The sequence below is a fragment of the Oncorhynchus gorbuscha genome, linkage group LG18, assembly GCF_021184085.1.
Source record: "Oncorhynchus gorbuscha isolate QuinsamMale2020 ecotype Even-year linkage group LG18, OgorEven_v1.0, whole genome shotgun sequence".
Classification (NCBI taxonomy): Eukaryota; Metazoa; Chordata; class Actinopteri; order Salmoniformes; family Salmonidae; genus Oncorhynchus; species Oncorhynchus gorbuscha.
In genome coordinates this window covers 33045671-33106618 of record NC_060190.1, presented here as the reverse complement: position 1 = coordinate 33106618, position 60948 = coordinate 33045671, and the positions used below count along the sequence as shown (strand labels likewise).

The following is a 60948-nucleotide window of genomic DNA, read 5'->3' as shown; positions in this document are numbered from 1 at the left end:
GGTGTCTTTATCTGTGGTTAATTTAAAATAGTCCTCTTGGCTCATGGAGATGAGACATTCCTATATATTCATTTGATGTTGTCTTGATGATGACAGATTCAGAATGTTCTGGAATAAACACTGAGGGTGTGAGGGAGCTGTGTAAATGTGTATTTTTGACATCACTAGCACATTATGGTAAAGCAAGACATCAGAGGACTGAGAATCTGGCACCTTATAGTATATATTAAAAAGAGCTGAGGCCAGATCTACACTGCATAAAGGTGCCAAGTGACGAAGACTATCAGTCTGGTCTCTTCTGCTGACTCCCAACGATTTCGCTTGTACTATATGACACCCAGTCATCCAGTGACTGATTGATTGTTTGCTATTAAAAACATAAATTTACACCTGCCTTTGTCCTGGAGACAATGAGGCAAAGAAATGTATGTCCCTTTCCCATTCAAAGCCCTTCCCCTCTCCAAATGACTGTCCCTTTCCCATTCACAGCCCTTCACTTCTCCAAATGACTGTCCCGTTCCCATTCACAGCCCTTCCCCTCTCCAAATGACTGTCCCTTTCCCATTCACAGCCCTTCCCCTCTCTAAATGACTGTCCCTTTCCCATTCACAGCCCTTCCCCTCTCCAAATGACTGTCCCTTTCTCATTCACAGCCCTTCCCCTCTCCGAATGACTGTCCCTTTCCCATTCACAGCCCTTCCCCTCTCCAAATGACTGTCCCTTTCCCATTCACAGCCCTTCCCCTCTCCAAATGACTGTCCGGTCTTAGAAGTCGGATGGTCGGATCATCATGGCTGTTGAACTAAGTGAATAACTCGGTCCCCGAAAGTGATGCCACTTTATCCCGTTCAGCTTGCGGATGTTGTGGCCCACGGTGTAGTAAATGCCGTTGAGGTTGGACAAGCCACAAGCGTCAAACCACCAACCTAAAAAACAGAAAGAGTGGTTGGGGTATAGCAGGATGGACTCCAGGAGATATGTCTTTGTGTTAGCAAAATGGTTACAGCAATTAAAGTGGAACCAACACTTGTGAACAGCTTGCCACACAGTCCTTAAGCCTCAATGAATCACCCCCCTTTTACAACCAAGTTCTTTCTCTCTCACCAAATGTGGTGTTTTGGCTCATGGTAGTGGTGTGCTAACCTGCTGTGCATAAGGTTCTTATTCCATTTCAAAGCAAACATGGATCCTGCTATGAGAACCACACTCGTGCCTCAGAGAGATACTGCAAATTCATCTCTGATTAATCTAATATCACCTCACTGCTGTTTGCTTTGGATGGCATGTGTCAAGAGGTTGTACCCATAAGTGGTTTGATTACGGATGACATAGTTTCAAACATTTTGAAAGGGGTTCCAGCTGTGCTGGAGCAATTAACTTAAACAACTTTCAGAATCAATCAAAGTTTTAGTATTAAAAAGCTATTTATCTTGGAGTTTGTGTGACTGAGGGAATGGTTTGAGGCGGGATGTGTTTTACACAGCACTTAGGAGATAGGAGCTGGAATGCTTGTATCTGGTGAAGCCAGAAATTGCGTTTATGCCTTGTCTTGTTGTCTTTAGCTCTGGGCCTAGAGTCAAGACCCACTGGGCAAAAACTGATTTAATTAACGTTGTTTCCATGTCATTTAAACCAAAAAATATATATGGGATGATGTTGAATCAACATGGAAAACTGATTGGATTTGCAATAATTCATCAATGTAAGAGAAATTCTGATTTTTTTCACCCAACTTTTATTAACCTAAATCCAATGACAGGGTGATTTCACATTGAATTGAAATTAGTTGACAACTCAACCCAAAGTAAATTAAAACTAGAAGTTGAAATGACGTCTGTGCCCAGTGAGGAGTCAAGAAGAGAGTAAGCCATTCAGATTGAAACTGCTGTATGGAGTACAATGAGTTTATCAGGTTGTTACACAAAAAGCACAGGAATCTCAGACTAAAATAAAATGATCGAGAGTACTATAGTACCACAAACAAACTAATAATTATATACAAACATGTAGACCTGAAAAACATATATATTTTTAGTATGTAGGTATTTCCAGTGGGTCCGAAATCATTGACAGCCTTGATAAAGATGAGCAAGAATTACTGTATAAAATAAATCATTCAAATACGGAGCTACAGTATATTGTACGCTCAATAAAATTGGGAAATATATTATTTTGTACTAACTAATACAATTGCTCAGAAAAATAGATTTTGTTTAAGTAAAAAAAATATATATACAAAAAAATGTAGGGGTTAAAACAAACATTCCAGTTTTCTATAATAACTTTCAATAACTAACCTGGCGAGGATAACGGCACTTTTTCGAAAATGTTTTATGAGATTGGAGGACATATTGGGCCAAAAGAGCTCGGTTTTCATGCCATCTTACAGTAGCACCGGTTCCAATCCAAGTGCCAGTGCCATTTAGCAAACTCCAGCCATTTACATTTGTTGAATCACATGAAAATAAAGCTCTTTGGCCATGCACACAAGTGGTCGGTTTAGACTTCGAAAAGAGGAATTATATGCAGAAAAGAACCACATACCTACTGTAAAATATGGTGGTTGATTTGTGATGTTATGGGGCTATTTTGCTTCCATTGATCCTCGGGCCCTTGTTAAGGTCAACAGCATCATGAATTTTAAAAAACCTGGTTGTCTCGGCCAGGAGGCTGAAACTTTGCCGCAAGTGGATCTATCAGCAAGACAATAACCCCAAGCACATATCAAAATCCAACAAAGAAATGGTTAATTGACCAAAAAAAATCTACATTTTGCAATGACCATCTATGTCTCTGGACTTGAAAGCCATTGAAAACATGTGGTTTGAATTGAAGAGGGCCGTCCATTAGTACAGACAAAGAAATATCAAGGTTCTGGAATGATTCTGTCTGGAGGCATAGTCTAATTGTCACATTCTGACCTTTATTTCCTTTGTTTTTGTATTTATTTAGTATGGTCAGGGCGTGAGTTGGGGTGGGCAGTCTATGTTTGTTTTTCTATGATTTGGGGATTTGTATGTTTCGGCCTACTATGGTTCTCAATCAGAGGCAGGTGTCATTAGTTGTCTCTGATTGAGAATCATACTTAGGTAGCCTGGGTTTCACTGTATGTTTGTGGGTGATTGTCTATGTTAGTTGCTTGTGTCAGCACAGGTCTCATTTATAGCTTCATGGTCGTTTATTGTTTTTGTATAGTTTGTATTCAGTGTTCAGTGCTTTCTTTTATTAAATATTCATCATGAACACATACCACGCCGCATTTTGGTCCTCCGATCCTTCTCGCCTCTCCTCTTCAGATGAAGAGGAGGACGTCCGTGACACTAATATCACTCCAAACGTGTTCTCCAATATCATAAAACATTTTAGAAAAAGGCTCACTGCCATTAGCTGGTGAGGTATTGAAAATAGGTGTGTTGATCATTTTGCCCCCTACCCTTCTGAGAAAAATAAATATTCCTTGGTAAACATAATCTATTTTTATGAGCAATTGGATTAGTATAAAATAATATAATTTTAATGTTTTGGAAATACAATATAGCTCAGTATTTGAATGATTTATTATACACTGTCATTTTTGCTAATCTTTATGAAGGGTGTCAAAAATGTCAGAGCCCACTGTATATGTCACACCAAGTACTTGACAATTAAAACAACTGATTCACTTTACTTGAGCTTAAACTGTGTTTTTCTTGTCATAGCAAGGTCAACAGAATACATGTCACAACACGTCATAAAAAACTGCTGGCATGTTATGACATGTTGACACCCACGTAATTTGATGAAAACAAAAACATTATATATTTATGTCACGACATGAAAGGCATTAGCTATGTTATTCATTTACCAGAGTGAGAAGCCATATTGGCAGCATGCCTCAAGTCAGCTAGCTGTAAGAAAGGGGTTACTGCTTGTATGTCACTTTCACATAACATAATGCCCTAAATTCCCTCGTGGAGGACAAGTTTTAACCCTTACCCCCAGTCAGCATGAGGGCACACTTGCACAGGCAGTTGTCGTTGTCGGCGTCGCGGGTGCTGAAGCTGGTGCCATGCGATACCAGGCTGCTCTGCTCTCCCGCTGTTCCACTGTAGCCCCACAGGAACAGCCTGCAGATGGGAAAGTGAGCTTGACTGGGACTGATGGATTTCTGATGCCAAAATCACATTTTGAATTCATTCCATACAAAAAAATAGCTATGAGATAATACTGTGAGGAAAGTTGAAGCAGAAAGTGAACGCTGTAGACTTTTTTTCAAAGTAATTTTACATGGCTTTCAGATATACAATAAGAACTGTATTATTTTACTTGTAATGGAAAGGCGATATGTGATTAATAACAACATTGATATTTATTCCTATATCATTGGATCCAGGATTATTCATGTGCAATGAGTTTTGTTGTGGTGACAAAGACATAGTAAACTTGAACTGTGTACATATTTGCATAGTTCTTTGCCAGAAATACTGTTACCATTCCCCATTTATATACTGGCAGCCTAGCTCTGGCTTATATGCTTTATTTGTTGTGGTCCTTTGAGTCAGATAAAGAAATGACCACATCGACATTGTGACTCAGTGTTACTCGTGGTGCAGGCATTTGTCACCACACACCTCATCACAAACTCCTGACCTTGAACAAAGTGAAGCAGACAAACTTCAAGGCCTTTGCTTGCCACTTCCCACCCACTTCGCCTGTCAGCCAGCCAGATCAAGTCCCTACGATCCGTCTCGTACGACCATAGCCTTAGGAAGTCATTTGGGAGTGGGAGGTCATGCCATTTTTTCCCGGGGATGCAAGAAAAAAGAATGACTGCACTGAAGAAGTCTAAAGAAGAAGTCTATATTGGTCCGCTAAAATACAGGACTACTAAAGGCATAGTGCACTACTTTTGTATAAACATTTCAACCAAATGTATTTGAGTGTTTACTTGCGGAATATAAAACCAGAGCATTGCAAGCCCCACGTTGGGCACTACCATTGGGGCTCCTGAGTGGCGCAGCAGTCTAAGGCACTGCATCTCAGTGCTTGAGGCATCACTACAGACACCCTGGTTCAATTCCAGGCCGTATCACAACCGGCCATGATTGGGAGTCCCATAGGGCGGCGCACAATTGGCCCAGTGTCGTCCGCGTTTGGCCAGTGTAGGCTGTCATTGTAAATAAGAATTTGTCCTTAACTGACTTGCCTAGTTAACTAAAAAAGCAACATGCTCTACCAACTGAGCCACATCATCAAAAACCACTTGATGTCTCAATATACTCAATTACTGTAGTGTGCATAGTTTTTTTTCATGGTGATGGAAAGTCTGCAGGTACAAACCTAGATGACCAGCCTATGTACAACACAGCCTGTGTACATTTACATGATGTCGTTTGTAAGGATTGTAAATTAATACTGCACAAAACTGGTTGTTTTCCATTTTATTTGATCAAGAAAAATATTTAATTTGATGTGGATGTTTTGTGTCTATGCCCATAACTTTTCACCTTTTGATGTGTTTGAGGACAGGGTGCTGTTATTTCTGTATCCCAATAGAATTACAATCGCAGAGAAAGGGGCAGGGCAACAACTTTTACATTTCCAACTATTGAATCCTTCAAGATACTGTTCTATCGGTCTGCTAATACTAGTAAAGGCCAAGTGCACTACTTATGGGAAAAATTATATTATCTTTAATTGTTATGTATTTTTGGATTAATTGTCACGATTGTTATAATGATTGGAACAAGGCAAGTGCGTAGAGCTCCACATATTTTAATGAACCAAAACTCACCAAACAATACAAACAAGTACAACCGAAACGTGAAGCTACTGGTGTGCACACAGGAAACTAATTGTAGACAAGATCCCACAAACACAATGGGGAAAATGGCTATCTAAATATGATCCCCAATCAGAGACAACAATAAACAGCTGCCATATCAGGGAACCATATCAGGCCACCATAGAAATACAATTAACCTAAATGACCCACCCTGGTCACTATCACGCCCCAACCAACATAAATCAAATCAAATCAAATTTTATTTGTCACATACACATGGTTAGCAGATGTTAATGCGAGTGTAGCGAAATGCTTGTGCTTCTAGTTCCGACAATGCAGTGATAACCAACAAGTAATCTAACTAACAATTCCAAAACTACTGTCTTATACACAGTGTAAGGGGATAAGGAACATGTACATAAGGATATATGAATGAGTGATGGTACAGAGCAGCATACAGTAGATGGTATCGAGTACAGTATATACATATGAGATGAGTGTGTAGACAAAGTAAACAAAGTGGCATAGTTAAAGTGGCTAGTGATACATGTGTTACATAAGGATGCAGTCGATGATGTAGAGTACAGTATATACATATGCATATGAGATGAATAATGTAGGGTAAGTAACATTATATAAGGTAGCATTGTTTAAAGTGGCTAGTGATATATTTACATCATTTCCCATCAATTCCCATTATTAAAATGGCTGGAGTTGGGTCAGTGTCAATGACAGTGTGTTGGCAGCAGCCACTCAGTGTTAGTGGTGGCTGTTTAACAGTCTGATGGCCTTGAGATAGAAGCTGTTTTTCAGTCTCTCGGTCCCAGCTTTGATGCACCTGTACTGACCTCGCCTTCTGGATGATAGCGGGGTGAACAGGCAGTGGTTCGGGTGGTTGATGTCCTTGATGATCTTTATGGCCTTCCTGTAACAACGGGTGGTGTAGGTGTCCTGGAGGGCAGGTAGTTTGCCCCCGGTGATGCGTTGTGCAGTCCTCATTACCCTCTGGAGAGCCTTACGGTTGAGGGCGGAGCAGTTGCCGTACCAGGCGGTGATACAGCCCGCCAGGATGCTCTCGATTGTGCATCTGTAGAAGTTTGTGAGTGCTTTTGGTGACAAGCCGAATTTCTTCAGCCTCCTGAGGTTGAATAGGCGCTGCTGCGCCTTCTTCACGACGCTGTCAGTGTGAGTGGACCAATTCAGTTTGTCTGTGATGTGTATGCCGAGGAACTTAAAACTAGCTACCCTCTCCACTACTGTTCCATCGATGTGGATAGGGGGTGTTCCCTCTGCTGTTTCCTGAAGTCCACAATCATCTCCTTAGTTTTGTTGACGTTGAGTGTGAGGTTATTTTCCTGACACCACACTCCGAGGGCCCTCACCTCCTCCCTGTAGGCCATCTCGTCGTTGTTGGTAATCAAGCCTACCACTGTTGTGTCGTCCGCAAACTTGATGATTGAGTTGGAGGCGTGCGTGGCCACGCAGTCGTGGGTGAACAGGGAGTACAGGAGAGGGCTCAGAACGCACCCTTGTGGGGCCCCCGTGTTGAGGATCAGCGGGGAGGAGATGTTGTTGCCTACCCTCACCACCTGGGGGCGGCCCGTCAGGAAGTCCAGTACCCAGTTGCACAGGGCGGGGTCGAGACCCAGAGTCTCGAGCTTGATGACGAGCTTGGAGGGTACTATGGTGTTGAATGCCGAGCTGTAGTCGATGAACAGCATTCTCACATAGGTATTCCTCTTGTCCAGGTGGGTTAGGGCAGTGTGCAGTGTGGTTGAGATTGCATCGTCTGTGGACCTATTTGGGCGGTAAGCAAATTGGAGTGGGTCTAGGGTGTCAGGTAGGGTGGAGGTGATATGGTCCTTGACTAGTCTCTCAAAGCACTTCATGATGACGGAAGTGAGTGCTACGGGGCGGTAGTCGTTTAGCTCAGTTACCTTAGCTTTCTTGGGAACAGGAACAATGGTGGCCCTCTTGAAGCATGTGGGAACAGCAGACTGGTATAGGGATTGATTGAATATGTCCGTAAACACACCGGCCAGCTGGTCTGCGCATGCTCTGAGGGCGCGGCTGGGGATGCCGTCAACATAGAGAATAAACAGCTTTCCATGGTTAGGGCGTGACATAAATATTGTTTTTAATTCCGATTTTTCAGCGGGTGCTGTAGCACCCTTACTTCCCAAGGCTATGTGGGAAGTAGAAAATTGTGTTCAGCCTTGAAAAATCTGTTTCGAAAGAGCTACGTTTTCCATATGGACATGGTGAAGTCACGAGGTCGAGTACTGTACCTGTATTGTTGTTTCTCACTGGCCAGTTGGAACTTGTCGTAGTGAGAGTAGGGTGTGTTCCCCTCCCAGTCTCTCAGCTCCACTCTCAGGGCATACTGGGTCTGACTGGTCATCTGAAACGCCAGCTCATTCCCAAGCCAGTGCTCTCCCGCAGGGTCCCCAAAACCCTACAGACAAACATCGGATGATCACACCGTTACACAAGGGCAACTTACATCTATATTTTAAGTTCAAGTAGTCCATGTTTGATGCTTTGTCAGCTCTTGGCATCTGAACTGGTCTGCCAATGGATGAATAGGTGTCCAAGCGGCCCAATGGATGAATGGGAAAACATTTTACACAGGTCTTTATTGGGACAAGAACATTATTCTCAGCACCCGCACAACAAATCCTAACACAGGTGGGTACAGTACAGTAACATCCCTAACGTCAGCTGTGAATTCCAAAGTTGGAGGTTGTCAGGAGTACCCACCATTTTGTATTCCTTCCATGTTCTCTGGAAGTCCACACTGCCGTTGACCCTGCGCTGGAACAAAGTCCAGCCTCCACCACTAGTCTCCATGTCACAAAACACCTGGTGAAACAATAACTCAAATCTAGTCATTTCACTCATCAAAGACAGAGGCACCACTCAACAAAACTTTGATCTATCAGCCGCACTTGGAGAAAGTTGACAACGTAAGAGTTGGATTGAAACATGCAGTGTACTCAGGATGGTGAGGATGATGACAGTGTTATTTATTCACCTGGGTGGGTTCTGTCATGTTACTGATGTATATGTAGTAGACTCCACTGATGTTGTGTCCTGCTTTATAGGCTTCTGCACAATCACAAAACCTCTGGTCTCTCAGCAATATCCCTGCACACACACACACGCACGCACGCACGCACGCACGCACACACGCACGCGCACACACACACACACACACACACACACACACACACACACACACACACACACACACACACACACACACACACACACACACACACACACACACACACACACACACACACACACACACACACACACACACACACACACACATTTTGAAACAAAGCCAAAAATAAGTGTTTTGTTTAAAATCTACAAGGGGTAGACAACCATCTGATGACGATAATTGAAAGCAGTCTCATTTGAGTTGGGAACGTCTCCGGAAACAGATGCTGACATGTCCTACTCAGGCAAGATGTTGATTGGGAAGTTCAAATGAGAGTTATCAAAGTGAATCCAAGACTTGACGGCCAAAAACATCATGAAGTCAGCTCCCAACAATTTCTCTCTCTCCTTCTCTCGCTCTCTGTGTCATTAACGACTGGATGTCATTAAGACCGCACAACACATATGATATCCGCACCCATTTTCCAGAATGTTAGTTTTATCTGAATTTAGGAATGTGCAATGGTCCCCAAACGTGTACACATTGTGGCCCACCCAAAGTCTTTACATTTTCATGTTGACCCATCAAACAAACAAGCCACGTCTTTTGCTCCAACCCAGCCTTAAGCTGTGACCCTAGAGAGGAACTGGCTCGGATCCATCAGTGAATTCTATTTCCCCAGAAGGGACCTAGGTGTTGATGTCTGATAACGTTTGATATTTTCATTGCCGTGAAAGTGTGCACTCATGGTGGTTTACAGCATGTCTATCGACTGTCTGTCACAATGACATTATGAACATTCTATCTATCTGGAGTTAGACACTGGAGTGTACTGGATTTTGATTTGACACTTCAACAGAGCGCCGGAGTCTGGTTGAGTTATGACACTCGACTCCCGGACCACCTCTGCAATGTGGTTTGAGCCTTGGTTCGGTCGCTGTCTGTGGCCTTCCTTCCCGTCATTCCTGCTTTATTGTCTGTCTATCTCTAACTTCATTCTGTCCTGTTGAAAAACCAATCAAAACAACAAAAGGTTGTTCGACTCTGATCTCTTCAGCCGAGTGTGGACTTATCAGAAAGCAAACTGCATTTGACAAAACCTGAGCTTCTGAAGGTGTTCCTACCTGTACCGGTAGACACCATGTTGATGAGCGTGTGGACCGACTCCATGAGCTGCTGATGCTGCCTTTGCAGGGCTGAGTTGTTGGTGCTGGCCACCCTCAGCTGCCTCTCTAGAGCCTCGATGGCTGTCGTCTGGGTCCTCACCAGTCCTTGTAGCCTATTCTTCTCCTCCCTCATGTCCTCCAGCTCGTCCCGCTGCTGTGACTCCAACACCTGCACCTTGTTCTCCAAATGACTGAGAAGATAGGTGACAAGTATATTTCGTAGTATTTTGATTACCAAGCCTTCTTTTGTCGCTTGTTCTCTAAATTACTCAGCAAAAGGGGCCGGGTGTTAATTTGGATAGTCCATCTGTAGATGCTCTACAAACTATCAGCAACATGTCAACCGCATGTCTGTTGACTTTCAATGAGAAACTATGTGCTTTGATAAAGCATTCTACCTCCCTACTGTACCTGCCCTACGTCGATTGATCATTAATCTATAGTTTTGGTGTAAACTTGAACCCTTGCTTTACCAGAATAACCATAATGATAGAAGGACAAATAAGTATTTGAACAGGCCCTGTTGTCTCTTGACAACCAAGCTAACTAATTCACTTTCACTGCTTCCATGTGTAAGTAAATCCCAAAAAACACTAACCGTCGAGTAGATAAACCCATGCTCTAGGGTCGTAGCTGAAAATAGATGTGGACTCTGGTTGACTAAACACTGAAACAAGCCAAATGTATGTAACTTGATGAGAGGATAGCAAAGTGAACATAGCACTAGATGAACAACACTGCAACTGTATGTTTGGCCAAAGCACACATCTGGTGATTCTAAATGTGGCTCAAAGAGTGGATGAAACAGGTAGGTAAGTGTATGTCAGTGGTTTTGTAAAGAAGTAACCTGCTTCAATTACATCTTTCACAACTGCTGTTGGAGTGAAACAAGGCTGACCTTGAATTGTGCTTCTAAAACAATGTATTTACATGGGCAGGTTGTTACGCCCTGAGCTGTTTCACCTGTCTTTGTGCTTGTTTCCACCCCCCTCCAGGTGTTGCCCATCTTCCCCATAATTCCCTGTGTATTTATACCTGTGTTCTCTGTTTGTCTGTTGCCAGTTTGTTTTGTTCGTAGAACCTATCAGCGTTTTGTTCCCCTGTTCCTTGCTCCTGTTTTCTAGTTTCCCGTTTCTGACCATTCTGCCTGCCCTGACCCTGAGCCTGCCTGTCGTCCTGTGCCACACTACTCTGGATTACTGACCTCTGCCTGACCTGACCTGACTTGTCGTTTGCCTGCCCCTGTTTAAAGAACCAACTTTTGTTTCTTCAGCACTGTCTGCACCTGGGTCATACCTTAAAACATGATACAGGCATAATGTAACTAACTATCTGCATAGCTCAGTAAACCTGTTGACATTCACACATAGATATCACATTGACATTACTGTCACGCCTTGGTCATTGTATCTTGTGTTTTTGTTATATGTTTGGGTAGGCCAGGGTGTGACATGGGTTTATATGTTGTATTTCGTATTAGGGTTTGTTTAATTGGGAGTGTGTATTATTAGGGGTGTGTCTAGTTAGGCTTGGCTGCCTGAGGCGATTCCTAATTGGAGTCAGCTGATTCTAGTTGTCTCGGATTGGGAACCGTATTTAGGTAGCCTGAGTGCGCGTTGTATTTCGTGGGTGATTGTACCTGTCTTAGTGTTAGTCACCAGATAGGCTGTATTAGTTTCATTCGTTTGTTGTTTTCTTCTTCGTTATTTTCATGTACCGTATTAGCTTTATTAAAAGTCATGAGTAACCTACACGCTGCATTTCGGTCTGCCTCTCTTCAAACAACAGAGGAAGATCATTACAGAATCACCCACCACGATTCACAGACCGAGCAGCGTGTGAACTGGCAGGATCTGAAGGAGGACGATATGGATTATACTACGTGGGAAGAAATCGACAGGTGGGCAGCAGACCCAGGGCGTGTGCAGGAGCCCGCCTGGGATTCCCTACAGCAATGCGAAGAGGGCTACAGGCGAATCGAATCAACGAAAAAGACACGCCGGAAAAACGGAGAGGCGCTGGTTTAAACAGGCAGCGACAGCTGGAGCAGCAAAGGGTGGATGAATTATTTGGAGAATGGACATGGGAAGACGTATTGGATGGTAAAGGTTGTTACACTTGGGAGGAGATATTGGCCGGAAGAGATCGCCTCCCATGGGAACAGGTGGAGGCACTAAGGAGAGCAGAGGCAGCGGGAGATAGGAGCCGACGATACGAGGGAACACGGTTGGCAAGGAAACCGGAAAAACAGCCCAAAAAAATTATTGGGGGGGAGCTAGAAGGGAGAATAGTTATGCCAGGTAGGAGACCTGCGCATACTCCCTGTGCTCACCGTTGGGCTAGAGAGACCGGGCAGGCACCGTGTTATGCTATGGAGCGCACAGTGTTTTCAGTGCGGGAGCATAGCCCGGTGAGGCACATACCAGCTCTTCCTATTGGCCGGGCTAGAGTGGGCATCGAGCCAGGGAAGCTTGGGCAGGCTCGGTGCTCTAGAGCTCCAGTGCGCCTGCACGGTCCGGTCTATCCAGAGCCACCTCTACACACCAGTCCTCAGGTAGCAACTCCCCGCACCAGGCTTCCTGTGCGTGTCCTCGCGCCAGTACCACCAGTTCCAGCACCACGCACCAGGCCTCCAGTGCGCCTCGCCTGTTTAGCGCAGCCAGAGTTTTTCTCCTCTCTTGCGCTGCCGGAGTCTCCTGTCTGTCCAGCGCCACCAGTGCTCCCAGTCGGCCCAGCGCGTCCAGTGCGCATCGCCTGTTCAGCACAGCCAGTGCTTTTCTCCCCTCCTGCGCTGCCGGAGTCTCCCGCTTGTTTAGCGCAACCAGAGCTGTTCTCTTCTCCTGCGCTATCGGAGTCTCCCGCTTGTTTAGCGCAACCAGAGCTGTTCTCCTCTCCTGCGCTGCCGGAGTCTCCTGTCTGTCCAGCGCCACCAGTGCTCCCAGTCGGCCCAGCGCGTCCAGTGCGCCTGCCTGTTCAGCTCAGCCAGAGCCTTTCTCCTCTCCTGTGCTGCCGGAGTCTCCTGTCGGCCCAGCGTCACCAGTCTGCCAGGATCCACCAGAAGTGCCAGTCTGCCAGGATCCGCCAGAAGTGCCAGTCTGCCAAGATCTTCTAGATCGGCCAGACAACCTTAATCATCCAGGTCCACCAGCCAGCCAGGATTTACCGGAGCCTACTACCTGCCTGAGCTTCCTCTCAGTACTGAGCTTCCTCTCAGTACTAGGCTCCCTCTCTGTACTGGGCTCCCTCTCTGTACAGGGCTCCCTCTCTGTACAGGGCTCCCTCTCTGTACAGGGCTCCCTCTCAGTACCGGGCTTCCCCTCAGTACCGGGCTTCCCCTCAGTACCGGGCTTCCCCTCAGTACCGGGCTGCTTCGGTCCCGGGCTGCCCCTCTGTCCCGGGCTGCCCCGCTATCCCGAGTTGCCCCTCTATCCTGAGTTGCCCCTCTATCCTGAGTTGCCCCTCTATCCTGAGTTGCCCCGCTATCCCGAGTTGCCCCGCTATCCCGAGTTGCCCCGCTATCCCGAGTTGCCCCTCTATCCCGAGTTGCCCCTCTATCCTGAGTTGCCCGTCTATCCTGAGTTGCCTCTCTATCCTGAGTTGCCCCTCTATCCTGAGTTGCCCCTCTATCCCGAGCTGCCCCTCTATCCCGAGCTGCCCCTCTGTCCCGAGCTGCCCCTCTGTCCCGAGCTGCCCCTCTGTCCCGCGCTGCCCCTCAGTTATGTGGGGATCAGTGTGAGGACTATTAGGCCATGGTCGGCGGAGAAGGTGGATTATCCTAGGACGCGAAGGGGAGGAACTAGGACATTGATGGAGTGGGGTCCACGTCCCGAGCCAGAACCGCCACCATGGACAGACGCCCACCCGGACCCTCCCTATGCTCTTGAGGTGCGTCCCGGAGTCCGCACCTTAGGGGGGGGGTTCTGTCACGCCTTGGTCATTGTATCTTGTGTTTTTGTTATATGTTTGGGTAGGCCAGGGTGTGACATGGGTTTATATGTTGTATTTCGTATTAGGGTTTGTTTAATTGGGAGTGTGTATTATTAGGGGTGTGTCTAGTTAGGCTTGGCTGCCTGAGGCGATTCCTAATTGGAGTCAGCTGATTCTAGTTGTCTCGGATTGGGAACCGTATTTAGGTAGCCTGAGTGCGCGTTGTATTTCGTGGGTGATTGTACCTGTCTTAGTGTTAGTCACCAGATAGGCTGTATTAGTTTCATTCGTTTGTTGTTTTCTTCTTCGTTATTTTCATGTACCGTATTAGCTTTATTAAAAGTCATGAGTAACCTACACGCTGCATTTCGGTCTGCCTCTCTTCAAACAACAGACGAAGATCATTACAATTACACATTCTGTATATGAAAAGATCTAAAACAAGGGTGAGATCCTAGCAGGGTAATTATGAGTTTGGTTGAAACTGCACACAGATATTATTGTTGTAATCCCTACATGTAACAATTTGTACATTCACTGTAATTACACCTGAACAATGTAAAAACTATGTAAATACCAAAAACCATGTAAATAATAGTTATAGCAACACTAAGTGACTTGGGCATTCAAAACCCTTGGCACAGTGAGATCTGAGTTGATGGCTTAAAGCCATTGTTTCATTATCCTATACCGCATACCGTATGAGTGATTTCATAGCTTTACATTAGTGGATGTCAGAGCCAAACTAAATTTGCGCAAAATTATAAATTCAACATACTGACCATTGCAAAGCAACATAAATTGTGAAAATTATGATTATTCCTAATGGAAATTTATGAGCAGTGAATAATTTTTATGTTGCTGTGGCCTGCTGCTGTTGATTATGGGCACCAGTTCAGTTGTAATGGTGATCAAGAAGCTGAGAAAGGATGCCCTTATAGAGTCAATTTTCGTATGATGTAGTGGCCCATTATATTTGTCAATGGTACCCCATATGGCCTGATGTGTAACCAAAACAGAGTGCAAAACAAGATTCAGCTGTCACATCAGTCTATCTGTTACATCTTGAACTTTTATGGGAAATCTGTCACATTTCTCAATGAAAACTTTACCCATCTACCTCATCCCCATATTGTTATTTATTTTGTTGCTCTTTTGCACCCCAGTATCTCTACTTGCACAACATAATCTACACGTCTATCGCTTCAGTGTTATTGCTAACTTGTAATTATTTCGCCACTATGGTCTATTTATTGCCTTACCTCCCTAATCTTGCTTTATTTGCACACACTGTACATAGATTTTTCTATTGTGTAATTGACTGTACGTTTGTTTATCCCATGTGTAACTCTGTGTTGTTGTTTGTGTCGCACTGCTTTGCTTTATCTTGGCCAGGTCGCAGTTGTAAATGAGAACTTGTTCTCAACTGGCCTACCTGGTGAAATAAAGGTGAAATAAAAATGTTTAAAAAAAAGTTTTGCAAGGGCTTTACTTTTGAGAGTTTTGTTTATATTGTAGTTATTAAGCATTATTTTGAATTTCTCATGACATACATTTTACTGCAAAGTGCTCTGTCCAAGATTCCTCAGTACAGGAGTAATGTTATGGTTTCAAATATGCTTCTTTGCACGGATATGTCTTTTCAACATAAATTATTTTTCAGCTCAAAGCTGCAGAAATATGTAACAGCTATTTTATTTGAGATTGTACCACACGTCTTAATGAGGAAATAGCAAACTTATGCAGATATCAAAATGTTATACTGTACCTGTTCTTGTCTTGCAGTTTAGTGATTTTAGAAGTCTGTACCAATAATTCCTTCTCCAGTTTGTCTGTAGATAATGAGTTCTCCAACAACTTGATCTCAATTCTTGATGTCTGGTTCATAACCTACACATAATGACAATAAATGGTAACACTTTTACTTAGAGTGGTGATATGTAGCATTCATTCTCAATGCGTCGTCAATTATTTCCAAGGTAATGTACAGAACGGCAGCCTTAATCCCTTCCTTAATGATTACTATGTCACCAATATAAGTAAAGTGTTACCAAATAAACAGATTCCACCAACGTGTGAGCAATGTTAAAAAATAAATACATTCCACAGTTTTGTTTTGTTGACCAGAGAGACAAATTAGCATTATGAGGCTATGCAGAACTTTCACCTCTGATGGTGTTCTTGAGCCAAAAGGGGTCCTATAATTGGACAGAAATATTTACCCGAAATGACCTTATTGGACAGAGAGCTGCAATCTTCCATAAACAACTGAGCAAACATTTTGCCTAAAACTAAGGATTGGTGTGGTTTCATGAGATAATAAATTGATTTGTATTATACTGAACAAAAATATAAACGCAGCTTTCAACATGTTCAAAGATTTTACTGAGTTACAGTTCATATGATAAATCAATCAATTGAAATCAATTAATTAGAACCCAATCTATGGATTTCGCATGACTGGAAATACAGATATGCATCTGCTCACATATACCTTCACAAAGAGCCTCGGGATTTCGTCATGGTATTTTTGTGCATTCAAATTGCCATCAATAAAATGCAATTGTGTTCATTGTCCGTAGCTTATGCCTGCCTGCCCATACCATAACCCCACCATATGGCACTCTGTTCACACCGTTGATATCAGCAAACCGCTCTCCCATACGACGCCATACACAAGATCTGTTGTTGTGAGGCTGGTTGGATGTACTGCAAAATTCTCTAAAACAATGTTTGGTAGAGAAATTCATATTAAATTCTCTGGCAACAGCTCTGGTGGAAATTCCTGCAGTCAGCATGCCAATCTGTGGCAATGTGTTGTGTGACAAAACCGCACATCTTAGAGTAGCCTTTTATTGTCCCCAGCACAAGGTGCATCTGTGTAATGATCATGCGGTTTCATCAGCCTCTTGATATGTCCCACCTGGCAGGTGGATGGATTATCTTGGCAAAGGAGAAATGCTTACTAACAGGGATGTAAACAAATTTGTACACAACATTTTAGAAAAATAAACTTTTTGTGTGAATCAAACATTTCTGGGATCTTTTATTTCAGCTCATGAAATATGGGACCTGTTGTGTTTATATTTTTGTGCAGTGTATATCATTTGAACCAAACAGCAGACATTCAAGCCAAATATTAACGTCTATTAGCAACTTAAGTTCCATAGTGTGTTTCTTAGGATAGATTTTTTATAGAGTATAAGTTTTTGTTTCATGCATATCGTCATTGTTAATTAGTTTTATGGAACATCTCATTTAAGAAGCATCTTTGAGATTCTGATCACATATAACTCAGATGTAGCCATTACCTTAGCCTCGACAACGTTTAACTTGTGGGTCTGTTCTGCAGTCTGAGTCAACAGGTTAGTTCCGATTTCCAGCATGGTAGCAGTCTGGTTGTGTACTGGATGGTCTTGAATATGCACCATCTCCATCTTGATGTTTTCCTGGATATACTTTTCTAGCTGCAGACACACAAAAACAAATGTTGAACTTCTAGAGCCCCAGGTTTTTATATTCTACAGTAGATTCATTTCAGTTTACCTTCCCACCTTGTGCAGTAATTGTTCCATAATTTGGAGGGTAAGTATGGAAAGTTAGGAAATGGTTGTTGTGAAAAATGTCTATTTTAAAATAATTTTTATCTCTCACATACAGTGACAGATGATCTGAAATCTCAACATTTCCAGTCATTGAGTTCAGTCAGAGTGGCACAAATTTCTACATTGCTTTAAATAACCACAATGCCTGAGCACCCCAGGTTGAGGACAGGCTGTTTGTTATTAGAGACATACTGCACCCCTCTTCGTAGTCATCCTATGACCTGGGCTCTTTGGGAACATGCACTGGTGCCAGCAAAGGTGCGGAGAAGTGGCCTCTAACTCAAACTCAGCACAAATAAATACTCGGTCCCCACGATATCAGAAAACACAGAGAGAGAGAGGGAGCCGATACATTTATCTTAACTGTAACAAACACAGGAATCCCTGGGGTATATTTCTAATGTGGTCAGTAGAACATTAGCGTGATAGCATTTTAAAGGTTCAAGTTATTCACAGGCATCAGTGTGCGCTTGGTTTGTTGACAAGACAAAAACGACCAGAGGAAGTAGATGGAATATGGCCAATTTTCCTCGTCAAGGTTCCCTTGACACTCTAATTACTTTTGCAATGGCTAATAACTCCACCTGATTCAGCCATGGCAGGGACCGGAGGTTTAGTGGGGGGAAATTAATTGACATAAACAAGAAACAAAAAGGTCACATTTTTTTTGTTGGTTCCCCAAAGACACAGTGTGCTTTTACTGGTTAATTGACCCTTGCTTCCTGCCTTTGGATTAAAATTACACAAGACCTGCCCATAATATGAGTTTGGGAACACAGCTACACTTTCTATGGGTCTGTTAAACTGCTGTTAATTTAAACCAGATGTCTCGTTCTTTCTGATCCTAGTACCTCGGAGTGACTGTATGACCAAACAGCTCTAATAAAAAAGGGAACTGGCACTGATAAAGAACTAGGTAACAACTGCATAGAAGTGTGTCTGGAACTATTGCAGGGGAGTCATTTCAGCTAAACCTAGGGTATGGCAGTGTGACAGGGAATTTCCCTGCACGGAATTGTTATAAAATTGAAGCTCATTTACTGCATTTCTACACAATTTAAAAACTCATAGTTTATTTTGGAGAACAGCAAAAAACAAACAAAATTGACTCCAGCCATTATCACCTTGTTGATGTAGCTTCATTCACCTCAGTCAATAGGGTACTTAATGTTCTACATACCCATGTCATACAAGAATGATCTGCTACGCACTAGCTCAGCATCTGCTCTGTTTTGAGAAAAGATTGTGCTGTTTCCTGCAGCTGAGTCGATGGGCTCTCCATAAAGCCAGCCAGCCATACAAACAGACTTCCCTCCTGCTCCCAGGTGTTTGCATGGTCCTAAAGTCAGTCGGGTTAATACCGCTAAACTGTATTTGTCTATTTATCAATATTGTAATGATTTTAGTAGCCTATTTTAAACTGTTGGTGTTGCTAGGGTATGGTGACTGCTAGGGTATGGTGACTGCTCGGGTATGGTGACTGCTAGGGTATGGTGACTGCTAGGGTATGGTGACTATTTTATTAGCACTTACTTGTAACCTTCAAGCTGTTGTGAAGGCTGGTATCACATACAATAAATCTCCATCCCAGCATTCGTGAGACATTACAGGTCAATCATACACCGTCATACCAAATGGTCTCATTGCATGACAAGTGAACACATCAAGATGATCACTGAAAGAATGCACACATTAGCTGAAAATCACTGCCACAAAACTGAAAAAACGTGTATATTCAAAATGTTCAATTTAGCAAGTAAGTGAGTGGTTAGCGAATGGTTAGGGGTGGGTTAGGGATTAGTTAGTGATTTATGGTAAAGCATAGAAACTAGTTAAGGTTAGGATTAGAGGCCTAGATTAGATTTTTTTTAAACCGTTAGGGTACATCAAAAAATGTAAACAACAGGCATGGATTCATACCACCATCACGCATACCTGGTTTCAAATAATGGCTGTTTGCTCGAGCGTGTCTGGGGTGCCAGATGGGTGGGTTTGTACTTTTTTGACAATTTGAATGGTTCCATTGTACAAGGCAAACACAGTCAAGCACAGGTAAAGTATTTTAAAGATTTCTAATACTATTTGAAGCCAGGTTTGTCGTGAACTGTGAAATACCGTTGTAAATACTCTCAGAATTTATTTGCTATAATTCATCGTATGATTATTACATTTGAAAAGACAATTCCTGAAATTGGGGACACAGGGTAACCGAAACAAAAGTTGTCCAACAAAATGAGTCCAAAGCTAAAACACCAGTGTGTCACGCCTTGGTCTTAGTATTTTGTGTTTTCTTTATATATTTGGTCAGGCCAGGGTGTGACATGGGTTATTGTGGTGTGTTTTTTGTCTTGGGGTTTTGTGGGGTGACTAATTAGTCTATGGCTGCCTGAGGCGGTTCTCAATCAGAGTCAGGTGATTCTCGTTGTCTCTGATTGGGAACCATATTTAGGCAGCCATATTCTGTGAGTGTTTTGGTGGGTGAATGTTCCTGTCTCTGTGTAGTGTTCACCAGATAGGTTGTAATAGGTTTCGCGTTTCGTTTGTTGTTTTGTTATTTATTTATTTCATGTATCGCTATTCTTCATTAAAGAACACGAGTAACCACCATGCTGCATTTTGGTCCGACTCTCCTTCAACAGACGAACGCCGTTACAGAATCACCCACCACACACGGACCGAGCGGCGTGGTAACAGGCAGCGACAGCAGGAGCAGCGAAAGGAGGAATGGACATGGGAAGACATGTTGGATGGCAAAGGTTGTTACATTTGGGAGGAGATACTGGCCGGAAGAGATCGCCTCCCATGGGAACAGGTGGAGGCACTTAGGAGAGCAGAGGCAGCCGAGAGAGGAGCCGACGATACGAGGGAACACGGTTGGCAAGGAAGCCTGAAAAGCAGCCCCAAAAATGTATTGGGGGGGGGGCTCAGGGAGAGTGTGGCAGAGTCAGGAGACAGACCTGAGCCAACTCCCCCTGTTAATCGTGAGGAGCAGTGATCAAAGGACTTCTGGACTTGGGAAGAGATATTGGACGGAAAAGGACCATGGGCACAGCCTGGAGAATATCGCCGCCCCAGGGAAGAACTGGAGGCGGAGAAAGAGGAGAGGCGCTGGCATGAAGAGGCAGCACGACAAAGCGGATGGAAGCCTGAGAGTCAGCCCCAAAAATGTATTGGGGGGGGGGTCTTACAGGGAGTATGGCTATGCCAGGTAGGAGACCTGCGCAAACTCCCTGTGCTTACCGGGGGGCTAGAGAGACCGGGCAGGCACCGTGTTATGCTATGGAGGGCACAGTGTTTCCAGTGCGTGTACATAGCCCGGTGCAGTTCATACCAGCTCTTCGTATTGGCCGGGCTAGAGTGGGCATCGAGCCAGGTAAGGTTGGGCAGGCTCGGTGCTCAAGAGCTCCAGTGCGCCTGCACGGTCCGGTCTATCCAGAGCCACCTCCAAACACCAGTCCGCCGGTGGCAGCTCCCCGCAGCAGGCTTCCTGGGCGTGTCCTCGATCCAGTACCACCAGTTCCAGCACCACGCACCAGGCCTTCAGTGCGCCTCGCCTGTTCAGCACAGCCAGAGCCATCCTTCTCTCTAGCGCTGTCGGAGCCTCCCGCCTGTTCAGCGCAGCCAGCGTTTTCCTCCTCTCCTGCGCTGTCGGAGTCTCCCGCCTGTTCAGCGCTTCCAGAGCCTTCCTCCTCTACAGTGCTGCCGGAACCTCCTGCCTGTTCGGAGCAGCCAGAGCAGCCAGTCTGCATGGAGCAGCCAGAGCTGCCAGTCTGCATGGAGCAGCCAGAGCTGTCAGCCTGCATGGAGCAGCCTGAGCTGTCAGTCTACATGGAGCAGCCAGAACTGTCAGTCTGCATGGAGCAGCCAGAGCTGTCAGTCTGCATGGAGCAGCCAGAGCTGCCAGTCTGCATGGAGCAGCCAGAGCTGCCAGTCTGCATGGAGCAGCCAGAGCTGTCAGCCTGCATGGAGCAGCCTGAGCTGTCAGTCTGCATGGAGCAGCCAGAGATGTCAGTCTGCATGGAGCAGCCAGAGCAGCCAGTCTGCATGGAGCAGCCAGAGCCGCCAGTCTGCATGGAGCAGCCAGAGCTGTCAGCCTGCATGGAGCAGCCTGAGCTGTCAGTCTGCATGGAGCAGCCAGAGCTGTCAGTCTGCATGGAGCAGCCAGAGCTGCCAGTCTGCATGGAGCAGCCAGAGCTGCCAGTCTGCATGGAGCAGCCAGAGCTGCCAGTTTGCATGGAGCAGCCAGAGCTGCCAGTCTGCACAAAGCTGCCAGTCTGCATGGAGCAGCCAGAGCTGTCAGTCTGCATGGAGCAGCCAGAGCTGCCAGTCTGCATGGAGCAGCCAGAGCTGCCAGTCTGCATGGAGCAGCCAGAGCTGCCAATCTGCATGGAGCAGCCAGAGCTGCCAATCTGTATGGAGCAGCCAGAGCTGCCAGTCTACATGGAGCAGCCAGAGCTGTCAGTCTGCATGGAGCAGCCAGAGCAGCTAGATCCGCCAGTCAGCCATGATCTTCCAGATCTGCCAGTCAACCAGATTCTTCCAGATCTGCCAGTCAACCAGATTCTTCCAGATCTGCCAGTCAACCAGACTCTTCCAGATCTCCCAGTCAACCAGACTCTTCCAGATCCGCCAGCCAGCCAGGATCTGCAGGAGACAACTACCTGCCTGAGCTTCATCTCAGTACTGGGCTTCCTCTCAGTACTGGGCTTCCTCTCAGTACTGGGCTTCCCCTCAGTACTGGGCTTCCCCTCAGTACTGGGCTTCCCCTCAGACCCGGGCTTCCCCTCAGTCCCGGGCTTCCCCTCAGTCCCGAGCTGCCCCTCAGTCCCGAGCTGCCCCTCAGTCCCGAGCTGCCCCTCAGTCCCGAGCTGCCCCTCAGTCCCGAGCTGCCCCTCAGTCACGAGCTGCCCCTCAGTCCAGTGGGGTTCTGGGTGAGGACTAATTAGGCCATGGTCGGCGGCGAGGGTGGATTATCCCAGGACGCGAGGGGGAGGAACTATGACATTTATGGAGTGGGGTCCACGTCCCGAGCCGGAGCCGCCACCATGGACAGACACCCACCCGGACCCTCCCTATGGTTTTGAGGTGCGTCCGGGAGTCCGCACCTTGGGGGGGGGGTTCTGCCACGCCTTGCTCTTAGTATTTTGTGTTTTCTTTATATATTTGGTCAGGCCAGGATGTGACATGGGTTATTGTGGTGTGTTTTTTGTCTTGGGGTTTTGTGGGGTGACTAATTAGTCTATGGCTGCCTGAGGCGGTTCTCAAACAGAGTCAGGTGATTCTTGTTGTCTCTGATTGGGAACCATATTTAGGCAGCCATATTCTGTGAGTGTTTTGGTGGGTGAATGTTCCTGTCTCTGTGTAGTGTTCACCAGATAGGCTGTGATAGGTTTTCTCGTTCCGTTTGTTGTTTTGTTATTTAGTTATTTCATGTATCGCTATTCTTCATTAAAGAACATGAGTAACCACCATGCTGCATTTTGGTCCGACTCTCCTTCAACAGATGAACGCCGTTACACAGTGTCCTTGGCCAGTCGCACACGTTTCTCTGTAATCCCCCCAAATCCTTAATATCTTTGGGGTTTGACTCTGTCTAGGTTGCTGCCTGAAGTCAACCACTCCACTCGGCTGAACAAAACAATAACTTCCTGCTCCTGGGCTCTTGACTGGTTTCCAGAAGAACTATTAGTAGTAAAACCGTTTTAACCCTCCATCACTTCACTCTCATACGACAAGCCCAAACACGGACTGAAGCAATGGCCTGAGGTTCTGTTGCTAAATTAATTTCCAGTGGCATGGAGGAAGGCCTCCGTCAAACTAGGAAAGTTAGATAGATTTGAATAATTCATTTCCTAATAAAGATAAGAAAGTGTGGTAAGAAGGGGTTTCCTTAAACCTCAGATTAATTGGGAGAAGAGTGGATATTCCAAGAACTTGATTAAAAACGAATGTTGCATTATGTGTTTATGGTATTCATGAAGACATGGTGGAATCTAGGGAAGTATTTTAGACACGTAGAAACATTGGAGTCATAAGAGTCATTCAAATTACAGCTAGGCTGATTTGATTTTGTAGACTGTGACTGTATCAATTCAAAGTATATTAAAGCCTCCAGCTTTGACATTAAACCCCTTGTCTACATCATCTAATTGCAATACCACACATTATACCTTCAGCTACAATGACATATTTTGTTATAAGTAATAAGCCCAGACAGCAACCGTCTGCAGGGCATATCTGGTTGTTTTGTGACACAAATGGGTCAGTGCACATCATATGGCTCAGATATTGTCTGAATGTGGGATATTCACACTTTCCTATGGGCCAGATCTGGCTTGAGGTAAGTGGCCCGAACAGCTTCCTGTAGTTGCTGGCCCACTTTTGGACTGAATGTGAGCTGCATTTATCTTGCTGGGAAAGTTCTGGCCTTTTCATGGCCAATATCTGGTTTGGTTAAAACTGTGTTAGCCTCTCTTGAGCTTAAGCCATTGCATTAGTTTGTGGAGCTAACGCAACTATTCTGGTCTCAGGCAAGGTTACTCAACACGTTACTGTAACGTCGTTCATCTGTTGTATGAAGAGAGTCAGACCGAAATGCAGCGTGTAGGTTACTCATGACTTTAATGAAAATAATCGCGGTACATGAAATAACTGTAAATGAAAACAACAAACGAAACGAGAAACCTATTACAGCCTATCTGGTGACAACAACACTAAGACAGGAACAAACACCCACAAATTACAACGCGAAAGTCAGGCTGTCTAAATACGGTTCTCAATCAGAGACAACGACAAGCACCTGACTCTGATTGAGAATCGCCCCAGGCAGCCAAGCCTAACTAGACACACCCCTAATCATACACAATCCCAATTACTACAAACCCCAATACGAAACACAACATGTCACACCCTGGCTTACCCAAACATATACCAAAAACACAAAATATAATGACCAAGGCGTGACAGTTACAAGCACATCAATGGCAAAAGTGCATAAAGATGGCTGAATACAGACATGCCATCATTGTTTTAGCACTGTGTGTTAAGACGATTGTTATGAATGATACTGCAACACTCATAAAGGTGTTATGGCAGGTTTCATAAAGGTGTTATGGCTGGTTTCAAAAGGTGTTATGGCTGGTTTCATAAAGGTGTTATGGCTGGTTTCATAAAGGTGTTATGGCTGGTTTCATAAAGGTGTTATGGCTGGTTTCATAAAGGTATTATTTTTTCTTCTCTTTTTATGTCTCATAGAGAGAAAAATTGATAGGGTTCAAAGATCAGCTCGTTCTACATGATATGGGATAAAGATGTTGCTATAGAATACAGACAGAGCCATCTTGGGTGCGGCACAAACATATTCCGATTGATAAACACAGCATGAAGCATTCTTATTGCTGAAAGTCCACAATGTGGATGTATCATCTGGGAGATGCATGGAAAACTCCCCTGAACATTGCTCAGTTTAACCTCAATACAAGCCAAATGTGTTTATGTTGGACGGATCGGAAACATTGTCTGCCTTCAAATGTCACTCTAAAAGAGTGTTCCGCAACAACTTTATGTAAATGTTATTGTTATGTAATAATGGTTTCTAATTTGTGTTCATAGGACAGCATTGTTTTTACAGAGAGTCATGTTGTTGAATGTTCAAGTGTCCCTCTTTTTCATCACTCAGTTAGAGAAGCAGGTTCAGCATCTTTTGAACGCTGGTTTGAATCTAATTGTATGAAGTTGTGGGAGTTTTGTGGAGGCCTAATTTGGGTGAAACTTATTTTAATTTTATATGATTATCTAAACTCTAGTGCATCATCCTCCACCACACACCGAAAATAAAACAATGACCAACCACTGAAGCTACAACCTTCAAAATTAGTTTAGCAACTCTTATTGTGGGTATTTCTTATTACCATGGATGTTTGAGTAAAGAAGGGCAAAACAGTTACTCCACACCAGGTGGCAGTTGGCAGGCACAAGATACAATGATGTCCTGATGATTGAGAAGAGCTGGCGTGTTTACAAAGCTTTAGGGTCTTATGTATGGAAGTGGGCTATGCTAATATTGACCTAAACATACCTTCCATTTTACGTGGTGCCAAGCAACATCTAATCCCTGATGAAAAGTGACCACTGTGGATTCTTCCTTATCCACAATCCTCTAGCTGAAAACTTCCCACAATAACAGGTCATCAAAAACATGTTGTTATGTAGAATAGTATCTGTTTAGAGTACACAGCATTCAAGTCCATTCCTATCACATTGTACTGTTCTGTTGCTGCAACCTAAAATACATAATGACTATGACTGTACCGTGTAAGCCTCGCAACACTCTCTGAGTATGTGGGAGGGTCAGGGGGAGGTTGCTAATCCCCTACAAACAAGCTGCAACAAACATCTCACTCATCCAGGCCCAAATCAGGACCAGATGGACAAAGTCAACAATGGGTACTGCAAGCAAGCTAAAGGTCCCTTTCTCTAGCTCTGTCAACATGTACAGTGCATTCGGAAAGTATTCAGACCCCTTGACTTTTTCCACATTTTGTGACTTTACAGCCTTATTCTAAAATTGATGAAATAGTTTTTCCCCTTCACCAATCTACACACAATGCCCCATAATGACAAAGCAAAAACATATTTTTTAGAAATGTTTGCAAATGTATTAAAAATATCACATTTACATAAGTATTCAGACCCTTTATTCAGTACTTTGTTGAAGCACCTTTGGCAGCGATTACAGCCTCGAGTCTTCTTGGGTATGAAGCTACAAGCTTGGCACACCTATATTTGGGGAGTTCTCCCATTCGTCTCTGCAGATCCTCTCAAGATCTGTCAGGTTGGATGGGGAGCGTCGATGCACAGCTAAATAGGTTTCTCCAGAGATGTTCAATTGGGTTATAGTCCGGGCTCTGGCTGGGCCAGACAAGGACATTCAGAGAATTGTCCCAAAGCCACTCCTGCGTTGTCTTGGCTGTGTGCTTAGGGTCGTTGTCCTGTTGGAAGGTGAACCTTCGCCTCAGTCGGAGGTCCTGAGCACTCTTGTGCAGGTTTTCATCAAGGATCTCTCTATACTTCAACCCGTTCATCTTTCCCTTGACCCTGATTAGTTGCCCAGTCCCTGCCGCTGAAAATCATGCTCAAAGCATGATGCTGCCACCACCATGCTTCACCGTAGGGATGGTGCCAGGTTTCCACCATGCTTCACCGTAGGGATAGTGCCAGGTTTCCATCATGCTTCACCGTAGGGATGGTGCCAGGTTTCCTCCATGCTTCACCATAGGGATGGTGCCAGGTTTCCTCCATGCTTGGCATTCAGGACAAAGTGTTCAATCTTGGTTTCATAAGACCATAGAATCTTGTTTCTCATGGTCTGAGTCCTGTAGGTACCTTTTGGCAAAGTCTCAGCGGGCTGTCATGTGCCTTTTACTGAGGAGTGGCTCCTGTCTGGCCACTCTACCATAAAGACCTGATTGCTGGAGTACTGCAGAAATGGAAATGTTCTTCTGGAAGGTTCTCCCATGTCTGTCAGAGTGACCATTGGATTCTTGGTCACCTCCCTGACCAAGGCCCTTCTCCCCTGATTGCTCAGTTTGGCCAGGCAGCCAGCTCTAGGAAAAGTGTTGGTGGTTCCAAACTTCTTCCATTTAAGATTGATGGAGGCCACTGTGTCCTTAGGGACCTTCAATGCCGACTAAATGTTTTGGTACCCTTCCCCAGATCTGTGCCTCTTCACATTCCCATCTCGGAGCTCTACGGACAATTCCTTCGACCTCATGGCTTGGTGTTTGCTCTGACATGCACTGTCAACTGTGGGACCTGTGTGTGCCTTTCCAAATCATGTCCAATCAATTGAATTTACCAAAGGTGGACTCCAATAAAGTTATAGAAACATTTCAAGAAGGATCAATGGAAACAGGATGCACCTGAGCTCAATTTCGAGTCTCATAGCAAAGGGTACGAATACTTACTTAAATAAGGTATTTCAGTTTTTAATTTTTAATACATTTGCAAAAATGTCTAAAACCCTGTTTTTCGCTTTGTTATTATGGGGTATTGTGTGTTAGATTGAGGAGGGAAAAAAAGTAATTTCATCAATTTCAGAATAAGGCTGTAATGTAACGAAATGTGGACAAAGTCCAGGGGTCTGAATTATTTCCGAATGCACTGTATATAGTGCATTGCCTTGTCTATGTCTATGTCTATGTCTCTTGCATATAGTGCCTTGTTTCAAAGACCAGTGTGAAAGTACTTCAATCGCACACCCCCTTTGTCCTCCTCAGCTTCCATCCATGGCAAATGTTACCCGAAGAGGGAAGTAGGTGATGGTTGGGTGAGAAAGGCATTATTTGCTATGGTGCATTCATACTGTACTATATGAATGCCTGGTTGGGGGCAGGGTTGGGTATGTTACTTTCTGAATGTAATCCAATACAGTTACTAGTTACTGTCCAAAATTGTAACCAGTAACGTAACTTTTGGTTTACCCAAAACTCAGTAACATAATCTGACTACTTTCAGTTACTTTTGGATTACTTTACTCAAGAGGCATTAAAAGAAGACAAAGAGGATCCATCAAACGTATTTGGTGTGTCATCATAGTAGTCTCTGACTTGTGGTCAGACTTGCTCAGGTGGAACAAACTTAAACTTCCGCCTTTTTATAATTATGAATTGAATGTCATTGAGAAAGCAGACAGGTGTCAATGTATTTTTTCGCAAAAACATCCTTGCCAAATTTAAAAGTAATCAAAGAAATAATCATCTAGTTTTTCGAAAGTATCTGTAATCTGATTACAAGCACTTTTGCTGGTAACGTAAAAAATTGTACTCAGATTAAATGTAATCACTTACACTCAAACCCTGGTTGGGAGGATATGGTTTTAAGCTGACCATAGGGGATGATACTGTGTATATGCATATGGAGTTCAAACCCAAAACACATAAAGGTCCTGCTTATCAATCTTGTTAATCAAAGACCTATTATTTCAAGCCATGTCACGCCCTGACCTTATAGATCCTTTTTTTCTCCTCTATGTTTGGTTAGGTCAGGGTGTGACTCGGGTGGGAAAGTCTATGTTTTCTATTTCTTTGTTTTTGGCCGTGTGTGTGTGTGTGTGTGTGCGTGTGGTTCCCAATCAGAGTCTATCGTTGTCTCTGATTGGGGATCACATATAAGTTGTCATTTTCCTTTTGGGTTTTGTGGGCTCGGCTCTTGTTTTATGTTTAGTGTCTGTACCTGACAGAACTGTACGCTTTCGTTTTCACTTTCGTTATTTTTGTTTGAGTGTTTAAAAAAAGATGTAAAAAATATCATAAACACTTTCCACGCTGCGCTTTGGTCCACTCTTCGCTTTGGTCCACTTTCGACGAGAGCCGTTACAAGCCATTTGACTTGGCACACAGATGACTTCATTTTTGAAACACAGGGATTTGACGTTACATGTAGCACTACTTATTTTATTAACTATGATAATAAATAGCCCCCACATGACTATTAATAATAGCTATTAACAAACTCCGTTGTCAATGTGTTTTCACAGATGGCATTTGACGGACATCTAAGATTAACAACATTTTGTATCTCGGGCACTGTTGAGTCTGTCCATCTACAGATGTAGGCTCTTAATTTGATCACTATTTTGTTACTGAGAATTTCCCTGCAAGGCAGGACTTGCGAAGTAGTAGTGCATTTGAGTTTTAAAAAGGCTTCTAAAGTTTGTAATTTTCACACTGAAATGTCAGACTTGACAAACGAAACATGTATCAAGCCATACAGACATTTCCATTAATTATAATCCACATAATAATTCACATTTCCTGCTGTAGCAAACTGGCTCAAATTAAGATCCAACATCTCTACTCTGTTTTACCTTGATTTGTGTCTTGAACGCATGCAACATGCTCAATTAGCCTGGATAGCATCTCAGGAAAGTGCACTCTCCCCCAGAGTGGCACTACATTACACACAGAAATAGAAATCATGTTGACAACAAGGAACGGGACAAAGTCAACCTAGATCTGTCTATCTAATTAAAATCAGGGTAACACTTTATTTGTATCGTCCATCTGTAGACTATCTGTCTATCTACAGACTATCAGCAACATTTCAACTAACTATCTATTAACCTTAACCCTTATCCTAACCCTAAACCTAACCATTACCCTTAGTCTAAACCAAACCCTAACCATAACCTTAGCAAGCAGTTGCTTATCAACAGATAGTTTGTTGATAGTATGATTGTATGTAGAGCATCTACAGATGGGCTATTCGGACTACACAAATAAAGTGTGGCCAACATCAGCCATGGGGTTTCATTGTCCAACGATCTGCTGTCCTGCTGAGGAGACCTTGCTGTGGATTTTAGAGCTTGAACAAGGCTTGTTGGTTCTCTGTGATAAAAAGGGAATGTTTTAGGCGCTTGGCCTGGCTCCAGGGTATGGAGAGGGGGGTCTCTAGAGACCCTGCATGGTTGTGAGCAGCCTGGCGCTTTGCCACATGCACTGTGAATCTGCCCCCGTTCCCAACCCCTCAACCCCCCCAACCCTCGAACTCCGATATCCCCACTGCAACACTCCCCATCTGATCATACTATTTCCATGGCTACAGAAAGCTCCTTGCCTGCCAATAAGCCTCATAGAAATAAGTCATTTTCATCAAAAAGAGGCTAACTTTTTAGCTCTGCCGCTGATAACACATGTCCATGTTAGAGACAAATACTTGGCCTTTTGGACATAGATAATTCTCACATCATACAGCATGTGCTTGTTCGACAGCACTTTCATCATATAATATGACAGTATATCTTAAAAGGGAGCCTAACGTTGAAGCCACATGCACGTCGTACTCTGGAATGTGTCCACAATGCAGTCATTGTAATTCAACATGATAGGAAGGACTGGAGTCTAGTTCTTAGCCTGAGAATCTTCCCTACAGAATGGAATATGTTAATGAGCCATAATGTTGCCATATAGAGCTCTTCCAATGGCTTGGCATGCAGCATTTTAAAAACTTGTTCAGTTAAAAAAATGCCATGACTAATGGCTTTATCATTCTGGGACCCTCTCAGAGTTGAAGGCACTTCAAAGAGTTGTGAACGGATATAGTGAAGCGTAAAATGATTCCCAAAATTCAAAGAAACAGTCAGAGACATAATATACTGTATCCTATTTGCCGAAGGTAAAAGAATCCAGCGAATGTAATAGATGGTCTGAAAATATGACCCACCATCAGAGGATGTAGTCATTAAATCATCCATCACGTTCATTGATAAGTATGCAGTAAAATAAGAGGATTTATAGAAAGTTTTAAAGAAAAATATTTCGCTTTTTTGAATGATTTTATTGTAATTTTGTTCAAGTTATTCAACACGTGTTGTTCAACACATGTTGATCTACTCTGAATTGTAGAGAATCATCCATATTATACAAATGCTGACTGGTATGTCTGTTATAACAATTGCATGGATTAGATGGGATAGACTTAAAGGCTATATTGAATGTTTTCCACGTCATGCATATGGTTGCAGTATGTATGGTCATATTGGCACATTGTGCATTGATACATGAACATTTTACAGTCTGACATAGATTCTTGAGCATTTCTGATAGAGAAGTGACAGATCAGTAACATCTTTTTAAACTGACTTGTTATAAGCATTTATATGAACCCGTACAATGTCTTATTAGGCTTATCGGGTTAATAATATCATTATGAAATAGGACTAAGACATTACAAGGGGTTTCTTACATATGCTTATTGGAAGTTTTACATTTACTGTACCTGTCGGCTTTAAGGTAAAGTGTTACCAAAATATCTATTTAAAAAATATGTACGGACATAAAGGCATGACACATCCTCTTCTCCATTGTTTGTTTTTGTTGAGGCGCACCTCTTCATTACGAAGAGTGTCACTGTCACGATCACAATCTTCGTGGAAATGACCGGACCAAGGTGTGGCGTGGTGAGTGTACATTTTACTTTATTATAAATGTCGCCAACAAAACAAGAACCAACAAAAACAAACGTGACGCTTACTAAGGCTATACAGGCCACTAACAAAGACAACTACCCACAACTAAGGTGGAAAAACAGGCTGCCTAAGTATGATTCCCAATCAGAGACAACGATAGACAGCTGTCCCTGATTGAGAACCATACCCGGCCAAAACATAGAAACACAGAACATAGTTTCCCACTCGAGTCACACCTTGACCAACCAAACATAGAGAATAAAAATATCTCTACGGTCAGAGCGTGACAGTCACTAACAAATCAACAATCATAGGAAAAAGAATATGTTAAAATGTTATGATGAGACACACTGAAGACACCACCACTACAATCTCGGTTTGTTTAGAGGAGAAACTAAGAGCAAAGCAAACAGTACCCCAAAACGGTTTCATTTTTTCCCTTCACTTTGAATAACTTATAATGAGGTGGAGGGTTAAGACCATATTTGACTGAACCAGATTCCAGCCTTAATTATCATTATCAAAGTTACAAGTCAGCTGGAAGCAAACCATGTTTACTTAGCAATTGAAATCATGCTGTGACCAATCGCAAGGAGAGAGCTGACCCTGTGCAAAGGGAAAGTGCAGTGCTATAGTGCAAGTGCAACGATTCCTCTCCCTAAGCTAATGCACAATGTTTAATAGACACTGCTAAGGCGAAGGCTAAGACTGAGTAAACTTCAATGGAAGAGAGCCTAAAGAGTGAAAAGAGTGAGGGGTAGTTCGAGTTTATGAGAAACACCATAATCTTTGAAAAGACTACAACATAGTATTTGTGGTAAATAAATCAGAGGATACCATGCTCCTGGTAGCCTGGCAGAGTGAAAACTGTAAAGCCTGACGCTGGAGTAGAGATGCAGGTACGGGGAGTCAAACATTTAATAGGAACAGACATGAAACAAGACAGGAACAGTGTCAGCACACGGGTATACAAGGACAAATGACAATCAATGCTGAATCGTGGAACAGAGTGGGGGAACAGACAGATATAGGGGAGGTAATGACAGAGGTGATTGAGTCCAGGTGAGTCCAATAATCATTGATGAACGTGACGGGGGAAAGCAGGTGTGCATAATGATGGTGGCAGGAGTGCTTAATGCTGGGGAGTCTGAGCCCCAGGGGGGAAGAACGGGAGCAGGCGTGACTGTCCCGTCCCCTCTAGGGGCGCCACCCAGTGTCCCACCTAGGCAAGCCTGACGTGCCGGCCGAGGCACGGGCGCTGGACAAGCCGGCAGGGCGTGAAAACCCGACGTACCAGCAGAGGCGTGAGAGCCTGCGAGCCGGCTGAGGCCTGACATGGGATGGGCGCCTTCCCGAGCCAACCTGGGCAAGAAACCTCTCAAGCCTAGGGCGTGACAGGCCGACGAGCTGGCTTAGGTAACCCCCGGTTCCATCGGTGGTGCCCCCCAGACCCGACATTACCACCAACCGGAAAGGCAGCACAAGACAGGAACAGCGTCAGCACATGGGTATACAAGGAAACATGACAATCAATGCTGAAGCGGGGAACAGAGCAGGGGAACAGACAGATAAAGGGGAGGTAATGACAGAGGTGATTGAGTCCATGTGAGTCCAATAATTGCTCATGTGCGTGACAGGGAAGGCAGGTGTGCGTAATGATGGTGGCAGGAGTACGTAATGCTGCGCTCTAGAGCACCAGGGGGAAGAGCGGGAGCAAGCGTAACAATTTTGAGTCTGATTAAACTCATATTACTGTTACATAATGTCAGATACTTGTGAAGATGTCAAATTGGTCATATATTTCTTGGAATCATGATGGTAAAGACATCTTATAAGCAATACATGAAGTTTATTTCTAAAACTTTACATCCACACATTTTTCACATCTGTGTTTTTTAACCAGAAATGATTGCTTTTGGGTACCTTCATGTGTGTGTAAAATATTACCATTCTCAAATGTTTATTCGTATATTTGATGTGTGTATAATATACAGTACCAGTCAAAAGTTTGGACACGCCTACTCATTCAAGGCATTTTCTTTACTTTTACTATTTTCTACATTGTAGAATATTAGTGAAGACATCAACACTATGAAATAACACATGTGGAATCATGTAGTAACCAAAAAAGTGTTAAACAAATAAAAATACATTTACAATTTGAGATTCTTCAAAGCAGCCACCCTTTGCCTTGACAGCTTTGGAGACTCTTGGCATTATCTCAACCAGCTTCATGAAGTAGTCACCTGGAATGCATTTAAATTAATAGTTATGCCTTGTTGAAAGTTATTTTGGGGAAATTATTTTCATCTTAATGCGTTTGAGCCAATCAGTTGTGTTGTGACAAGGTAGGGTTAGTATACAGTTCTATTTAGTAACATACCAAGTCCATGTTATGTCAAGAAAATAAGCAAAGAGAAACGACATTCAATCATTACTTAAAGACATTAAGGTCAGTCAATGTGGAACATTTCCATAACTTTTAAAGTTTCTTCATGTGCAGTCGCAAAAACCATAAAGCGCTATGATGAAACTGGCTCTCATGAGGACCACCACAGGAAAGGAAGACCCAGAGTTACCTCTGCTGCAGAGGATAAGTTCATTAGAGTTAACTGCACCTCAGATTGCAGCCCAAATAAATGCTTCAGAGTTCAACAGACACATCTCAACATCAACTGTTTAGAGGAGACTGTATGAATCAGGCCTTCATGGTCGAATTGCTGCAAAGAAAGCACTACTAAAGGACACCAATAATAATAAGAGACTTGCATGGGCCATGAAACACAAGCAATGGATATTAGAATGGTGGAAATCTGTCCTTTGGTCAAAATTTGCGATTTTTGGTTTCAACTGCCGTGTCTTTGTGAGAGGCAGAGTAGGTGAATGGATGATCTTCGCATGTGTGGTTCCCACCGTGATGCATTGAGGAGGAGGTGTGATGGTGTGGGGGTGCTTTGTTGGTGACACTGTCAGTGATTTATTTAGAATTCAAGAAAGACTTGCATTCTGCAATGATACGCCATCCCATCTGGTTTACCCATAGTGGAACTATCAGTTGTCTTTCAACAGGACAATGACCCAAAACACACCTCCAGGCTGTATAAGGGCTATTTGACCAAGAAAGAGAGTGATGGAGTGGTGCATCAGATGACCTGGCCTCCACAATCACCTGATCTCAACCCCCTGGAAGCCTGTATTTCAGACATAAGGGAGGGATGGTTGCAAATGTTTTAATTTTAAACTCAGAAAAAACAGAGATGCTAGTTCTGGGTCACAATAAACAAAGAGAGCTGCTGTTGGATCTGACAATTAATCTTGATTGTTGTAGAGTCATCTCAATTAAAACTGTGAAGGACCTCGCGTTACTCTGGACCCTGATCTCTCTTTTGATGAACATATTGTGGCAGACAAGGGAGTTGGTGTCAAAACGTTTACACAGAACAGACATGGACAGAGTAGGATGAGCTCAGTTTCAAAGGTGTTTATTAAAATAATAGTCCAAACGAAAAGAATAGGTCTCCCCCAAGAGACCCTCTCTGGGATACCGTCTCCTGGGCTCCGGGTCTTGCTGTATCCTGTGGGGATCAAAAACTGAACTCCCTCCTGGTACCTCTGGTACCGTCCCCAACTATACCGGAGTCCTTTCCTCCCCCCGGTCTCTCCCCTGTGTGCTTCCCTTCTGGCAGCTTCATGGGAGTTGTACAGCTGGTGAGCAATCAGCCCTTGATTACTCACCAATCCCCAATCAGCCCCAATTAGTCCTGGCTGGAGAGCCCATCGAGACCTGGCACGTCCTGCAGAAGGAGCCTTCGCCTCATGATGTATGCTCCGTCTGTCACCAGGCCTCGACGAGTCTCCCACTGGTGGCTGGCCTGCTGTACGCCACAATATCAAGAATATTTCAAGGACAGCTTTTTTCCATCTCCATTACATTGCAAAAATCAGAAACATTTTGTCCAAAAATGATGCAGAAAAACGAATCTATGCTTTTGTCATTTCCAGATTAGACTACTGCAATGCTCTACTCCCCGGCTACCCAGATAAAGCACTAAATAAACTTCAGTCAGTGCTACACACGGCTACTAGATTCCTGACTAGAACCCAAAAATATGATCACATTACTCCAGTGCTAGCCTCTCTACATTGGCTTCCTGTTAAGGTGAAGGCTGATTTCAATGTTTTACTGCTAACCTACAAAGCATTACATGGGCTTTCACCTACCTATCTCTCCGATTTGGTCCTGCCATACATACCTACACGTACGCTATGGTCACAAGATGCAGGCCTCCTTATTGTCCCTAGAATTTCTAATCAAATAGCTAGAGGCAGGGCTTTCTCCTATAGAGCTCAATTTTTATGGAATGGTCTGCCTATCCATGTGAGAGACGCAGACTCGGTCTCAACCTTTAAGTCTTTATTGAAGACCCATCTCTTCAGTAGGTCCTATGAGTGTAGTCTGGCCCAGGGGTGCAAAGGTAAACGGCAAGGCACTGGAGTGATGAACTGCCCTTGCTGTCTCTGCCTGGCCGGCTCCCCTCTCTCCACTGGGATTTTCTGCCTCTGACCATATTACTAGTGCTCTTCCATGACATCTTTGGAGGGGTGTGTCACTTGAGTGGGTTGAGTCACAGACGTGATCTTTCTGTCCGTTTTTTCGCCCCCTCGGGCTCGTGCGGTGGAGGAGATATCCGTGGGCTATACTCAGCCTTGTCTCAGGGTAGTAAGTTGGTGGTCTGTTGATATCGCTCTAGTGGTGTGGGGCCTGTGCTATGGCAAAGTGGGTGGGGTTATATCCTGCCTGGTTGGCCCTGTCTGGGGGTATCGTCGGACAGGGCCACAGTGTCCCCCGACCCAACCCCGGTCTCAATCTCCAGGCTCCAGTATCTATGCTGCAATAGTCTATGTGCCTGGAGGCTAGGTCTGTTATACTTGATATAATTATTCTGTCTTATCTGGTGTCCTGTGTGAATTTAAATATGCTCCCTCTAATTCTCTCTCTCCCACTCTCCCTTCCCTCCCGGAGGACCTGAGCCCTAGGATCATGCCTCAGGAATACTTGGCTTGATGACTCCTGGCTGTCCCCAGTCCACCCGGTAGTACTGCTGCTCCAGTTTAAACTATTCTGCCTGCGGCTAGGGAACCCTGACCTGTTCACCATATGTGCTGCCTTGTCCCAAACCTGCTGTTTCCGACTCTCTCTCTGCTGTCTCGGCCATTGAATGCTCAGCTATGAAACACCAACTGAAATGTACTTATATCTGAGATACTGACCTGTTGCACCCTTTATACAGTGCCTTGCGAAAGTATTCGGCCCCCTTGAACTTTGCGACCTTTTGCCACATTTCAGGCTTCAAACATAAATATATAAAACTGTATTTTTTTGTGAAGAATCAACAACAAGTGGGACACGATCATGAAGTGGAACGACATTTATTGGATATTTCAAAAAAATTTAACAAATCAAAAACACCCATTTACTTTCAGTGCAGCAAACTCTCTCCAGAAGTTCAGTGAGGATCTCTGAATGATCCAATGTTGACCTAAATGACTAATGATGATAAATACAATCCACCTGCGTGTAATCAAGTCTCCGTATAAATGCACCTGCACTGTGATAGTCTCAGAGGTCCGTTAAAAGCGCAGAGAGCATCATGAAGAACAAGGAACACGCCAGGCAGGTCCGAGATACTGTTGTGAAGAAGTTTAAAGCCGGATTTGGATACAAAAAGATTTCCCAAGCTTTAAACATCCCAAGGAGCACTGTGCAAGCGATAATATTGAAATGGAAGGAGTATCAGACCACTGCAAATCTACCAAGACCTGGCCGTCCCTCTAAACTTTCAGCTCATACAAGGAGAAGATTGATCAGAGATGCAGCCAAGAGGCCCATGATCACTCTGGATGAACTGCAGAGATCTACAGCTGAGGTGGGACACTCTGTCCATAGGACAACAATCAGTCGTATATTGCACAAATCTGGCCTTTATGGAAGAGTGGCAAGAAGAAAGCCATTTCTTAAAGATATCCATAAAAAGTGTCGTTTAAAGTTTGCCACAAGCCACCTGGGAGACACACCAAACATGTGGAAGAAGGTGCTCTGGTCAGATGAAACCAAAATTGAACTTTTTGGCAACAATGCAAAACGTTATGTTTGGCGTAAAAGCAACACAGCTCATCACCCTGAACACACCATCCCCACTGTCAAACATGGTGGTGGCAGCATCATGGTTTGGGCCTGCTTTTCTTCAGCATTTACATTACATTTACATTTAAGTCATTTAGCAGACGCTCTTATCCAGAGCGACTTACAAATTGGTGCATTCACCTTATGACATCCAGTGGAACAACCACTTTACAATAGTGCATCTAAATATTTTAAGGGGGGGGGGGTGAGAAGGATTACTTTATCCTATCCTAGGTATTCCTTAAAGAGGTGGGGTTTCAGGTGTCTCCGGAAGGTGGTGATTGACTCCGCTGTCCTGGCGTCGTGAGGGAGTTTGTTCCACCATTGGGGGGGCCAGAGCAGCGAACAGTTTTGACTGGGCTGAGCGGGAGCTGTACTTCCTCAGTGGTAGGGAGGCGAGCAGGCCAGAGGTGGATGAACGCAGTGCCCTTGTTTGGGTGTAGGGCCTGATCAGAGCCTGGAGGTACTGAGGTGCCGTTCCCCTCACAGCTCCGTAGGCAAGCACCATGGTCTTGTAGCGGATGCGAGCTTCAACTGGAAGCCAGTGGAGAGAACGGAGGAGCGGGGTGACGTGAGAGAACTTGGGAAGGTTGAACACCAGACGGGCTGCGGCATTCTGGATGAGTTGAAGGGGTTTAATGGCACAGGCAGGGAGCCCAGCCAACAGCGAGTTGCAGTAATCCAGACGGGAGATGACAAGTGCCTGGATTAGGACCTGCGCCGCTTCCTGTGTGAGGCAGGGTCGTACTCTGCGGATGTTGTAGAGCATGAACCTACAGGAACGGGCCACCGCCTTGATGTTGGTTGAGAATGACAGGGTGTTGTCCAGGATCACGCCAAGGTTCTTAGCGCTCTGGGAGGAGGACACAATGGAGTTGTCAACCGTGATGGCGAGATCATGGAACGGGCAGTCCTTCCCCGGGAGGAAGAGCAGCTCCGTCTTGCCGAGGTTCAGCTTGAGGTGGTGATCCATCATCCACACTGATATGTCTGCCAGACATGCAGAGATGCGATTCGCCACCTGGTCATCAGAAGGGGGAAAGGAGAAGATTAATTGTGTGTCGTCTGCATAGCAATGATAGGAGAGACCATGTGAGGTTATGACAGAGCCAAGTGACTTGGTGTATAGCGAGAATAGGAGAGGGCCTAGAACAGAGCCCTGGGGGACACCAGTCGTGAGAGCGCGTGGTGAGGAGACAGATTCTCGCCACGCCACCTGGTAGGAGCGACCTGTCAGGTAGGACGCAATCCAAGCGTGGGCCGCGCCGGAGATGCCCAACTCGGAGAGGGTGGAGAGTAGGATCTGATGGTTCACAGTATCGAAGGCAGCCGATAGATCTAGAAGGATGAGAGCAGAGGAGAGAGAGTTAGCTTTAGCAGTGCGGAGCGCCTCCGTGATACAGAGGAGAGCAGTCTCAGTAGAATGACTAGTCTTGAAACCTGACTGATTTGGATCAAGAAGGTCATTCAGAGAGAGATAGCGGGAGAGCTGGCCAAGGACGGCACGTTCAAGAGTTTTGGAGAGAAAAGAAAGAAGGGATACTGGTCTGTAATTGTTGACATCGGAGGGATCGAGTGTAGGTTTTTTCAGAAGGGGTGCAACTCTCGCTCTCTTGAAGACGGAAGGGACGTAGCCAGCGGTCAAGGATGAGTTGATGAGCGAGGTGAGGTAAGGGAGAAGGTCTCCGGAAATGGTCTGGAGAAGAGAGGAGGGGATAGGGTCAAGCGGCCAGGTTGTTAGGCGGCCGGCCGTCACAAGACGCGAGATTTCATCTGGAGAGAGAGGGGAGAAAGAGGTCAGAGCACAGGGTAGGGCAGTGTGAGCAGAACCAGCGGTGTCGTTTGACTTAGCAAACGAGGATCGGATGTCGTCGACCTTCTTTTCAAAATGGTTGACGAAGTCATCTGCAGAGAGGGAGGAGGGGGGAGGGGGAGGAGGATTCAGGAGGGAGGAGAAGGTGGCAAAGAGCTTCCTAGGGTTAGAGGCAGATGCTTGGAATTTAGAGTGGTAGAAAGTGGCTTTAGCAGCAGAGACAGAGGAGGAAAATGTAGAGAGGAGGGAGTGAAAGGATGCCAGGTCCGCAGGGAGGCGAGTTTTCCTCCATTTCCGCTCGGCTGCCCGGAGCCCTGTTCTGTGAGCTCGCAATGAGTCATCGAGACACGGAGCGGGAGGGGAGGACCGAGCCGGCCTGGAGGATAGGGGAAATAGAGAGTCAAAGGATGCAGAGAGGGAGGAGAGGAGGGTTGAGGAGGCAGAATCAGGAGATAGGTTGGAGAAGGTTTGAGCAGGGGGAAGAGATGATAGGATGGAAGAGGAGAGTGTAGCGGGGGAGAGAGAGCGAAGGTTGGGACGGCGCAATACCATCCGAGTAGGGGCAGTGTGGGAGGTGTTGGATGAGAGGGAGAGGGAAAAGGATACAAGGTAGTGGTCGGAGACTTGGAGGGGAGTTGCAATGAGGTTAGTGGAAGAACAGCATCTAGTAAAGATGAGGTCGAGCGTATTGCCTGCTTTGTGAGTAGGGGGGGAAGGTGAGAGGGTGAGGTCAAAAGAGGAGAGGAGTGGAATGAAGGAGGCAGAGAGGAATGAGTCAAAGGTAGACGTGGGGAGGTTAAAGTCGCCCAGAACTGTGAGAGGTGAGGCGTCCTCAGGAAAGGAGCTTATCAAGGCATCAAGCTCATTGATGAACTCTCCGAGGGAACCTGGAGGGCGATAAATGATAAGGATGTTAAGCTTGAAAGGGCTGATAACTGTGACAGCATGGAATTCAAAGGAGGCGATAGACAGATGGGTAAGGGGAGAAAGAGAGAATGACCACTTGGGAGAGATGAGGATCCCGGTGCCACCACCCCGCTGACCAGAAGCTCTTGGGGTGTGCGAGAACACGTGGGCGGACGAAGAGAGAGCAGTAGGAGTAGCAGTGTTGTCTGTGGTGATCCATGTTTCCGTCAGTGCCAAGAAGTCGAGGGACTGGAGGGAGGCATAGGCTGAGATGAACTCTGCCTTGTTGGCCGCAGATCGGCAGTTCCAGAGGCTACCGGAGACCTGCAGTACACCATCCATAAATATCACATGCAACTATAGTTGTTCCCTTTGGCCAGAGCCTCCTAGTATAGGAGTTTCCAGTAGGAAATAGGCTTGCTGATGGTCTTTCACCAACAATGGATCAAACTGTAACATTTAAAAAAATGACACTAACATAATAACATTTGTATTTATTGTACCTGGCAAAGCAGTGGTTGATAGATTGTCTTCATGAAACAAAACGAGAATCTATCCAAGAGCAAGTGCGTTTGCATTACTCTAATGAATGATTAAATATTAGTATCGTTGTCAAAGTGTGATTGGATGCCAGACCCTCACTGTTTGGCAGACACACCGTTTTACTGGTAGTTGAATCCCCACTAATTTTATTCTGAGCCACAGGATGCGTCCCAAATGGCACCCTATTCCCAACATAGTGCACTTAGATGGGCTCTAAGTGCACTATGTAGGTCAAAAGTAGTGCACTATTAAAGAACAGTGTTCTATTTGGGATGCAACCATGGTGTCAGATCCATTAGCATGGCACCTATTAACATAACACAGGTATATTTACAGCTAACACTGTCTGCCTTTGGGCTACCAACCCCCACATGTACGTCACACATCCTTGGAAGTCGTGTCAGAATCACTTGGAGTTGGTGTCAGAGTCACTTGGAGTGGGTGTCACTTGGCACCCTCAAACAGGCAATAACGAATACCAGTTAAAACTATACTCTGAGCAGCGTCTAACTTTTAAATCCAAGCAGCAAACACAGTTTGTGTCTACCAACCTCAGCTCCTCTAAAAGGGAATAAGTAATAGCAGGTAAACTACACACTGACCAAAGTCTAACTTTTAAATCCGAGCAACAAACCAAGTTTGTGTCTGTGTAGGGAGCTGGCATCAAACATACTGACAGGTTTACCTTGAGCTCTGTTCCAAGCCGTCCTTATGGTACCCAGCCTGCTACTGTGCCTCTTGCCTTACATCATTTACATGTGATCTCCAGGCAATATAGGCATAGACTCCAGATTACGTGCTTAATTAAGAGCTAATATATCTGATTTCGGATCAGATTCTGACCCCGTCTGCTTCCAAGTCCTCGACATTGCTGTCAAGGAAATAATGGGAAAGTGATGTTTTTTTTTTGTCCTGAGTATGTTTTTGTTTCTGCGAACTGCTTCCTTCAATAACCTTTCTTATAGGAAAGGCCAACTGACGAATTCATCTTGTAAGTATTTTCGTACAATGGGAAATCTGTTGGTTGATTAGTGAACCAGTGGACACAGGGTTTGCTAATGTATTTGGCTTTTTTTAGCATTGTTTAGAAGCTAAAGGACTTTAAAAAGCAGAAAGACATAAGGCAAGGCCAGGCAGCATGGATAAACCCTCATTCTTGCCAGCGTACACGAGAAACAGAAGATACAGCTTAGTTTTGAGCAATGAACATCAGATGTTACAGACAGTATCGTATCGCCATTTTACAGTACTTTCATTGATACAGTCACATATGCATTAACATCAATCTGACTTTAGAGGCGTAGAAGCTCCAACCTGGCTCAGTCGGTCATAGTTCCAACATAAACCAGTTGGAACGGAGACAGAAGCAACACACAAGCCAACGATTTACGAGGGAGTTTTACGAGAGAGACGTCCTTATCACTGTCTGGGAGACCGATAGTGGGGATGGTTCCTTCCACTCCAATGTTGACTGATGTCGTTGCAGGCGACAACTCTGGGAGTGCAGCCCCCCTCGACCATCGCAGTCTTGGAGATTTCTGAGACACTTCCTCAAGAATGATAATCATGGGAGAAAATGTTTATTTAGCACACGGAGGCCTCCTCCACTGATCTGAGCCAACCCAATGTACACAAACAGGCTGCAACAGGCAGCCCAATTCTGATGTTTTTTTACACTAATTGGTCTTTTGACCAATCACATTGATCTTTCCACATCAGATCTTTCTCAGAGCTGATCTGATTAGCCAAAATACCAATTAGTGGGAAAAAATATCAGAATTGGGCTGCCTGTCGAAATTCAGCCAACGTCTGGTTATGACTGTGACGTTGGCACACACTGGATTAAGGCTAGGATTCAAACAAACCGCAAGGGCAGACTTTTAAAGTCAAATGCTGTACAATGTTGGCGTACTGTTACATATCATATGTATTTCACCATCTACGCACTCTTTCTTTAATGTTGTTTGACAATGCCACATGGAAAGCAAGCTTCTTAACTTTTTCTCCGGGATTGAATTTCCATTATGGAGGGTTTTTCAGCCTCTCAAACTGTTCAAATGACACAAACTACAGCAGAATCCCTCTAGGACTTCAATTCTTTTCCCAGAATGAACTCCACATATTGTCGAGGGCATGGCACTTCGTATGAGGCTTTGAACAAGGGGTTCTCGTCATCAAACATGTGGCAAATTAAAGCTGTAAGAGCTTTTGATGCGTTTCTGCAGAAGTCAGATCCTTCCGATTGATAAGCTGGTAATCAGCGGAGGCTGATCTGAGATCTGGCGTTAGAGGGGAGTCCCGTGACAAAGGCCTTTACGAGGTCGTTAAAGACACTGCAAAACGCACTCCCCTCTCCATGCCCTTCACAGCCTGCAGTGAAAACATTCTCAAACTATTCCCAACATTTCCTCCCATTTTTAATAATCACTCCAATTCACTCCCTGCAGGGAAATGAAACCAGTGAGAACCGAGAGACAAAAATCTATTAACTAAGGCTTCAGGGACTTGTTAATGCAGTATTATAGGAGGAGAAACTCTGCGTATTCAAAGAATCATTGCTATTAAGTATTATTAGAGCTGTCAGATAGAGATTGGTAGAATCTGTTTGAAGTACACTATAAAGAATGACAGCGCTGGGACATTGGCAAGGTATCCTCAAACAGATCTTCTGTGCAGGGAGAATACTACAAGGATTCAGCGATATACGTTTGAAGTTGATCTATTATTGAAATAGTTTGTATTTGCTCTTTTCTTATGTTCAAAGTTCAATGCACAACAAAGTATCACAACCGCAACAACCATTCATTCACAACAATTACAGTTTTGTCCAAAACGATCGTACAAAATAATAAACTGGGTACCCAATAAAAATGAAATGTGAGTGTACTCATTTTTCTCAGTTCAGTTCAGTTCCTGCCACGACGTATCAGTCAAATGTCCCTCTAGAGATAAGGTGATGATGAGGATTGTAGAAGCTGCAGATGACGAGCCTCTGTAAACTGCGAAATGATCATCAATATCAAAAGTGTTCATGCTTATGTAAATATCCTTAGTGGTTTTAGATCCTAAATATTATGTACACCTTAGTTATTCATCAAGACAGGCATAGAACTCAGCTAGCTAACTCACCATGATTCTTCGTTCACAACATCAAGGGAAAAGACTCCCAATTATCTTCTGGTACAGCACACTGATTATCTAAGCACTTGATTCTTCTGTAGTAGTAATTATTACTTTACAACTTTGGTTTCTAGTTGGTTTCTAGATTTCTTTCTGCTTCAAAGTCTGTGGGTGCTCTTCTCCAAAAGCCAGATGGAAAGAGAGCGAGATCGTTCAGACTCTAGGGTTTGCCAACAAACTCCAAACCCATAAGATTTGTGTAAAGAAATTAACGTTAAGCTGTCAGTACCTGCAATTGGGCACTATAATTACTTTTAAAAATACGTACATTACCAGTCAAAAGTTTGGACACACCTCCTCATTCAAGGGTTTTTCTTTATTTGTACTATTTTCTAAATTGTAGAATAGTAGTGAAGACATTAAAACTATGAAATAACACACATGGAATCATGTAGTAACAAAAAAATATTTAAGCAAATCAAAATTGATTTTAGATTCTTCAAAGTAGCCACCCTTTGCCTTGCTGACAGCTTTGCACACTTGGCATTCTCTCAACCAGCTTCATGAGGTATTCACCTGGAATGCATTTAAGTTAATTTGTGGAATTTCCTTCATTCTTAATATGTTTGAGCCAATTATAAGTTTTGTGACAAGGTAGGGGTGGTATACAGAAGATTTGGGAAAATACCAAGTCCATATTATGGCAAGAACTGCTCAAATAAGCAAAGAGAATCGACAGTCCATAATTATTTTAAGGCATGTAGGTCAGTCAATGTGGAAAATTTGTGCAGTCGAAAAAACCATCAAGCACTATGATGAAACTGGCTCTCATGAGGACCGCCACAGGAAAGGAAGACCCATAGTTACCTCTACTGCAGAGGATAAGTTCATTACAGTTAACTGGCTCTCATGAGGACCACCACAGGAAAGGAAGACCCAGAGTTACCTCTACTGCAGAGGATAAGTTCATTAGAGTTAACTGCAGATTGCAGCTCAAATAAATGCTTCAGAGTTCAAGTAACAGACATCTCAACATCAATTGTTTAGAGGAGACTGTATGAATCAGGCCTTCATGGTCGAATTGCTGCAAAGAAAGCACTACTAAAGGACACCAATAATAATAAGAGACTTGCTTGTGCCAAGAAACACGAGCAAAGGACATTCGACTGGTGGAAATCTGTTCTTTGGTCTGATGAATCCAAATATGCGATGTATCTTTGTGAGACATAGAGCAGGTGCACGGATAATCTCGAATGTGTGGTTCCCACCGTGAAGCATGGAGGAGGAGATATGATGGTGTGGGGGTGTCTTTGCTGGTGACACTGATTTATTTAGATTTCAAGGCACACTTAACCAGCATGGCTACCACAGTATTCTGCTGCGATACGCCATCCAATCTGGTTTGCGCTTAGTGAGAATATCATTTGTTTTTCAACAGGACAATGACCCAACACACATCCAGGCTGTATAAGGGCATCAGATGACCTGGCCTCCACAAGCACCCAACCTCAACACATTTGAGATGGTTTGGGATGAATTGGACCGCAGAGTCAAGAAAAAGCAGCCAACAAGTGCTCAGCATATGTGGGAACTCCTTCAAGACCTTTGGAAAAGTGTCATCAAGGCAATGGGTGGCTACTTTGAAGAGTCTCAAATATAACATATATTTAGATTTGTTTAACAAACGTGTCCATATGTGTTATTTCATAATTTGGATGTCTTCACTATTATTCTACAATGTAGAAAATAGTACAAATAAAGAAAAACCCTTGAAGGAGTAGGTGTGTCCAAACTTTTAACTGGTAGTGTATATGTTACATTACTTTTTTGATTGATTTCCCACAATGTTATAAGTCAGAAGACAGCAATCCATACCTTCCTAGGACCATGTAAATGTCCTATGTCGAATTAACTTGTTTTTGCCTCTCTCTGAAGGTTGGCTGCATCCCTCCATCCGTTTCTATCACTTCACTTCAACTTTACGTCAAAGGGGCATTCCTTAGAAAAACATTTATCCAGCTCGACTGCTTCATGGCACAGACATGGCAAAGCAATTGCTGAATTTGTCTTGAGCAGGCGGATCTCAATATATTATGTTCAGAGCTCTAAGATAAAGAATGCAACTACACACTTCCTTAAACCTAAAATAAATAAAGAAGTAATTTTGTGTGGAAGTCAAACATTTGTATTATGTTGGAGGTAGAAACATCGAACATGCTCAGAACAACTAAATCTAGACCTTTACATATCCCTTCTACCATTGTCTGTAGGATGCACACTATTTAATGGCCCAAATGTTGATTTAGACATTCATTAATTTAACACATTTTGACTTTCACTAATGTCATGATATGTTTGGTAAATAGTAAAGGTGTAATATTTTGAGTGGATGTTCCTAAACCAGATAACTAATACAGTGCATTCAGAAAATATTCAGACCCCTTCATCTTTTCCACATTTTGTTACGTTACAGCGTTACTCTAAAATGGATTAGATCAAATTTTTCCCCTCATCAATTTACACACAATACCCCATAATAACAAAGTGAAAACAGGGTTTTAGCTATTTTTGCAAATGTATAAAAGTTTAAATACAGAAATAGCTTATTTACATACATTTTCAGACCCTTTGCTATGAGACTAAAAATTGAGTTCAGGTGCATCTTGTTTCAATTGATCATCCTTGATATGTTTCTACAACTTTATTGGGTCCACCTGTGTTAAATTCAATTGATTGGACATGATTTGGAAAGGCACACACCTGTCTATAAAATATCCCACAGTTGACAGTGCATCTCAGAGCAAAAAACAAGCCATGGGGTCGAAGGTATTGTCCGTAGAGCTCCGAGACAAGATTGTGTCGATGCACAGATCTGCGGAAGGGTACAAAGGTCCCCAAAAACACAGTGGCCTCCAGCTTTCTTAAAAGTTTGGAACCACCAAGACTCTTCCTAGAGCTGTCCACCCGGCCAAACTGAGGGAGGTGACCAAGAAACTTTCCAGAAGGACAACCATCTCTACAGGACTCCACCAAGCAGAAGCCACTCCTCAGTAAAAAGCACATGACAGCCCGCTGAGACGTTGTCAAAAGGACCCAGATGATGAGAACAAGATTCTGTCATTTGATGAAACCAAGATTGAACTCTTTGGCCTGAATGCAAAGATTCACAACTGGAGGAAAACAGGCACCATCCCTACGGAGAAGCATGGTGATGGCAGCATCATGCTGCGTGGATGTTTTTCAGCGGCAGGGACTGGGAGACCAGTCAGGATCGAGGGAAAGATGAACGGAGCAAAGTAGAGAGATCTTTGATGAAAACCTGCTCCAGAGCGCTCAGTACCTCAGACAGGACAACGACACTAAGCACACAGCTAAGACAGCGCAGGAGTGGCTTCGGGCCACTCAAGGACAAGTCTCTGAATATCCTTGAGTGGCCCAGCCAGAGCCCAAACTTGAACCCGATCTAAAATCTCTGGAGAGACCTGAAAATAGCTGTGCAGCGACACTCCCCATCTACAGAGAAAGATGGGAGTAACTCCTCAAATACAGGTGTGCCAAGCTTGATATTTCAGGTTTGTATTTTTAATAAATTTGCTAACAAATACTAAAATCTGTTTTATGGGGTATTGTGTGTAGATTGATGAGGGAAAAAAAGATTTCAATACATTTTAGAACAAGGCTGCAACGTAACAAAATGTTGAAAAGGTCGAGGGGTCTGAATACTTTCCGAATACACTGTAAATAAACAATTCCAATTGAAAGCCAAAGGTCATATTTTTCTAGTGTGGGGGGTGGCACTACTACTACATTAATGAAATATTGCCCTCTTGCTAGATTGATGACTAAAGCCATTGCGAAACAGGGCTGTCAGCTCAACTGGTTAATTAAGGACCGTCTTGTTTTGTGAAAACATTAGGGAATGTCTAAAACAGCATGGTGTGTGGTCCCATTAAAAAATGTAACCTTTATTTAACTAGGCAAGTCAGTTAAGAATACATTCTTATTTACAATGATGGCCTATGCATAGTGGGTTAACTGCCTTGTTCAGGGGCAAAACAACAGATTTGTACATTTTCAGCTTGGGGATTCGATCTAGCAACCTTTTGGCCCAACACTCTAAAGAGCATTGTAATTTATAATGAAGCACAGGGAAATCAGCAGGTGCGAAGTAGCAAGCATATCCATGTTCATATTGAAAGTTTATGGTTCCACTACAGTATGTCACTAGAAAGCCCTAATCATATGAAGTGGTGGGCATCCCGAGTGGCGCAACGGCACTGCATCTCAGTACTGATGGTTCGAATCCAGGCTTTATCACAACCGTCTGTAGGGCCGTGCACAAATTGGCCCAGTTTGGCCGGGGTAGGCCGTCATTGGAAAGAAGAATGAGTTCTTAACTGACTTGCCTAGTTAAATAATATAAATATTATAAATAAATATTTTATAAATAAATATTATAAATATTTTCTAACTGTGAGGCCTGCGCATCCCAAATGTGATTCCCCCCCCCCTTGGCAAGTGGCAGAATTATCACTCAGTACAACCTGGGGCCCGACCATATCTCAAGCTCTTTCAAATAGGACATACAATCAATGATCCCTGTGTCTTTGATGGTGGCAGAGCTCTTTTCCAGAGAAGCCTTTGGACCACAGCCATAAAAAAAAGCTGAAACTTCAAATGGCTTCTGCCTTCTCCATTCTCTCTCTCCCCATTCTTTGGAGTCGATCTACACTTTCTGTAGCCAGTGATTGGTGCTGGCTATCAGGGAAAGGGCACTCTGCCACATCAAAGGGTGACTCCACTCTGTCCATACCAGGCTGAATGAGAGCCTCATTTGATGTCAGTCATTTGGCAGCAAGCTAAACAACCTGCTGTTAACTGCCTCACATACTGGTGTTTACAAGGAAACATGTCAATTGAATATTATTCTCCACATACACTGATGCATTCAGAGAGTTAGAATATTCAGTAGGAAAAAGTCAAAATGCAACTGTACATTTTATTTGTTGAAGGTTGGGTAAAATACCTACATTTTCTGCAGTGATTTGATATGGTAAACTGACCTCTGTAAACCCAGAAATGCAAGGGTCATCCTCCTCTCTCCTGTTGAGGTGAGGCAGTCTTGAGCTCTTTTACTTGACCTTTGCATTTTTTTATCGAAGTGGGACGTACAACACACACACACACACACACACACACACACACACACACACACACACACACACACACACACACACACACACACACACACACACACACACACACACACACACACACACACACACACACACACACACACACACACACACACACACACACACACACACACACACACACACACACACACACACACACACACACACACACACACTTTATTCTTCTTTTCATCATTTGTTCGATGAATCACCATAAGCATAATCCCAATAAATCAAATTGAACTGGTGTTCACACTCCAGAATATAGATTAGAACTGAGGTATTTCAAAGCAATTAATTTCCATTTCTTCTTCTGGGTCGGTTTCCTATTGGTTGAGCACAGTTAGAATTTATAGGGCCAATTATAGTGGAAATAATGAAACGTTCATTTGGTTCATTAAAGTAATTCTCCTGAGATTTAAAAGCAGCACCATAACAGAAAATGGGCACATTGTTCAGGCTTAATTACCGCTGTTATTCTTGTGCAGCATTGTAATGATGATGAATGTAGACCGTAGGGGAGAGTGGGGTAAGTTGAGCCTCTTTTACGTTAAGCATCACTCCGTTAAGGGACATATAAGAAGTATTTTTCACATTTTGTTACGTTTACAGCCCTATTCTAAAATGGAGTATGGCCTGAACGCCATCCTTTAGAATGCACTATATATTTCATGATGTTGTGTGTACCTGGAAATAATCAGAATTCATGTAAACATTACAGTTTTGAAAACGTAGCTTGTACAACAAAGTGGTCTCTTGGCACAACTCACCTCAGGCATGGGGTAAGTTGAGCCAAGGGACAGGTTAAGTTAAGCTGCCTACACATGTCTGTATTAAGTGAAATATTACCACTACCGTTGTAAAAACCATGTGTATATTTATTTCCCAAACACAATTCAACACAATCACAATCACTTGTTTGTATTTTAATAATTTTAAACATATTTTAACACAAGCTTAACATAGACTTCATGTTTTTTTAAACCCTATTTACATAGGCTAAGCCCTGTTGTTACTTCATATCCCAGCGATAATGTCTTGCATTATGCCTGGGAAGAAAATACTTCGATTTGCTCAATTTGCCATTGGTTCCACCACTGCCAAAACAACAGTTAGAAGTTAATGTTTTATGCGATCAGTTAAGTAAGAACTAAACAAGGGAAACTTGCGTGTGGTCTACATTCACCATTGCTCACTGAGGACCACTGCTCTTTGCTTTGCTCTTGGTCCTCTTTCTAAACCCACAATATCAGAACCATATATTTGGCTCCCGATTGGCGCAGCGGTCTAAAGCACTGCTTCTCAGTGCACAATTGGACCAGTGTTGGCTGGGGTAGGCTGTCATTGTAAATAAGAATTTGTTCTTAACGGACTTGCCTAGTTAAATAAAGGAAAAATAAAAAGTACAGGTATCAGCTCTTACCTTCTGCAGCCACTGCGTGTTGTTCTCCATGGCCGTCTCCAGGTGCTGCAATTTCTGCGCAGACCAGTCACTCTCTGCAGGGGGTGGTTTGTCCCTTTGAACCATGTTGGTGCTGCCGTATTGGACCGGGCTGGCCTGACAGCGCTCCATCTCTGGTAGGATGAAGGTGTAGCTGCAGTGGCCGTGCTGGACACGATGGAGCCCCCTGCGCTTTTCTCCTCTGCGCCTCTGCCCTCTACCACCTCCTCCTCCTCCACTAGCACCCACTACGCTAGCCCCCATTACCCCAGCCGTCAGCATCAGCCCCCAACCCAACAGGATTTTCCTCATGGCGCTCCCCACACCTTAATGCCCAGGTAGTAGCACCTGTGCCGAGGTGTTGTGATAAAAGTCCCCCCCCCCCCCACTTCACTCACTCACTTGAGGTATGGATGCACATGGTTCCAAGCAGAAAAAGGAGAGGAAGCCCTTGTGTTCTCTTCTTCTTAATTTAGATAGATGTATTTTGTCTGTGCTTTGGTTCTTATTATTCTTGATAAAGTCCTGATTTTCTCCCCGCAGGTCCCGTTTCCTCTAAACTTTCCCTGGCCCCAGTGCTACGTAAGTGAACAGACACAAACGTTGACCCCTAAATAGCCACAGAGAAAGAGAGGGAGGGGGAGAGAGACAGAGAGAGAACAAGAAAGTGAGGGAGCAGCTCCAAATGAGTCTCAATCTTCAATGTCCAAAAAAAGAGAGAAATGCTTTCCTCCCATCCCACTCCAGTGGGTCGAGTTTCAGAAATGGCCGAAGTGAAATAGTTCTGCCCCCTCTTATCTGAGGGTTGGGGGGGGGGGGGGGGCTGAGGGAGGTCTATTAGAACACCCCGTCTCTCCGCTCCACTAATCTGCTCTGTCCACGCTGGGGATAAAGATGCCATGTATGGTCTCTCCCCGTTTCAGCCCAGGTTAGGAAACATACATAAGTAAATGAATCAGGGCTTGTTGCTTTTTACATTTTCTTTCTCTAAGGCACTTTTGGTCAATTTTTACTGTTTTCCGAAGTGTCGATTCATTCACATGCGTCTAAACTTTTGAGAGCAAGCCAAATTAGCATATGCTTATCAGTCAACTAAATGTAAAATGTCATTTTTCACATTTTCTGAATAGAACGTTTAACTTGTCTAAGCTTGAACGTACACAACGTCATCCAGTTCTACTGTAGTCAGCAAATATACCATAGCATGCAGCTCATTGGTGAAACCATTTTTCGTCTACTGCACCTCGTTGCCCTTTATTTATTTTCTACACAATCCTTATTTTTGGCATAGTTTGTCTTGTATCTTACTGCTGTTGCAGTCCTTAGGGAGAGAGGTCACAGGGAGTGACTTTTTGCCCTGCCTAAAGTGATTCTCATGAGAACTGGGAGAGAAGCCTGGTGAAGGTTCTTGAATATTCTATTTTGACTAAAATCAGGACTTTCAGCAAGTGAAAATCATAAACTACCCCTTTCACCTTTCCTGTGGGAACATTAGTGATATTTTATTCTGCATTCTTTTTCAACTCTTGCATGTGGTGGTCATCATGCTGTTTGGTGTCTTTTTACATAGATTTTTTAACTTGGTTGTTTTACAGCGAAGTCACAGCCCTTATTTCATATCACACTCTGACAGCGCTGACTCCAAGTCAATCTTCAGTGGCCTGAATGGTGGTAGGATGTGGAGGAGAAGGTGAAGGAGGAGGGGGTAGGATTTCTATTGCCTTGATTGCTGTCTGGGGAGCAGAGCAGAGTCTCTATATCACACCCAAAGGACACATTCATAGCAACAGATTGAGACATGGAGTGAAAGGTTAACACCTTCACAATATAACTTCCTGTCAGACTGTTTCAACTGATCATTTTAGCAGTTCAAACTCTCCCTGGTAGTAAGACAAGATCTGCCAAATCAATCATAGGCTTTCTGTTTGGGATTGTGGAGTAGTGTGATTTATTTTACTATTACGTGGTCATCCCTACTGCCTCTGGCCTGGCGGAATCACTAAACACAAATGCATCTTTTGTAAATAATGTCTGAGAGTTGGAGTGTGCTCCTGTAAAAACAAGAAAATGGTGCCGTTTGCTTTGCTTAATATAAGGAATTTTAAATGATTTATAAGTTTACTTTCGATACGTAAGTATATTTAAATCAAATAATTGTAGACTTTTACTCAAGTAGAATTTTACTGTCTGATATTCACTACTTTTACTCAAGTATGACAATTTCATACTTTTCCAACCACTGTTGTGGAGTGTAGGTCAGCATCTGTATAAGTTCGTATTATAAATTTGATCATTTCATCTTTTCAAAATAAATTCCTTTCATTTTGTTGGTTGGTAAAGCCTGGTAACCCCAAATCTCAACAATATTACATATGTGGCCGACCGCATCGATTTGGTCTTTTGGAATAGTGTTTTTTACACTGGATAAAGTATAGACTCAGCGCTACAAAATGGTATATCATACACTGCAGTTGAGGAACAATGGGAAAATAATTCTGCTTTGAAAGTTGATAAACTTGTAACCCCAATTTTGAGAAAATAGCCCTTGAATGTTTTGACACACCTACTGGAGAGGTTTTCTTTGCCTACACCTATTCAGCATCGTTCACCACCTCTTAAGCCTTAGCCCCACCCATTTCTTTAAGGTTTCACATGTGAAGCCATGTGCTAAACAGAGTGAGTGAAGTAGTGTAGTAAACAACCAAAGATTTCAAGACCAAAAGTGGTGAAAGTAGTAGCCTACAATAATTTTAACTCCAGGTAAAAATATACTTTATCTAGTCCTTAGCCTATATCCTACTCTCTTTGGTTCAGGTCATGTTGTTCTTCACATTTTGATCTGGATACTGCTACTCTGCAAACATGCAAGTAGCCATTTCACTGTACCGTTTACACCTTCTGTATCCTGTGCATGTGACAAATACTCTTTGATTTGATATAGAGTGTTTTAACCAGAGATTATATTTTCTAAGTATTAGATGATGCTTACCCAGACACACGTGTCTAAAATGATGGGTCATGTGAAAAAAATGCTAAATGCATCCCCCAGTCACATTTAGCTACTGTATGTGGATGGGTCACTATTGTCTAGACTATTGTACACATGTTCATGAAATACAATAGATGGCAGTAATCAACCCCAGACACACCTGACTAACTTGATGGGTCATGTAATCATCTGGCAAAGATGAGTATTTTGTTTAGACATGTAGCTAGCTAGCTAGCTAGCTAAACAATGAACAATAATCCCAACCCCTAGCTACAGTACAAACGGATTGTCATAGCTAGCCACTATGCATGAAATGCTGTGGTATGAATCTGTAGGTAGCTAAAGCTTACCTACTAGGTTCAATATTATCTAGCTACCTAACATTAGGCGATAACCAGCAATGCAAATTATTTCTGTGATACGAATAATATTACTACACATAACATTAGCTAGTGAGCCAGCAAGCTAACGTTAGCTAGCAGTATGCTTTAAATTGCAATGAAAATTACTTTCTGACAAAATTAGAAATGTTTAATATCTGAAAATGTAGCTGGACTCTTACCCATAGACATGGATGAACCCTTCACGGCAGCGTGTTTTTTCCATTTGCTTTGTAGCTAGATACAGCTCGTTTGGCTCGTTTGGCTGAATCACATAGAGACACCACCTGGTGAAGTAAGTTTCATTTTTTTCAAGCGGCCATCTTATCATCTTACTGTCACTGTACCTCAGAGGAGACTGTTGGGGGGGGGGTGAGCTATGGGAGGATGGTCTCATTATAATGGCTGGAATGGAATTAACGGGCCGGTATCAAACACATGGAAACCACGTTTGACTTCATTCCACTCATTCCATTCCAGCCATTACAATGAGCCTGCCCTCCTATAGCCCCCCCCACACACATTTATTTTCCCGTTTTAGATCTCAGCTCTTATGAATCAGTGGCATTTATAGACATGAGAGAGAAAATGGACTACAGGGTGGGGTAACTCGACAGCTTGGTCATTCCGTAGTCATTCTGCAATATATGACATTTACTTTGTCGCTCCATGGCAAAATACTGCACATGGCAATGGTTCACATATAGTGATATCTAATGAAATGTTCAGAAGTGCGACATTTAGATGTTTCTGAAGTCTCCTATTACAGAAGTACTGATATTATCAGTATTGCATACCTCTAAAGGGGCAACCTGACATTGCTGAATCCAGAGTTAGTGGAAATGTGTTTGTTCACATTGCAACACCATAATACCAAAACAATACATTTCCAATACATGTTTAAGTACAGTGTCTTCAGAAAGTATCCACACCCCTTCCACAAGTTTGTTGTGTTACAGCCTACATTTAAAATTTATTAAATGTATATGTTTTTGTCACTGGCTTATACACAATACTCCATAATGTCTAAGTGGAAATGTTTTTTGAAAAGTTTACAAATGGAATACTTGTTGTCTTGAGTCAATAAGTATTCAAATATGTTATGGCAAGCTTAAATAAGTTCAGGAGTAAAATGTTGCTCAACAAGTCACAATAAGTTGCATGGACTCACTGTGTGCCACAGTAGTGTTAAACATTATTTTTTAAAGGACTACCTCATCTCTGTACCCCACACATACAATTATCTGTAACTTCCCTCAGTCGAGCAGTGAATTTCAAACACAGATTCAATTACAAAGATCAGGGAGGTTTTCCAATACCTCACAAAGAAGCATGGTGAAGTTATTAATTACACTTTGGATGGTGTATCAATACACCCAGTCACTACAAAGATACAGGCATCCTGCCCAACTCAGTTGCCAGAAAAAGGAAACTGCTCAGGGATTTCACCAAGAGGCCAATGGTGACTAAAACAGTTAGAGTTCAATGGCTGTGATAGGAGAAAACTGAGGATGGAACAACAACATTGTAGTTATTTCACAATTCTAACCTAATTGACAGAGTGAAAAGAAGGAAGCTTGTACAGAATACATGTATACTGTTTGCAACAAGGCACTTAAGTAATACTGAAAAAAATGTGGCAAAGCAATTAACTTTTGGTCCTAAATACAAAGTCTTGTGTGTTGGCAAATTCAATACAACACATTAATTAGTAACATTCTCCATATTTTCAAGTATAGTGGTGGCTGCATCATGTTATGGGTATGCTTGTAATTGTTAAGGACTGGGGAGTTTTTCAGTATAAAAAAAGAAATGGAGCTAAGCACAGGCAAAATGTTAGAGGAAAACCTGTTTCAGTCTGCTTTCCACCAGACACTGAGATTAATTCAACTTTCAGCAGTAGAATAACCTAAAACACAAGGCCAAATCTACACTGGAGTTGCTTACTAAGAAGACAGTGAATGTTCCTGTGTGTCCGAGTTACAGTTTTGACTTAAATCTACTTGAAAATCTAGTAATGATCAACAACTAATTAGACATAGCTTAAATAATGGGCAAATGTTGCACAATCCAGGTGTGGAAAGCTCTTAGAGACTTACCCACAAAGGCTCCCAAAGTATTGACTCAGGGTGTGAAATTTTAAATACATTTCTAAAAATATGTTTTCACTTGTTATTATAGGGTACAGCGTTGCTGTACAGCATTCATGGGTGCACACATTAACCATATACTCATATACAGAGTGCGCAGCTGAACACTGTATGCTGGAAACACTTGGTTTGTTGTTTTTGACAAAAAATAACTAATCTTCGTTAGATATAAATAGTGAACATGTTATTGGTTAGATTCCGTGACACGGTTAGCTTTTAACAGTCAGGACCGCTCGTTCATGTACCGGAATCCTGCTTAACAGACAGGTTGAAGCCTGCTCGACAGAGCCGCTAACCTTAGCTAGCTAAACTGCTAGCCATCAAGCTAACGAAGTTAGTCCCTGATGAGTATTGCAATGGAGTCCTTTTTGTCTGGAGAAGTAAATGAACGGTTCTGGTGCTATAGGAGCTGTATCTACTAAGCTTTGTTTCGGGGCAAATTGGATCACTCAGTTTCAACGCGGCAATTGTTTGCTTTCTGAGGATTATAGGATTGAAGTGGCTTCCTTTAACAAGCAGGTTTCCAGCCTACGTAAGAAACTGGGGAAAACGTAGAGTGGAATGTTCACCTTTTCCACGCCGGTGGCTGGATGACGTTATCATTTGTTGGATGCATCTCGCCTTGGCGTTTGTCGTTGTCCGACTGGCCGTGTTGCCCGTAGTTCATTCGCCAGTGGAGCCTTCGACTGCCTTTCCTTCCACATCTGATAGCGGAGTCGAAAGAGCATGCCAATCAATGATGGTCGCATGTCACGAGCCGTGGAAGCCAAAGACAGCGGTTTACCGCAAACAAGGCTGCAGTCGCAACGGGAGGCCCGGAGCGGATGCAAACAACGAATAGTTTCGCAGCCCTGGAGCCTGATCTTCCATCACCTTTGTCGCTGGGGGTACCTTTGTCTGCGGCCGCTGTGCCCACTCCTTCCCCTACGATTTTGAACTCGATATCGACAACCTTCCATCGCTGCTTTGGATCGAGCGGGGCTTCCCCATCTATAGGATGCCTGCACCAGGCGCTGGGAGCTATGGAATCAAGTTATCCTGCCTCTCGCCCGTCCTTAAAGGGTTCTTCAAATCCAGTGAAGCGTGGGAGTGGGCGAATTTCCTCGTCCTTCTCGCCAGATGTGATTTGGGCAGCTCCATGGTAGGAAATGTCACTGTTCCTGGTGCAAAAACGATGCCCTATCCCAGAGCTCGAGTATATGACATTACTAAGCTGCCCACTATTCTACGCCAGGATATGGAAATCTATTCCATCGAAGTCCATGTGGGTTTTAATGACATCATGAATAGCAACCCTGAACTGTTGAATCTGGATTTTAAAGAGCTGATTGATTCTCTGCTAGACACTAATAAAAGACCCATCATATCTGTGTCACGGCTGTTCAAAGGAGAGGACCAAGGTGCAGCGTTGTGAGCGTACATTATCTTTTAAAGATCAAAATGACACCAAACAATAAACACTACAAAACCAAACCAAACCATGAAGCTCAACGGCTAAGTGCCCTAAACAAAGTCCACCTTCCACAAACACAGTGGGAAAAAAAGTGCACCTAAGTATGGTTCCCAATCAGAGACAACGATAGACAGCTGTCCCTGATTGAGAACCATACCAGGCCAAACACAAAGAAATAGAAAACATAGAATGCCCACCCCAACTCATGCCCTGACCAAACCAAAATAGAGATATAAAAGGATCTCTAAGGTCTGGGCGTGACAATCTGGCACTGTGCCCTCTCTGAACTGTGGCATTGAACGCTTTAGCAGGACTCTTTCTCTTCACTACTGGCTAAGTAATTATTGCAGCTCATTGGGTGTAACTTTTGTTGATAATTTCAATACCTTTTGGAAGCAAAACACATTTTATAAGGAGGGTGGGATCCACCTGAATAATGTAGGTTCCTGGATCCGTTCAAAGACTTATAAGGCTGCGTTGAGACAATGACTTATCAATGACCCAAGCCCAGCTCAGTTACTCCCTACCATTGTATCGCTGATGTGTCATAATGCTTCAGCACATGTACATTATACCAATGGGCATTGGTAGACAATGGAATTAACCTAATGTATGTCCCTCTAACTGCCTCTGCTGAACCTACTATCACGGCTCAGGCTAAAACCCAGATGGAGAAACAGGAGGCGGATAGTACGAGTCTCAGAGCTTATTATAGTTCAAGGAGCAGGCAAAAGGTAGGTCAAGGCAGGCAAAGAGTTGTAAATCCAAAGACCGGTGAAACAGATTAGGGTGTGACACCTACAGCAATTGTATGCAGTAATCATGTGCCTATGAACTAGAGGTATACTGTTAGCACTGAGGTGGTGTGATCTAGTAGGACGTCCACTGTGTGCAGTTCCCCCTGCATTAAAATAAATAATATGAGCATGCCTACTTCTGATAAGCTTCCAAGTAAATCAAATCAAATCAAATGTTATTGGTCACATACACATGGTTAGCAGATGTTATTGCGAGTGTAGCGAAATGCTTATGCTTCTAGATCTGACAGTATATAGCAGTATCTAACAATTCTATAACAAAACCCAATATCTACAAATTCCACAACAAAACCTACCACACACAACCTAACGCAGCCGCCTCTGTGCTAGTGATGGCTGTTTAAAAATCTGATGGCCAGGTGGTTATTGTCCTTGATTTTTTTTTGCCTTCCTGTGACAGGTGGAGAGCCCTGCGGTTGTGGGCGGTGCAGTTGCCGTACCAGGCGGTGATACAGCCCAACAGGATGCTCTCGATTGTGTACCTGTAAAAGTTAGTGAGGGTTTTCGGTGGCAAGCGAAAATTACAATTGGCTCAGAGCAAGGCAGCACGGCTTCATCGTTACTTGTTTTTGTAAGAAGTGTTGACAAGCTGAATGCACCAAGCTGTCTGTTTACTAGCACACGGCTCAGACACCCATGCATACCCCACAAGACAAGCCACCAGAGGTCTCTTCACAATCCCCAAGTCCAGAACAGACTATGGGAGGCGCACTATACCATGTTACCTTTATTGAACTAGGCAAGTCAGTTCAGAACAAATTCTTATTTACAATGACGGCCTGCCAGGGAACAGTGGATTAACTGCCTTGTTCAGGGGTAGAATGACCGATTTTTACCTTGTCAGTATCGGGGATTCAATCCAGCAACCTTTCGGGTACTGGCCCAACGCTCTAACCACTAGGCTACCTGCCGCCCCACCCTACTACATAGAGACATGACTACATGGAACTGTATTCCACATTTGGTAACCGATGCAAGCAGTAGAAGCAGATCATTTTTTAAAACAGGTACAAATACATCTTATGGAACATCGGGGACTGTGAAGAGACACACACACAGATACAAAAGCTAGCACTCTACAAACACGTACATTGAAATAATGTTGTATGGTGGTATTATACATTTTGTATTGTAGATACGTAGTGGTGCAATAATGTTATATGATGTATTGTTTTATCTTTTGTTTTACGTGAAATGTAAGTGCCTTATTAATGTGTTTGAACCACAGGAAGAGTAGCTGCTGCGGGATACCTAATAAACACTAATGGGTGAGAAAAAAAACATATACAGTATTTCATCCATTTTGAATTCAGGCTGCAAAACAACAAACTGTTGAATTAGTCAAGGGGTATGAATACTTTCTGAAGGTGCTGTACATTTCCAGTTGTCAGGTTATTGGCAGATTAATTGTTTAAAAAAAGATCATTCTAAATGATTAATTACTGGTTTTATCATTTTATAGTATGTCACATTTGCAGTGGAATTTTGCTTGAGTCCATAAATAGCTCTTCTGAGATTAAATCATTGGGACACTTTTATGTATAACTCCCATTTTACTTGTATTACTTGTATAACTACATTGTCCAGCCAACATGTAGGAATTTTTCTGAATTTATTTGCAAATTATGGTGGAAAATAAGTATTTGGTCACCTACAAACAAGCAAGATTTCTGGCTCTCACACACCTGAACTTCTTCTTTAAGAGGCTCATCTGTCCTCCACTCATTACCTGTATTAATGGCACATGTTTGAACTCAGTATAAAAGACACCTGTCCACAACCTCAAATAGTCACACTCCAAACTCCACTATGGCCAAGACCAAAGAGCTGTCAAAGGACACCAGAAACAAAATTGTAGACCTGCACCAGGCTGGGAAGACTGAATCTGCAATAGGTAAGCAGCTCGGTTTGAAGAAATCAACTGTGGGAGCAATTATTAGGAAATGGAAGACATACAAGACCACTGATAATCTCCCTCGTTCTGGGGCTCCATGTAAGATCTCACCCCGTGGGGTCAAAATGATCACAAGAACGGTGAGCAAAAATCCCAGAACCACACGGGGGGACCTAGTGAATGACCTGCAGAGAGCTGGGACCAAAGTAACAAAGCCTACCATCAGTAACACACTACGCCGCCAGGGACTCAAATCCTGCAGTGCCAGACGTGTCCCCCTGCTTAAGCCAGTACATGTCCAGGCCCGTCTGAAGTTTGCTAGAGAGCATTTGGATGATCCAGAAGAAGATTGGGAGAATGTCATATGGTCAGATGAAACCAAAATATAACTTTTTGGTAAAAACTCAACTCGTCGTGTTTGGAGGACAAAGAATGCTGAGTTGCATCCAAAGAACACCATACCTA

The 60948-nt window shown here is 43.6% G+C and overlaps 1 protein-coding gene across 3 annotated transcripts; it reads right to left on the bottom strand.

Moving 5' to 3' along the window:
* Positions 1-620: 620 nt before the first annotated feature.
* angpt4 (angiopoietin 4) lies at positions 621-51112 on the bottom strand. Of its 3 annotated transcripts, none has more exons than XM_046313184.1 (9): positions 50782-51112; positions 17338-17493; positions 15795-15916; positions 10058-10290; positions 8799-8911; positions 8525-8626; positions 8053-8219; positions 3976-4106; positions 621-926 (listed from the first exon to the last, which is right to left on the bottom strand). In XM_046313184.1, exons 1-9 carry the CDS (start codon positions 51109-51111, stop codon positions 766-768), a joined length of 1515 nt encoding a protein of 504 aa, XP_046169140.1. In that variant the 5' UTR covers position 51112; the 3' UTR covers positions 621-765. The 3 variants fall into 3 exon arrangements, with proteins under 3 accessions (XP_046169140.1, XP_046169141.1, XP_046169142.1); XM_046313185.1 differs by lacking the exon at positions 50782-51112 and adding an exon at positions 18812-18936 and having other exon boundaries at positions 622-926; XM_046313186.1 differs by lacking the exon at positions 50782-51112 and adding an exon at positions 18756-18828 and having other exon boundaries at positions 623-926.
* Between the last annotated feature and the right edge of the window lie 9836 nt (positions 51113-60948).

What these genes read in the sequence shown, in the direction of transcription:
- angpt4 (XM_046313184.1), bottom strand. Translation starts at nt 51,111, where the DNA reads ATGAGGAAAATCCTGTTGGGTTGGGGGCTGATGCTGACGGCTGGGGTA. An exon ending in AAACTGCAAGACAAGAACAG is followed by an intron (nt 10,291 to 15,794) that starts GTACAGTATAAC and finishes CTATCTTCTCAG; the next exon opens with TCATTTGGAGAACAAGGTGC. An exon ending in CATGGAAGGAATACAAAATG is followed by an intron (nt 8,220 to 8,524) that starts GTGGGTACTCCT and finishes GTTTGTCTGTAG; the next exon opens with GGTTTTGGGGACCCTGCGGG.